The sequence below is a fragment of the Anser cygnoides genome, chromosome 2, assembly GCF_040182565.1.
Source record: "Anser cygnoides isolate HZ-2024a breed goose chromosome 2, Taihu_goose_T2T_genome, whole genome shotgun sequence".
In the NCBI taxonomy this organism is placed as follows: Eukaryota; Metazoa; Chordata; class Aves; order Anseriformes; family Anatidae; genus Anser; species Anser cygnoides.
This window is the reverse complement of record NC_089874.1, coordinates 8,882,362-8,953,469: the sequence shown is the minus strand read 5'-3', so window position 1 is coordinate 8,953,469 and position 71,108 is coordinate 8,882,362. Positions and strand designations below refer to the sequence as shown.

Below are 71,108 nucleotides of genomic sequence, written 5' to 3'. Positions count from 1 at the left end.
AAAAAAAAAAAAGTGGCAAATCTGTCATAAAGTGCTTAGAGGATATCCTCGCGGAGCTCAGGCATAAGCCTGGTGTGTTTATTAAACCCATGGCCTGGCGGAGGGAAGGTGCCTGTCTGAATTACAACACAGTTCACTTTGAAACACTTGGTTTAAAACTCTTCACCATGGTTTAGTGCATTGTTGGATGGAGGAATGAAGCACCCAAAGTTTACCATGCCGAGGTGCCCTGTTGGTGTGCTGGTCACCTCAGCGGGCACCCGGGGCTCTGGGCTGGCTTTCTTAATGCAGTGACTGCCTTGTCTGCTTCATGGGGCGGTAAACCAGAACAGAAAATAAGGTGTGCTTGTGTCTGTATGCCACCATCCATGTCTGATAGATGGACGGGTGCACTGTGCAAACATATATTAAAATGTGAGGTTTAATTACATGGGGTTGGCTCGGCTCTCGGTCCCATTCCCTGGCCCCAGCCCCAGAGGGCCCATGCAGGCCTCAGGCCTTCCTGCGGCCCACGTGTGGGACAGAGCTGGTGAGGGACGGCCGCTGCCTTGGTCCAGACGGAGACGTGCACACAGCCAGGAAGCTGGCCCACACTCCTCAGGCAATAGTGTCCTAACCAGCACAGGGCTGAAACCTGCTTCTTGCCAGAGGTGGTGTTGGTGGAAGGCCCTGCAGAAGGCCTGACACTGGTGTGGCTGCGAGTGTCACAGCCCAGAGACTCGTGTTGGTGCCAGCTGCTGGAGTGTAGGAAAACCTCCACAGTTTGCAAATTTCCAGGCTACCACCATGTCTGTGAGTCTGACGGTGCAGACACAGCCCTTCCCTTTCCCTATCCACACCCAGAGAGGCGGCTGGGCGGTCAGGGACAGGTGCCAGCTCTTCTTTGCAGAAAAAGCTCCCCGTTTATTTATGTTTCCCTCCTGCTGAGGTGATCCCACTCGTCTCTGAAAACTGTATGAAGTTATTTGCTTCAGCAACCTGACAGCAGCCCCCGGGCTAAACTTTTGATCCGCCAGTTTGCTGCCACCTTCAAAAAGCACCGCTGTGCCGAGGTGTGCGGCCTCACGTGGGCAGGGGCAGCCGGCAGACACGGACCCATCCTGGATTCAAGAACAGGGGGAAGAAGCTGGAGCTGGGAAACTGTAAGCTAAGAAGGCCCAAAAATCTATGCTGGATAGCCCAAACCTCCCATCTTGCTTTTTTAAGATGCACGTGGATTGTCATAGCATGAAGCTTTGTTCCCTAATTGAATAGGAAGAGCTGCCTAGCTAATCCATACGTGAAACCACAGGTATGGTGCATACACAAGAGTAATGAAAAATGTGTTCATCACCCAGATAGTACTAAAGGGTTACATCAGGGGAATAAAAAAATAAAGGCTCTACTCCGGACCAGACTTTAACCTCTGCTGACTCCAGCATATGGCTCCTCACCAGCTGCTGGATCTCACCCTTCAGCAGCGAGGACAAGCTGCCCGAGGGAAGTGCTGCAAACTCGGTAATGTACAGGGAAAAGTGATACACAGAGGAACGGAGCATGAATTGGGTAAAAAGTGGCCAAACTCTGAAGCCGTTTCTCAGTCTTTGCCTCCACAAACACCCACGGCAGATGAGTCTGGCCGAGCAGTAAAGGAGTGCAGCAGATCCTCGACACCTCAGTGCCTGCAGGGAGACATCCAGCTCCAGACTCGAGGCTATGACGAGCGGCCTGAGTTTCAAAGATATTGAGCATCCAAGCTCTGGATGGGATCATAAAAGGACATTGGCATATGTGACAAAAGTGAGCTTTCTCACAGTCTCCCTGGATAACTTTAAACCCCATTCAGCCATCTAGAGCTGTGCAGGAAAATCTGTAAATCAAGAAGTTACTCCAGGCAAGATTTAAAATGCTCTAATTGCTTGTTGGATTTATGACAAAAGTACCACAAGAGACAAACTAGTTTCAGTACTTTGGCATAATTTAGGGAAAAAAAATATTTTTCTTTCTGCAATAAGTTATCACCACTTTAGGTCTAGTGTCCAGACTTTCTTCATTAATTTTGCAGTATTTTATACCCCAAAAATGTGTGTATAATTGAAAATCAAAAATCCTTGAAGATCAGAAGAAAATACATATATATTTTCCCAGTGAGCTTAAAAAACAACTGCAAAAAGAGATTATCATTTGGGATTTTGCTGTTGAACATGATGAGAGGTAGATGTGCAGTCCAAGCCATGTTCTGTTCTCACCACCATGATGTAATTAGAACTGATCCTGTTGAAACACAGTGGGTTTCAAGAGTTGGCCCAATATATTTTGTAAATATAGGTTTCATATTTTAGACGACTCCTACTAAAGTCCATCAGACCTTGTAGCTGGTTGGATGGAAGAGGAAGGCAAAGGATGGAAGAGAAGGCCAATGGGTAGAAGAAGAAAGTGAAGCAGAGGGGTGGAAGAAGGGGGTGAGGGGTGGAAGAGGAACCCACACGAGCTTTGCTGTCCTGGCTGCTCCCAGGGCATCTTTCTAGGAACAGGGAAGCAGTCTTCATGCCACACTGCTGTACAACAACATTTTATAATGGATGTGAAATAATGCTGTAGGCTCAAATGTGGAGAAAATTTCATTTGAAAGGCCAGATTCTCCCAATGCTCAGTAACAAAGCCTCACTGATGTAAGTATTGGTGCTGGTTTACAGTAGCTGTAAGAAACCAGCACAACGTGTCAGTAACCGGGGGAATATTGACTTTAAGTATCCTGGCTTCTTTTGGTTCTAGCTAGTGGTTTGGATCAAGAATCTTAAAAGAAATTCTGACACTGGCTGTTATGATAATACTTCTCCCTGATGGTATCTTTCCCCAAGTCACCACTAGAAGTAGAACTAAGAATAAAAATATTTTTTTCTGATCTTTACACTTTATATTAAAAAGTAACTCTCAATAAACACCTTCCAGGATCACTTTTGACATTAAACATTGATTTCTGTGTCTGTTATAAACCTCCAAGAATTGCCTCAGGCACTTGTAATAATCTAAGCATTAGATAGGAGAACTTTCACTATCTAATTATTACCTGGTTTAATACAAGCTGCACTTCAAAAATATTTGAAAAAGGGAAAATTATCTTAAAAAGAGACCCATCCCCCAGCAATTCCACCGCTGCTGTCAGAGCCAAATGTGGTTTACGCCAATAAGGGGAATGCAAGTCAGACCACCCAGTAACACAACTTCTTTGAAAAGACATTGCAGTATATACAGAAATGTCAGGGTCTTCTTCTTTCTAAACAGGTAAAATCCTCTCCCCATCGCCCTCTTTTGCAAGAGGAATAACATCCGCCTTCATTCTGTCCTGTTTTCAAAACATGCCCCATTGCTGAGCACATTTCAAACACGAGGTTAATGTAGCAAAGTGCATACCGCGCCAAACTCCCATGTCCCAGGCTGATTCCTGCCTGTTTACATTTAAAAGCCATAATTTATTTTCGCATTTGCTCCCCAATACATGGCCTTCAGGAAATGAAAGCTGGGAACATTCCTCCGAAATTCAGATCAGAGGGGCTGGTGGGGTACATCCAGGGATGGGGAGGGCACAGACAGCCTCTGGAACAGCCTGCATTGAGGGTCTCCTGTCCACTTATTTCCATGGTTTAAATGGTTTAAGTTTACTTTCTTATTTTGGCTTTGTAATTCTTGTCCCCAAAATTTTAGGCGAGCGACACACCTAGCATAGGAAGGTAAACGCTTGATCTGGAATTAGTTGGAATTAATTAACCCCTCGCTCCCCACGATTATACGGGACATCTAAGGGACTGGCCGGGGTGCAGACACTTGCCACCCACATGGCCGTGCTTGGGCAATGCACCCCAACCTTGTGCCCACAGCCGAGTCACAGAAGATGCCCAGGCACAGGTGGGGAGTAGGGGGGCTCCCAGAGGCAGCATTTGGGGCCAGGGCAATGCCACTTCTGACCCCTGGAAAGGTAGGTGAGGTTACATTACACTTGGGGGGCTCCCACACTTACTTCAGGTTTGAAAGCTGCAGACCCTAAAGGCTGTCTGCTGTCTGCAATTACTCCAGCTAATCTAATGGACCTGCTTTTTCTTCCCACTAACACTGCCTCATTTACATGCTTCAATAAAAAATAGCAATAACCACTGTCATTGCAAAGAGGCTTCCAAGATGTTGGGAAGATTTTGAGCTCGTCTTACAGCAGCACAGCCAAGAAGTACGAGACTGTGACAACATTGCCTGTTTTCCCGGGACATTGCCGCACACTGCACGAACAGAGCTAAATGTGATTTGTGCACCAGTTATCGGCAAGAGAAGGCAATGCAGTGAGCAGCAAACATCTCCTGGTGGAAGGCATCAGATTAAAAAAGGATAGGTGATTTGAGGCAGGACGGTGTAAGACAAAAAAATCAGAAATTCAGGACAGAGGAAAGGATCAGGTTTTCTCTAGGTCTAAAATAGCAAAGCTTTATGTAGTCCCATATTTTCACTGGCCGAGCATCTGGTGCCACGTGTTTGATCGAACATTGCTCGGGTCGCAGGGGTGCAGGAACATCTCAGCCTCCTTCCCCAAGGGGCAACGGAGAGCAAAGAGTGTCGAAACCAGTGCGGTACCTAGACCATCTTCCAGCGTTTCCCAAAGGAAACCCATACTTCTCTGCAAGGAAAACACCACACATCTCCACAATTCAGCAGCCCAGAAAAGAATGAGGTCATACCTTCCAAAAAAGCTTAATGAGATTTTTTTTGTTTTGTTTTGTTTTGTTTTTTGGTGCAGCATTTCATCCACCTCTTCCAGCAACTACAGGCACCTTGGCTGGGACCTCAGCCTTTCTCTGTGGCTGGTCTCCTGCAAAAGCAGTTCAACCCTGACTCAGTGAAGGGCTGCATCCCGCGCCACCAAAGCAACGCCGCTGTTATGGAGGAAATTGCTTCGCCTCCTGCTCTCATCGGTGTGGGTTGGGACCAGCCCTCCTTACGTTAGCAGGTGACACCTGTCCCACTGACTCTGGCTACAGCAGGGCTTCTTGTGTGGCAGTGAGGGAGACGAAGCCGGCTTTATAAACCAGATTTTGGTCTCTTTGCACAACGACAATTTGTAATAAACCCTGTGGCTAACGTGAAGCTATTGCAGACTTGCACTGGCATGAATGAGGTCAGAAACCAGCCTGTGGCAAGCGGCGCAGAGGTACCTCAGAGAGAAATTTGGAATTTGACTTCCTCCAGCCCCTAATCACAGCATGGCTGACACTCCAGCTTTGATGTATTTTGGGTCAAGCTGGTGAGCATCAAGGACCAGGACTGAGCACACCCAGCATGCAAAAAGCCGCACAGAGCTCGTCGGAGCGAGCTGGCATCATGAGCTAATTAGAACCCTCTGCTCAACGAGTTTAGCTTTAACTGCTCGCAGAGTGTCTGCAGCTAGATTGGGATTTCCTCAAATTGATTTGTAATTTGAGGTTACTCAATTAATTTCTTTCATTTTTTTCCTTTTTTTTTTTTTTTTTCTTTTCCCTGCTCCCTGGCTCACCCGCGCACTCGCTTCCCCTTTCCCCAGCCCTGCTCCCAGGCTGGGCACACGTTCCTGCACCGCAGCCAGCACTAGCATCGTCTCCCACCATTAACCAGCAGCACAGGAGGAGGTTTCAAAGAAGCAGCATAGAGGAAATTCAAACTTTTTGCTTTTCTGGGCCACGCAAGCCTTGCCCAAGGCGTTATCCGTAGAAAAAGTAGGCTGCTACACGATTCAGTGGCGGGGTGCAGAATTTAAATATAATTTTCTTTTGTCCCAGTTACACAAACCCAGCCTGATTCCCCCATCCCTTCTGCTGGTGGCAGCCAGGAGCAGCTCCAGCAACGTGGCCAGGATTTCCCACCCACCGCAGGGTCCAGCTTCCCCCTGCTGTGAATACCTGGAAAGGGGCAATCCAAATTCATTCTCTTCCGAGCGTTTTTGTGGTCAGGCTTTGACTGCTGGTGTGTTTGGAGGCAGTGAATGCAGAGAGTCCCTTAGTCAGGACGCTGCATGGGAAATATTTATGGTGTTCATCTCCCACTGCTGCCAACACAGGGCAGCCAAGGGACCCGCTGGTGTCCCTGGGCTTTGCCACCTCCCACATGCAACTGCTGCTTTAAGTCTCACTGGTCTGTGCTGTCTCTTCCCTACGGAACTTCTACACTGTGAGAATTCAGCTGGCTCCAGGGAAGTCCTAAAATAAGTGGCGTGCTCTTGGGAACCATTTGGTTCTGGGAATGAAACTGCAACTCCCGTCCAGAGAGCTTTGCTTTCACAGTGATTGGGATGGACGAGATGGGGACTGAATCTCTCCTGCAGGGTACTGCAGACCCTTCGATGCTGCTGCTCAGTCTTGGACTCTGTTGTTCCAGCACCCAAACCCAAGTATCTGTCAGTGAGAATATCTGGATCATTCCGAGTCCAGAATGCTCCAAAACATTTCAAATGGCCTGCAAAAGGTACCAGGACACCGCCTGCCCACTCGGACACACACCTGTGGCTTGGTTCATTGAATATGTACCTAAAATGCCAACATGAACACTTAGGGGATATTGCAGGATTTCATAATAAATGTACTTTGGGGGAGGTTATTCAGATTCTCCCCCTGGGCGGTGGTACCCAGGTACACAGTGAGCTGCCTGTGGTAGCAGGGGGGACAAGGTGGCTTTCCCCACCACCACCAGTCTTCCCTCCTCCTGGCATGAGATTTTAAATCAGAGCAACTCCACCAACCTCAGGGAGCACCTTCTGATTTCCGAAAGTATGCCTAGGGATATAATCAGGTTGGCAAACCTCCACCGACAGCAAAGCCCCGTGCCAGCTTCCCTCAGCAAGAGACACAAGATGGAGCAGGGGGAGCCAGCTGTGCCCCCACCCAAGGCTCCACCAGCCCAAAGCCTCCTGCCACCTTCATCCTGGAGATGAACATTTCAGGAACAGGACTGAAAATCAATAGGTGACAGCACAATAAATACACCTACAGAGAGGAGGTGGATTCGGCTGGTACCCGGCAGGCTCCAGGCTGCCACTGGAGATGGTGGAAACCTTTCTCAGACCTTATTAAGGCCATGGATGTTCTGGGCAGGATTTGGCCCATGAATGCTGGTATCTTGGTGTCTACACGTGAGCAAAAAGCACAAGAGAGAGCCCTAGGGCTTGTCACAGGTGCCTCCCAAATGCCTGGAGGTGTCCTGGTGTATGGGGGACACCCATGTGGTGACGCAAGATGTCACCGAGGAGATAAAATGGCCGTCGCTCTCCTGGGCCAGCAGCTGGAGGTCAAATGGGACTCCCTAAAGAACATTTCGACTGACAGCCCAGAGAGCCAGTCCTGTCCTGGACCACACCAGCAGCAGCCTGGGCAGCAGGGCAGGGAGGGGATTGTCCCCCTCTGCTCTGCTCTCGTGAGACCCCACCTGGAGCCTGTGCTCAGCTCTGGGGCCCCAGCACCAGAAGGACGGGGACCTGTTGGAGTGAGTCCAGAGGAGGCCACGAGGATGCTCAGAGGCTGGAGCAGCTCTGCTGTGGAGCCAGGCTGAGGGAGTTGGGGTTGTTCAGCCTGGAGAGGAGAAGGCTCCGGGGAGACCTCACAGCGGCCTGCCGGGGCCTAAAGGGGGCTGCAGGAGAGCTGGGGAGGGACTCGTGGTCAGGGGTGTGGTGATAGGACAAGGGGGAATGGCTTTAAACTGAAAGAGGGTAGGTTTAGATTAGATATGAGGAAGAAATCCTTCACTCAGAGGGCGGTGAGGCCTGGCCCAGGCTGCCCAGAGGAGCTGTGGCTGCCCCATCCCTGGCAGTGCCCAAGGCCAGGCTGGATGGGGCTGGGGGCAGCCTGGGCTGCTGGGAGGGGTCCCTGCCCATGGCAGGGGGTGGCACTGGGTGGTCCTTAAGGCCCCTGCCAACCCAAACCGCTCTGTGCTTCCCCGCCACTGGATACCAGCTGGTATCTATCAATAGATCATCAGGGTGAACCACGGCAAAGATTTCTATTATTCTGATAATTCGCAGCTCTGCTAAAGGGGGGGTGCAGCCCAGCTTGGTGCAGCCCAGCACTACCCAAAAGCTGCAGCCAAGCCACCAACAGGTGTCCCCCACCGTGTCCCCCAGCACATACATCAGCAGCACCTCCAAAGTGGTTGATGCCAGTGACACCGGGGGCTCTGCCAGGCATGGGGCACCCTAGCAGCACCGCTGGGCACCGCAGGGTCCCTGGGTGTGCTACATGTCCCTTCTGTCCCCACTGCACGTCCCCTCCAACCCCGCGGCACGTCCCCTCCATCCCTGCTGCCCTCTCCTCCGCCACCGAGGGAAATGGAAGTTGCCTTTTGTCTGGCAGGGGTCAGACAGAGCCGGTTTGTTCGATAAAGCTTTAACGCTTTGTGAACACGCAGAAAAGCTCAACCCGAGGCCCTTTGACAATCTCCATTGTTTTGCAGCTAAAAAAAATAATAAAATAAAAAAAAAAGGAAGAAATAAAAAAAGAAAGGCTGGTTTGATTTAAAACACCAAGTTCATGGCATTTCAAAGAGGTACGATACACAGCGTATGGATTTGTGTGATACGGGGAGATAAAGCAGGGAATAAAATGCCAGGCAGGAGCATTACAAACGCTGCTCTCGGGGGTGAGCCTGGTATTTTGCCATCTGATTATTTTAAGAGGTTTCTCTCTCCTCAGTGAAATCTCTGGCATTAGCTGCACACCCCAACTCTTGGGCATTTGGGGCAAAATCTGGGAAAGGAGAAGGTGTGAAAAGATGAGCGAATAAGCAATACTTTGCTTTAATATCTGACGTGCCCGGGAAATGGCATGTACATGTGTACGGTCCGCTTCATCCACACTGGGGTTCATTGTCTGCAAAATTCATAAGCAGCGTAATGCACCAGTTGCCAAGCAAAGCCGGGAACCAGGAACCCTCCCCGTAGTTTATTTAAACAACAAGATCCTAATAATAAAATAAAGGGGATCCTGAAAGAATCGTAGGAGCTGGCGAGGAGGTCAGTTGATTGAATATTTCATTTATTGAGCGCGCGATTGCCAAAATAAATAACCCGGGGAGGAAAGCAGTAGTCAGGAAATTGCCTGTGGTTTTGTCTCCGGTGAAGTTTCCCTTGAGTGATTTCCTTTGGAGGCTGCGAGCCCCGCGGGACGGGAGGGAGCTGCCCCAGCCGAGGGGGCCACGGCACCGTCCTTAGGGTGCACGGGGGGACAGGACCAGGGCCAGGCAGCGGCGAGGTGAGCGGGGCCCTGGCTGCCTCCCCTAAACACGGGCGGTGTTCGCAGCACTGCTCGGTACCGTCTGCGGCTTGGTGTGCTGCGTGCCAGCAAGGCTGTGCCCACGGGGTGGGTGAGGTGGGGGACTGGAAATGTGTACTGCCTTGTGGGTTGCTTTTCTTTTTTCTTTTCTTTTCTTTTCTTTTCTTTTCTTTTCTTTTCTTTTCTTTTCTTTTCTTTTCTTTTCTTTTCTTTTCTTTTCTTTTCTTTTCTTTTCTTTTCTTTTCTTTTCTTTTCTTTTCTTTTCTTTTCTTTTCTTTTCTTTTCTTTTCTTTTCTTTTCTTTTCTTTTCTTTTCTTTTCTTTTCTTTTCTTTCTTCTCTTTTTCTTTTTTCTTTTTTCTTTTTTCTTTTTTTTCTTTTTCTTTTCTTTTTCTTTTCTTTTTTTTTCTTTTTCTTTTCTTTTCTTTTCTTTTCTTTTCTTTTCTTTTCTTTTCTTTTCTTTTCTTTTCTTTTCTTTTCTTTTCTTTTCTTTTCTTTTCTTTCTTTCTTTTCTTTTCTTTTCTTTTTTCTTTTTTCTTTTTTCTTTTTTCTTTTTTCTTTTTTTCTTTTCTTTCTTTCTCTCTCTTTCTCTCTTTGTCTCTCTTTCTCTCTTTCTGTCTCTCTTTCTTTCTTTCTTTCTTTCTTTTCTTTCTCTTCTTTCTCTTCTTTCTTTCTTTTCTTTCTTTTCTTTTTCTTTCTTTCTTTCTTTCTTTCTTTCTTTCTTTCTTTCTTTCTTTCTTTCTTTCTTTCTTTCTTTCTTTCTTTCTTTCTTTCTTTCTTTCTTTCTTTCTTTCTTTCTCTGTCTTTCTCTCTTTCTTTCTCTCTCTCTTTCTCTCTTTCTTTCTTTCCTTCTCTTTCTCTTTTCTTTCCCCTCTACTTCTCTTTCTCCTTTCTCTCTTTCTTTCCCTCTTTCTCTCGCCCTCCTTTCTTTCTGTCTCTCTCACACACCTTTTCCCCCTTTTTCTTTTAAGAAACGCGACTTTTGCCGCGGCGCGGTGCTGAAACCCCGTCGGGAGGGCTGGAGGGCTGCCTGGCTGGAGGGAAGGGAAGGACGGAGGGAGGCAGGCTTCGTGAACGCCTCTTGCCCCCTGGCGTCCCCTCGCTGCAAGGACAGCCGGGCCGGGGGGGCCGGGGAGGGGGCCGGGGAGCCCGGGGGCTTTCGGCCGCCTCCATCTCTCACCGCCTCTTCCCCCCCGGACCCGACCCACAAAGCCAAAAACCGACCCAAGCGAAACCCCCGGGGCCAAACTCCTGAAAGCACCTTTGAAAAATAAAGATCCTGCCCAGCTCCTCAAAGGGAGGATGGGAGGGGAGGAAAAAAAAAAAAAAAAAAAAAAAAAAGGAGAAAAGAAAGGAAAAGAAAAAAGCAATAAATTTAAAGAGTTGGTTGCTAGGAAGGGAAGGTGGTGGCTTATTTGGCATTTCTATCCTCCTTTGCATGGTCTCAGTTTCAGCTGGCAGCCCAGGAGGTATGTGGTTGCCTCCATTAAATCTGGTTCTCATTGCAGGCTGACAAGACTTTAAGAAAGGTTCCTAATGACCGATACCGGCTGGCATCTCGGCTCAGTTTTGCAATTAAACCTTACTGAGCAGCGCCAGGAGCTGGGGATAAATGTCAAGGCTTTTTTAGTTTGGTTCTAGTTTTGTTTTTTATTTTTCCTTTTATTTTTTTTTTTTCTCCTCGGTTTTCGGAGGAGAGGCAGGCTGTGCCACACGGAAACTGCACCCGCCGAAATAACGCAGACATTATTTTGTCTGGAGGACAGCAACAAAAATAACTTGCACAAACTTCCCCAGCGAGCCGAGAGGAGGGCAGTCGGTGGGACACGGTGCTGAGCATCCCCCTAAAAAAAAATCCCGAAATAGGGAGGTGGGAGATGGCCCCGCAACAAGCCGCGGCAAGGCTGGGGAGCTCGGTGCGTGCCGAGCTCGTTATAATACTTCTTTTTGCGGAGAAAATGGACTCGGGTGATGAATTCGCGGTGGGAAAAGAAAGAAAAATAGAAAAAAAAATGGGGGGAAAAATGAAAAAGAGGGGGAAAAAAAGGGAAAAATGGGGAAAAAAGGAGAAAACGAGGGAAAAATTTTTAAAAAAGGGGAAAATAAAAAAAAAGGGGTGAAATTAAAATAAAAAAAGGAAAAAGGGAAGAAAAAAATTAAAAAAAAAGAAAAAGAAAAGGAGGAGAAGAGAGGCACGCCGGGGCGGTGACGGGCACCCCGCCCGGTGCGGGCCCGCCCCGAGCCCCCCGGCGCTGCCCCGCGGCCGCCGCCTGCACCGCCCCGCTGCCTGCCGGCCCCGCCGCCCGGCCTGCCGCTCTGCTCCGCCGTTTGCTTTTGCTCCCTTCTCTTTTTTCTTGTTTTTATTTTTCCCTCTGTTTCTATTTTTTCTCTTCTTTTTTTTTCTTTTTTCCCCTTTTCTTCTTTCTTTTTCCTTCTTCTTTTCCTTTCCCCTTTCTTTTTCCTGTTCAATTCCCTTTTCCTTTTCTTTCCCCTTTTTCATTTTTCTTTTTCCTTTCCCACTTTTCTCTTTCTCTTTTTTCCTTTTACTTTTCCTTTTCTTTTTCCTTTTTCCTTTTTCTTTTTTCCTTTTTCCTTTTCCTTTTTTCCTTTTCCTTTTCCTTTTCCTTTTTCCTTTTCCTCTTCCTTTTTCCTTTTCCTCTTCCTTTTCCTTTTTCCTTTTCCTTTTCCTTTTCTTTTTTCATTTTCATTTTCTTTTTTCATTTTCCTTTTCTTCTTTTTCTTTTTCCTTTTCTTCTTTTTCTTTTTCTTTTTCTTTTTCTTTTTCTTTTTCTTTTTCTTTTTCTTTTTCTTTTTCTTTTTCTTTTTCTCCTTTTCCTTTCTTTCTTTTTCCTTTTCTCTTTCCCTTTCCCTTTTTCTTTTCATTTCATTTTTTCTTTCCCTTTCCTTTTTTCTTTTCCTTTTTCTTTCCTTTTTCCTATTTTTTTTTTCTTTCCCTTTCCTTATTTCTTTTCCTCTTTCTTTTTCCTTTCCCTTTTTTTTTCTTTCCATTTCCGTTTCCCTTTCCCCTTTTCCTTCCCCTTCCCCTTCTTCCCTTTCCCCTATTTCTTCCCCTTCCTCCCATTTCTCCTTTTCCCTCCCCCCCCCCCCTCCCACCTCCCCATCCCTTCTCTTATCCCCGGACCTCCCCAGGTCTTCGCGGGGCTGCGCAGCTCCCGGCGCAGGGCCAAGGAAACGTCTCCCCCTCATCTCCCCCTCACCTCCCCCTCATCTCCCCCTCATCTCCCCCTCACCTCCCCCTCATCTCCCCCTCGTCTCCCCCCCGGCGGCGGGGCTCCTTCGAGCTCCCCCCAGTTCTCCGCAGCCCCCCTGGAGCCGAGCCCACCCCCCCCCCGGACCGCCCGGCCAAGCGCCTTCACTTCACCGAGCACGCTAAAACTTCCCAACTGCCGACTTTAAATATTTGTTTTTAATTTTCTGGCTCAAAAATTGGAACCGAGGGGGATGGCTCCTGCCGCCCCGCTCCGCTTGCGCGCGGGGGCCGGCTGTTAGCGCTCCCCTGCTCAAACATTTGCTCCTCGCCCCCCGCCGAATTAACCCCCCGCGCCGCTCCTATTAGCTTTTAATTAGATTTTCTGCCCCCGCACACGTCCGAGGGACCGGGTTGCACGGTTATGGAGCGAGATTTCCTCGAGAGCCTACTTGGCTAAACGTATTTACAATAATTCGGGTGGGTAAACAGCGCCACGGCTGGGGGGTGGGGGGGGGGGGGCTTTAAGCAAAGCCGAAATTTAAAGCTGAAAAAAAGTTACCGAGAACCTCGGGCTCCAGCCTGCCCGGCTTCGGGCTTTCGTTGCCTTTAATTGCAGCTCCTCTTCCGAGCGCCACGCTGTTATTTTCAGCGTTTTGGTTTACTTTCAGCCAGCCTTTCCGACCTGCAAAACGCTGCGGCCGGACGAAAGGGGCTGTGTGGCCACAGCACCCCCGGGCAGGAGCTCAGCACCCCCCGGGCACAGCGCGGGCACGGGCGGGGGATGCGCGGGGGATGCGCGGGGGATGCGCGGGGGATGCGCGCCCGCGGCCCCCAGCGCCGCCCGGGAGCGGATCCTCCGCGGGACGGAGGGAGGGAGGCTGCCTGCCCCGGGAGGCACGGAGCCCTGTGCTCCGCAGCAGGCTGAGCGAGGCTAGGGGGATTTATTTTATTTTATTTTATTTTATTTTATTTTATTTTGTTTTATTTTATTTTATTTTATTTTATTTTATTTTATTTTATTTTATTTTATTTTATTTTTTTTATTTTGTTTTGTTTTGTTTTATTTTATTTTATTTTATTATTTATATTTCACATTATTTTACATTATTTCATATTACTTTACTTTATTTCATTCTATTCAATTTTATTCTATTTTATTTCATTCTATTCTATTTCAAGGCTTTATGGAGGCTTTGCCTTAGCCTCCCCCCTCCATGTTTTCTTTTGCTTACCTGGTGGGGAGGTGCGAAGGGGCTGCAGGGCTCGCCGCTCGCCCCATCGGCATGGAGCCGGGCTGCCCAGGTGCTATTCCTTTACCCCTTTCCCTTTACTTCCTTTTTTCTTCCCCTTTTTCTTTATTTCCTTTCCCTTTCCCCCCATTTCTTTCTCTACCCCTGCCACTACCCCTACCTCTAACCCCTACCTCTAATCCCTACCTCTAATCCCTACCTCTAACCTCTACCTCTAACCCCTACCTCTAACCTCTACCTCTAATCCCTACCTCTAACCTCTACCTCTAACCTAACGTCTACCTCTGCCTCTAACCTCTACCTCTACTTCCCCTCGATGGTGAAAGGGCAGTCACACTGATCCAGCCCCCAGATATCCTGGTGCTGAAATCCCCAAACATTTTCCTTTATTCCTCGCCCTAAGATGTACATCTTTCACCAAGTTCTCTGCACAGAGCAGGCTTGTCTTCCTTCTGGACCAACAAGGCTCAAGCCGAAAACACATTTTCCTTTTTGTCCTGCCTATTAGACATAATTTAACATAAAACGCCTGTTATAATTACTGATTATACAAGGGGTCCCTTGTTTTCGCAAGCTACTAACAGGATTATCTAACAAGTGCTAGACTTCAAATCAACCATAAACATCACATCAGTATTAATTTCTCCACTCTGGAAATGAAGGAAGGGAAGGATTTGGGGTGGGGGGACAGGGTGGTCCCGGGAGGGTGGGTGGGAGCCACCAGCATCGCTTCCCCCCTTGCCCGAGGTGGACATGCCAGGCAGAAGCATCACCCAGCAGGGCTTATGAAGAAATAATTACAAATTATAAAATATATATAAAAGTCAAAGAAAATATATATGGGAATGTTTTAAAGTGTTGTGTTGTGGGGGTTCGGGGCAGCCTGGTCCGTCCTGAGGCAGAGCAGCAGCTCAGCTTCCTGCCCGCCGCCCTGGTATGGCCACGGGAAATGGAGGGCTCTAAAAAATCTATTAGAGATGAGTTAATTAATGGTAATTGGAAAAGGGACTTCCCCTACATGAGATAGTCTTTCCTCACAAAAGAACATTTAAAAAATAATCTAGGAAAAAAAAAGAAAAATGACCTTGTGCTTTTACTGCAGAGAGCGGCAGTACGAGGGCAAGGGATGTCCTTGTGCCGCGTCCCCACCAAGGGCAGCAGCTCTGCTCACCTGCCGCCCGAGCGAAGCCTCCTGCTTTGCCATGAAAGCGGACTCTGTGGTCACCTCCGCATGTGGCCCTGCTTTTCCTTCTGCCTGGAAAGTGGCCTCATCTGAGGGAACAAGAGGGCTGTGGGGGACTCAGCCCCGAGCACAGGCTCCAGGGATGATGCTGAGGCTCTGCCCTGCCTTCGCCCCATTCCTCCATCCCTGCCTTCCACCCAAGCTTTAGGCCTCGTGGAAAATAAATCCTTGCAATGAGTCAAATAATTTTGGACACGAGAAATTTCCCCTTTCTCCTTTGTAATTAGAGCTGGCCGTGTGTCTAAAATGATCTGCTTTCCAGGGGGAAACAATAATTGAATTGTTGGGTGTCTCCCGAGCTTTGCCGGGCTCCGGGAAGGCTGCGAGGGAAGCTGAGCTGCTCTCTTGTTAGCGCCTGCAATGAGAGCGAGACACCCTAGAATTCAATTACGCGGCTCCTCCAGGAACCGTTATAATTATAACGTCAAGTTGTTTTTTAAAATTTCATAATTACGTTTTAGGATCCTTGCGCGCGAGTTCGGGAGCGTGCGTGCCTGGCCGCAGCCCCCCGCGCACCCTCATGTGCCGCAGCCTCTGCCCGCCTGTGCTGCTTGGGAAGGGGTCGGGGTTGGCGTCCCCTCCATGTGCGTGGCTGTCCAGGTGCCCTTCATCACCAGCTCCATTCCTCATGCCCATGCTGTGGCCCTGGGGACCCTTCTTTGCATCCTTGCTTGCTCCAATCCCAAGCCCGATGTCCCTCCACATTTGCCATGGCATCGTGGCAAACGGCCTGCCCCTGGGCTGGTGCCACGTCCCCGTGCCAGCTCCTCCTATACAACCCCTCCCATCACCCTTCCTGCAAAATTGATTCCCATACATGCGTATTTTGGAAGAAAATTGGGAAAAAGCAGATCAGAGTCACCGGTTAGTGATGGTTTTCCATTCATCTAAGGAGAAATACTCGCCCAACGTTGTCCTCCCTCTGGGGACACCAGAGCATGGTGAGAGCTGGGGCACACTGGGCACCCAGCAGAGGGGTATCCAACCCCTGCTCGGCTCTGCACCTTTATCTAGAAAAACACAAACACGAAATACTGAAAAACTCTTCCATCCCCTTTTGGGGTTGGAAAGAAAAGCTCCAGAGGGCTTGACATGCCACTGGTGGTGCCTCCATACTACGGCTGGGAGCAGCATCATGTTTGGAGGGTGGTTGAGCGGTTTGTATGCTCTATTTATAAAAGTAGAATCATAGAATATCCTGAGTTGGAAGGGACCCTTAAGGATCATCAAGTCCAACTCTTGATACCGCACAGGTCTACCCAAAAGTTCAGACCATGTGACTAAGTGCACAGTCCAATCTCTTCTTAAATTCAGACAGGCTCGGTGCACTGACCACTTCCCTGGGGAGCCTGTTCCAGTGTGCAACCACCCTCTCTGTGAAGAACCCCCTCCTGATGTCGAGCCTAAATTTCCCCTGCCTCAGCTTAACCCCGTTCCCGCGGGTCCTGTCACTGGTGTTAATGGAGAAAAGGTCTCCTGCCTCTCGACACCCCCTTACGAGGAAGTTGTAGACTGTGATGAGGTCTCCCCTCAGCCTCCTCTTGTAGATCAAACTGCTTGTATTTTAGTTTCCTGCATCAGACAGCCGGGCTTGTGCAGTGAAACAAATGGTTGTTTTGAAACGAGAGAGACGAGGCTCCTGTCTTGGTGCAGATCCCACACTCAGTGTTTCTTCTCCCCCCGTTTGCCAGCTGCCAACCCACGGTGTCCTCCTGGAGTGGGCTCCTGCCCAGGGCTACCTGAGGGTATTTGGTGAAGGGACTTCTCCCGCGAGGAAGAAGGAAAGAGGAGACTGAAAGACGGGGCAAGATAACCAAAGAGCAAGAAGACCAAACGGAGGAAAGGTGAGAGAATCGTTCGCTGCTTCTCCAAAGAGATGGCACACACAAAAGCTAAGCCCAGACAGACACCATCAGAGCACGGAGCGTGACCCATTTCCAGGTCTGTGCTAAAAAGCCTCAGGCTGTGGTGTGGATGCTTCCTCAGAGGTGCGTGCAGGGAAACGTGCTGTGTGTTGGCCAAGACATTTTCCTGGGAGAAAAGAGGGAGAAACCTGCCCATGGTTCCCACCAAAGCTCCCCATACCCAGCAAAGAGGCACAAAGCAGGCAGCAGAAGGGCTGATGTTCTCCAAGCCCACCACATGGCCATGGCCAAGATGGCCCCGAGCAGAAAGAGTAGTCAGCAAAACGAATCCTGGCCAACAGTCATCAGCACCAAGACACAGGTCCCAACAAACCACCTTGTTTTGATTGCGCTTCTAGCACTCAGCTGCTCAGACCAGCTTCTCCTGAGCCTGGACCCAAGTCCTGAGGAGGCTGGTGCACATTTTGCAGGCCCACATCACTGTCCAGGAGGGGTGCAGAAGATGAAGAGCATGTCTCAGCCCTTGCAGGTCGGGGCCCCACATAGTTGCTGCGGCACTGGGGCGAGGGAGCAGAGAGGAATAGGCAGTGACTGTGCTGACTGCGGGCTGGGAATAGCCTCACTTTTCATTCTCTCAGACAAGCAATTAGAGCCATCTCCCCAAGCAGTTCCCACCCAGCAAGGAGTTCCAAAATATGAAAATTCTCTCCTTTCATATTATTTTCCAGATGTTCAGTCTTCGCTTCCCTTTATTAATGCTTCTTTTGCCAGGGTGACTCATTTAACAATTAGCTTAGGCGTAGGGTGTAGCATCTGTTACAGATATTACCTGTGCCTCCAAGGCAAAGCTTCTTACCTTCATTTTTTACTCGTCTCTCCATTCCTTCCAGGTCTTTAATAACTTGTAAAAATATCTTTAATGGCAAACTCTGATTTCTCAACCAGGTCAACAGATGGCTCATTTGGACCTGCCCTCAATTAAGCAGGTGGAACATGCCCAAGGAGCAGGCAGGCAAATGCAGCTGTTCTTTCCCCAAATCCCACTGCCGATACGATGGGATTCACTCACCGGCCCCTGTGTGGGGCTGGTTGTTCTAGCAACCTCATAACTTTGCGTTCAGACTTCCCTCTCCTGACTCCTTCCCACGACTGCTGGTGGTGGGGGTGATGATGCTGGGATATCTGCGTGTTGTTGGCTTCGGGGTCCATTTCCGACGTTTGATTGTTGGGCAAAATCCTGAAGCGCTGGTATTTCTCATCTTAAGTGCTCATCGACATCTTCGGCTTGCGTATTAGTGGATAGCGATGGTGGGATTCAAAACTGAAGACTTGTGCCACCCAAGATGTCCCACGTCCTCTTTTTGGCCTTCAGATGCCGCTCTCAGAGGCTGTGGGTCTCCTGTGCCAAACCTCTCAGCCCCTCAAGATTGCCTTCAATGACCTAGGGTGTCAAAACTCACGGCAGATGTCTGTGTTTCACAACTGGGGCCCGATGAGAGAATTATTAGTCTCCAGGTTGTTTCTTTCAGTACGTATTGAGTATGAACTAGTTTGTACTGTGGTAAGGCTTTCATCCCAGCAGCTCTGCAGGATGGTTGAGTAAAGACAAAGTAAAAACTAAGCAAAGACCCTAGGATCTGTCCTGTTGATAGCAAGGGCTTTCTTCACATAAGAAGAAGAAATCTGGTAAATATCTGAGCTCTTTTCCTGATGTTTTTATTCTCTCTTTCTCAACCCGTTCTGACATAGCCTTCAGCAAGGTGCTTGAAGGTGACCTACAGGAGCTTTGGTAGGACGATTGCTCAGTGGCTTTAGAAATGACCAAGACCACCAGGAGGGGACCCCCAGCCCTTAGCCCTCCCCCTGTTGTCCCCCTAAGGCTGCTGCTGCCTCCGCGAGCACAGCTCCGTAAAAGGAAGAAAGAAAATATTTTGTCCTGGAAAATATATTTTTTCCAGAAAGGAAAAATATTTAAAAACAGAGCTTGCAAAGAAGCTCACTGCTGCAGAGCTCGGCGTGGAAACGGATGCGCTCTGCTTGCCCGAACAGGATCTCCATTGCACAAGCCAGCCCTTGAAGTTTTCGTGTGCTGTTTTGCTAACGCTGGGCAAGGCAGCAGGGAGTGTTCCTGGTGATGCTCCCCCAGCTCAAGAGGAATTCTCCCCCACGTCTCTGTTAGCTTCACGGGGATTTCTGGGCAGCTTGTGCGGCACCAGGTGGGAGATCAGGGAACCCCCTGAGCACCACACGGTGTGTGTTGGAGAACACCCAGAGCCTCTTTGACGCAAAATTGAACAAATTTTTTTTTTTTTTTTTTGGCCTATGAATGCGGGGTTTGCCCATGAAGCCCCCTTTGTTTGCAATGTGCCCGCACACCTGGCTCTGACGGTCTGGCACAACAGGAACCAGCCAGGGTTATTCCGAGGCACAGCCAAGTTTCCTTGCTTTTGGATGACACCAGATTCATACAGCCAGCCTTAAATCCGTTAGCAGCGTGTGTTTATAAGGCAGCAAATACCTCCCGGTATTGAAACCTGAATCGGGGCTTTTAGGTTTCAGAGCTGCCCCGCAGCCCGAGGGGGTCGCTCTCTAGGAGCGAGGAGGTACCTAGTGAAATTCATAAAAGTTTATTGACACTCCCCCCCCCTTATTTTTTTTTTTTTGCCAAAAATGCTTATTTATCAAAACAGAAAATTTCTACAAGACATTCTTACGAATTTCTGTAACATGGAAAATAACTGGGGAAAATGTTTAGAAATTGAAATCGCTCATCCCGCTTTTATAAAAAAGCCTACTTCAGATTTTTGGTAAAACACCGCACTACTAAACAACTTGGACCACTTTTTGAGGAAACCGTGTACTTTAACCCCAAAAGCCGCAATAATTGTCCTCCCCTCCCAAAAGGAGGGACTTCTCAGTGATCTCACTGTCTCCTGCTCCCAAACGACCCCTGATGTTAATGGAACATCTCCTTTGTGTCCAAGTTCAAGGTTTAAGAACTCCACCTGTCCCAGAGGGATCACGAGCCCTTTGTTCAACCACACACGTGCCAGAACCCCTTGGTGACCGCAGGAGCGGCTGTAGGTACCGCTGGGCACCTTCCCAGCCTTTCTGTACGGCAGAAGTCAGTCTCCTCCAAGCTGTGGTGGTCCCAAGACATCTGATCTGAGGCTTTCTCGTGTCTCTTGGGCACACTACAATTAAAATGCCAGACCCTGTCCTGAAGAACCCCGTGGTCACATCCAAGCTACTGCCCTTCCTGCAGAGACACCTCAGCGAGCCACCACAGGCCAGGTTTATTGGATGCGACCTTGGCTCCCCTCTGAATCCAGTTTACCATATTCTATTTTACGGGCATCTACTTCAAGATGCCATGAAAAGGGTGATTTTTTTGTGCATTCACGCACAGCTAACAGACATATACGGCCTTCAGCAGGCCTAATATACAAATATATATTTAAACAGAAGGTGGTTCAGTTAGATACTGTTAGAATACAGCCCTCAAGGCGTCCTGAGCAGGGCTAAAACCTCTCAGGACTACTAAATCTGACCCCTGTGAAGTCAGTTATGAGCTCCTCTGAAGCTATGAGCTACTCAGCTGCTTTTGGTGAATCAGAAAACACCAGCCCAGAGAACCCTCTGGACCACGTGCTGTAGGAGACAGGGAGCTTGGAGCATCCCTGGAGCAGCTACAGGAGCTGGCCTCCCCTTCCCAGCACCAAGCCCAGGAGAAGCAGGGAAGGTGTGTTTGATTTCCGTGTAAAAATGCTGATCTGTTTTCATTACTACAGGAAATGTTACAAGTTGGTGGAATTTCTGCAGCACTTGTCTGCTATTTAATATAACAGGACTCTGAAACCACCTAGACGTGACTTACCGTAAGAGAGAAAGCATTATGTACAGCTGGGGGAAACTTCACCGAGCAGAACTCATAAGCTCTGACCTTTCAGGACTTCTTGAGCAGTGATGCTTTATTTACAGAAATTATCATACATCCTTTGAGTTCCGTCTCTGAGAGTTAACCAGATCAGGCCAGCAGCACCATTATAAGCTACCTACTTTCTTATCATGCAGCTGTGCAATAAAACTGCTCTCCTCACCCGTGTTATTAATCTGTCATCATAACCAGCATTCGTAGCCTGCAAAGACAGAAAAGTATCATTGCACAACAGGATTTAAAGGCAGGGAAAGGACTACAACACAAGGCGGGGCAACTCACGTGGTACTTCGTTACCCAAGGAAATCACCATTATTTTTAGGGCACTGTCCTGGCCCCTTCGCTGGAGGGACCTCTCCAGCTGTGTCCCCTTGAGACAGACACCTCTCAAAAGCTTCCGAGGCAGAACCCTTAATGATCTTCTCTATAGAAGTATGCTTTGTTCAATTAGTCCTGCATGCAATGCTTTGTTCTCATGAATTTTGGAGCTACTCTGATGTGCAGGAAGGCTACTGAGACTTAATTTCATTATTCACCTCAATATGTTCCTGCTGTATTCAGCGAACAGTCTATGGGCCCTCCTGTGGCTAATTTAGCACCTGCAAATCCCCACGCTTAAAACCAAAGGCTGAATAACCCACAGAACGAGCGTGCAGGAACTAAACACAGGTCAAATCATCACACTTTCTGGCAAGACTGATACATACATATATATATTTTTTCCATGTAGAAACTTTGGGCACACTTCCCAGTCTCAAAGGGAGACCATCAGTCAGATGTCCTAGTTCTCCAAGACCAGGCTACATCCCAAATCTTTTTGTGCATGTTTTTTTTTAATTCCTTCTGGCAAAGCTCAAGCAGAGTTTGAGGGAAAGCAACGCACCTGGAGGATCTGGGCCATCCTCAGACCGGAGATGTTGGCTACTACTCCAGCTGGCGTGCAGCACAGTTACATCAAACAGAAGGCAGGCTGGCTAAGCCAAAGCAGTTAAAAACCTCATCATGAAGGCTGCTCAAGCTAAGCCAACAGACTGCAGTGAAGTGGACAAAGATTGATCACAAAACCATTCTACTGCTCCCCCTACAAACACAGCAGCTTCTAGAAGCCCCAAATAAGTATACTTAAAGTAAAATCAAGATACTTTTGTTTAAATTAGCAAGATGTTATCTTTCCTAAATCAAATGATGCAAGTCCTAGCAGTGCCAAGCCTTACAAGTGCTTATTCCTCCTTGCTGTGTGCCCTCTAAGATGCTTTGGCATTCAATAATTCGTCACTGCAGACAACCAAGCTGAAAGAAGTAGCATGGTTACCCTGCACCCTCCCTATTTTATTTCAGATTATGAACTTCAGCATCTTGGAGGACAATAGTAATAGCGTTCTGTACCCTAGGTCACGTAGCAGTAACGCATACTTACGTCAGTTGGCAAAACAGCAAGATTGTTTTTCTTAAACCCTATAACCCACGCTGGAAACCCTTCTAAAAGTTAATCTTACAGATTCAGTTTAGGATTATTATTTTCTTTTTTAATACCACTGAGTATGCATGACTGACTGTTAGTTATGCAACCATAACGACTGTCCTTTTCAAGAAAGATTCCTGCATAATGTGAATACAGAGAATCCATGGCAAACGTGACTTGATCGTAAAACTTTAATAGTAAAAAAAAGTGTAAAACCAAACACACCGATGAAAACTTATCAGTAAGAATGAGAATTTAAGTGTTCAAATTCAGAATAGTGCAAATTTTCTTCACTCCCCTCCCACCTCTTCCAAACTTAAATCACTTTGGTTCAGGTACCTCTAAGTATTGGCAAAAAATGAACTTTTGACTTACATTTTTTGGCTGCATTATTTTTAACACATACAGATCTAGCTTCAGGCTTCACAAATAAATCTTAAATACTTCTTTATCAATCAAATACATGTAGAGATCAGTCATCTTATGTATGGTTTTATGTTTTGGAAATGGTTTTAAGATGGTTGCAAAATTGTCTCTCCAGCAGGTAGCACACTTATTAAAGTATCTGAGCTGATCCAATCCTGATCTGAAGACTTATGTGATTATATTTTTAGGTTTTAAGAATTTGAGAAAAGGATCTTATGCCAGTGAAATTACTCTTAATTCACACCAAAGCAAGATTAGAATTGGGGGCATTTTTGTAATACCGTCTTTGTGCTAATCTCTTCCTCCTATACAGAAGCACAAGCAGCAGTTATAGCATTCCCGTAGAAGAGTGAAAACAGCCAGGATGCTGCTACCTTGCCTCAACATCTTTTTTGCCGGGTCAGTCTTTAACAGATGCCTCTAATTATATCAGAACCCATGTAAGAGTGGAAACAAACACACACGAAAAATGTAGAATACAAAAAGGCAAATGCAGAAAAGTTTACAAGTACACCATAACCACAAAATTGGAGTATTTCTAAAAATTTGGGTTTGATGAAAGGTACAACAAAACTAGCTCTACTATTACTAGTTAAATAAATTATTGCTCCATTTGACTCCATGCAGCATTGAAATGAACTCAGAACCTTCTTCTCTTTAATCTGTCATAAAAAATGATCGCTATGTAAGAGAATACAAGGCTCAGATTTTTACTGTACATTGCACTTCAATTTTAAGACCTAATACTTGCTATTTAGGTCTACTGTGGTCTAAGCTATCAAACGAATACATTGTGCTCACAGAACTATGTATTAAGAAACACCAAACGCTTAATGTAGTGACATAAGCACTTTTCTCTTTCTTTTTTTACACATGGCAATCACAGATTGCAAGTTCTATAGGGTTGTGAAAAAAACAAGTAGTGATCTCTTTTATAAACTGAACTAAGAAAACAAGCTGTTCAAAATTCTTCACGTGCAGTTTAAGTCACATTTTAGGCTTGCTTCTGTTTCCAATGTTTTTAGTCAAAACCCTCACTCAAACAGATGCAAGATCAAAAACAGCTGTAGGAGGAAACTGGAGATCTTCCGAGGAGTTGGGGCCGCATCCTCACTAACCACAAGCACCTGCAATGCAGGTATCTTCAGTGACACCACACATTTAAGACTCCTGAAGGCTTTCTTTGGTGAGACACTGAAGCACGTGCATACTTTTAAGCAGGAATACTTACAAACACTTAAATTTTCTCCTGAATTGGGCCAGAACAAGATTTACTCAAGCTAAAATTTCTTGATAAAGTTCATGTTGGAACAAGATTGTCTCCAGCGTTCACCTATTGTACTGAAGTAATTTAGAAGTTTCCAAGCCAGGTGACTTCAAGCCTTTCGTCCCTTGAACCCCCTCCATTGCCAAAGTCAAACTTAATGCAGCATTACAGGTAAGGTCATGATTCCTTCATAAGACTCCTAAAAGCATTAGTGCAATGCCTTTAATCTGTTTTGATCACTCTTATTTTTAAATAACCCTATATTTAAAAGATTTGGATAAATACTATTCCTATTAAACCATACTTCATCATTGTTAAGCACCATCGATCTACTTCCTTTGGGCACTGATACAGGCGCTTGTAATTAAATTTCTGTTTCAAGGCTTTAAAAAGTGGCAGCTGCTTCAATAACTTACACTGGAATCTAATACTTGGAAAACTGCCACTTAGCCTGAATGCTTGTATTCAACTTGGTGTTAAACTCTTCCAGAGAACAGCCATATGCAAATGCTTATGCAGTAAATCAGGGTAAGATTTCAAGATAAGCAGTTAATTTCACTTGGCTATTCTAAGAGTGGATTAATTTTTTTTTTTCCACAAGTCATTTGTGCAGTGAGCCCATAGAGAGATTATTTTTTCTAAATAATCTTCAATTTAAAACAGGAACATGTCTTCTCAATGTTGCTTTCATGCTGGCACCGTGCTCTCTCCTCCAAGGATTTAGTCATTGTGTGGTTTCTCTGGAATACCCTATGGATTAAAAAAATAACAAAAAGTATGTTATATTTTAATACCATGTAAGAAGTTACTATGTTATGCAATATTTTCAATAACTAAAGTTAGTTGACTATTTAGTCAAATTGACAGTGACCTAGCAAACATGACTTTTTGTAAAAGCCCAACAAGGATGTACTCCATAACTATGGACAGAAGTGTCACCGTGGTTCTGTGCTGCCTCAATTTGTTCATTTGATAAAGAGCATTGGGCTTGGTAGATAGATTAATAAGACTTCTTCAGCCTTCCCCCCCATCTCAGTCTATTTATTTGCAGGAGATGCACAGCACTCACTTAATAGATATTTGTTTCATTTTTAATGGCCCTCTTTCAAGCTGACTTCAAGCAAGAATTGCTGGATTTTCCCTGCAAAGCCTAGTATCAGATAGACTTGCTCATTTCCTCCTAAGCTCCTTTTCTAGTGTGAAACCCCAGTACATCAATGTAAGAAAACATTTAAACAACTTTTATTTAAAATAGAGCTTGCAGTAAGTTTTCCTTCATTCTCTTGAGAAAATACAAATGGCCCCAGGTATTCAATGTGTTCACAGTTCTGCAACCCCCAAGCAGTAGCAAACAAATATTTGTGAGGTCCATGTTCTAAAGACAACCCTAGTTTGCCAGACGCTGAGAATGATAGCTACAACTCAAGATGTACTGCCCTCCATCTAATCCAACTGATGAGTAATGAAGGAGCAACATTAGGTGGCAACATGCAGCAAGAGCTGCAGCAGCACCTTCACCTTCTCTTCAGAAATCAAACTATTAAATGTTGGGTTTCATCAAGCTGAGAGGGAGAAAGTTACTAATAAGTTAGTAATAAGTTACTAATATATTTTATTTAAAAAAATTCTACCTCTCTCCCCCCATACACTTAGTCCTAAAGGAAAAAAAAAAAAGCACATGCAGATTGCATGTACTGCTGGGATTTGAAGTGGAAGTAGTGAACTTGTATTTTAAAGAATGACAGAGCAAACCAAAATTGACTGAAATTTTAAGATTGTGACTAAGGTCCTGGGAAATCTGACTTGATACCAAGTTACATCAGAAAATTTTTAGAAGAAAGCTATTAAAACCAGGTAGACTTGCCAACACTTTTTTTTTAAAAAAGCCTTTTCTACAAGACGTTACTATTAATTTAGTGAAACTGAGAATCAACTATGTAAATTAATCAGTGGTGGTCGAGCAACATGGCTTTTTCCCCCCAGCTTGGCTGCAAGCCGTTCCGTCTGCTGTATCGAGTTCTGACCATCCACATCTGAAGTACATGAATGTCTATGCCCTGGGTTAGAAAGGTTAGGCAGAAGGGACAGAAAGCCTGTTCTAGGCAAGACAGCTAGCTGCGGACTGACCTTTTTGCTCGTTTGTAGTTCAGCCCCTAAAAACAGTTTCCCCTTTCCTAAACAGCTTTGGAGACTTGTATTTCAGGAGCTCCTAATGGATAGACATCAAGGCCCTTCCTTCAGTGAAAAGGAAAGGCACCTAAACTACTTAAAGAAGTAGAATGGTTGAGTGCTTTCCAGAATAAAGGAGTTATGTAGGAAAAGAAGTTAAATTGATACAGTATTAATTATTACTATCCTTCAGTGTCTGACTGCATTTGACAACCAGACCTAAAGCTCATGCACAGTGCCAGGTTTACTGTTAAGTACCCTACAAGGGAATTACTACTTAAGGACCTAGCAAATGAGATAACCTACACTACAGCAACACATTTATGGAGTGATACTGGAACTACATGTTAAATGACCAGAAAGAACATAAGTGCTTTACTGCATGAGCAATTAGAGCAAGCCTACCTGTCTTTCAACTTGCTAGCTACCTTAGATGTTAAGTCAAGCTACTGATATAACTATACCTAAGCTAAGATTCTGACTGGATCTGGTATACCGATTCAGGTCTCATTTAGGCTCTTGCTGGAAAAAAAGGTTTCACACAGAACATACCCAAACACTTGCTAAGACAACTCCCACTCCACTGGTAACACAGGTTGCATGTTTACATTTCAGCTCTTGGGAAGATAGGTATTAATCTCCCGATCTGTGAGTCATACCCTTAAAGGCATAGTTTGTTCTTGGAGTAACAATGACAGAAGTTATTTGGACTGCTAAAAGGAAATGCTAATTATACAGTAGTTACCATAGCCAGCTGGCGTCCTATGTTTCCTACAGTCACACCTCCTGAGAAAAATATACACGGAAGCCAAGAACGAATGTAAAGAAAATCTGGGGATGTATACCTAATAAACAAAAGGAAATAAATCAGAAACAGTGTATTATCATGTTATCATCACTTTACATACTGTTAACAAGATGCTCTAAGCTTCTCACCAGACCCAACCAACACAGAAACATAGGAGCAGAAATAGGGAGACCAAATTAAGTCTCTTAACTTACAAGCTTTAACTAGCCAATGTCCTTGCCAGCAAGGTTTAGAAATTCTTCTCTCCTGAGCGCCAGTTGGTGATATACCAAGTCAGGAGATGTTTGGTTTGTTGGGGTGTATGGTGAAGTGACAACAGCTCAGTCTACCCCCCTCCCCTCCATGTCATCATTTAGAACAGCATGACAATAAGGTGCTTTAGACATATAAGATGCCTTATAAGAGCACACCAATATGTTAACAAGTAGTTTGCAATACCTGTGCACCCCCTGCTTTAATTAAGACAAGAGAGTTGAAATACTATTTTAAAGTGTAACTTACTGATAAACACCATTATATACAAGGAACTGAGTTATCAGAGTTGCTACAAAGGCTATCGTAATTCCAAGTCCGAGACCACTTCTTGAACGATCAAATGTCCACCAGAGACCCAGCGATAAGGCTGCTAGAGTCAGGGACAGCTGGACATTGTTTGCAAAGTCTAATTTCTGGAAAACAGATGTTAAGGACAATCCTTTTAAGTCTGCACACATCCTACTCAAACTGAAAGTGAGCATGATTTTGTATTTCTAGATACAAAATGGTAGGCATCTGCCTTTCAGACCTGCTGAGCAATTACAGCTCTTGCTAACTTTAAGTTTTCTGCCCAAGCCATCACCATTCAGCACAAACAACGCTCTTACTGAAGATTTTAGTGGATCTCACCAGTTAATTGTGTTAACTATTACATAGAGAACACATACAGATTAAAATAACATGTTACTCTGTTACACTCAGCTACACCAGCCATACAATGATGTCTGGCCCTTCTCCATCCCAGAACCCCGTAACTACTTTTAAGTTAACTATGTCATCTGTCTTAAAGTAGATATTGCACTGTATTGCAGGTCTCAGAAGTCTGCTTCCGCCAATAGCATTATCATTACCTTTGTAATTCTCCCAGGCATGAGTGGAAGAGCCAGTTTCATGGCAATACACTAAGTACATCAAGCAACAACGTCAACTAGTTGAAGGATACAGCACTTGCATGATTAATGCCAACGAAAACTGCTATGCATCGCATTACGCTGGCCCACTCTCTTTTGAACTTGTGTGGTTCCCCCAGGTGGCTGTCAATGCAGGGGTACAGCAGGCCAACAACAGCTGCAAGAGAAGCAAGACCAACTTATACTAACCATTATACTGTGATTATTTCATTATCATTAAATATTAGTTTGGCAATTAAGTGTTTGATAAAGCCTCCTAGTAGTGAGGTGCCTACCATACTACTGGAGGCAGGATGAAGAAAACAGTTGTTAGCATTCCCACCCCACCTCCCCAAGCTTTAGAAGTGAAAAAAAAACCAGACTTTTTCAAGCAATATTCTGTTTGAACCTTTATAGCAGAGATACATAGTGTGAAGTATCTGACTTCTAGCTCTTTTTTTCCCCCCCCATGAAGTATCATTTCCCAGCCTGAGTAGACGTTTGCTTCGTACCAGTAAATAACAAAAAGCTTAATTATAGTGAGGAATGGAGTATACCTTTATTGCTCATGTGCAGGACAGCTCCTTTTACAAACTTGATTTACTGCCTGTGAATCAGGCCCTGAATTACTATTTGCTTGGACTAAAAAGTTTCTTGGCAGAGCTGCTTTCCCTCCTTCTTCTGGACTGTAAGGCAGCCTATGCTCCCATCCAAATTAAATGAATTTGGATATCAAATAGAAGCAGGGCAGAACTTAAGGAAAAAACTGCCATCAGTCCTGCATCAGTGAAAAATATCTACTCACACTGTTAGCCAGAGTTTTACCTGCGTATAGCCTTTTCTCAGCCTTATGAGAAATGGTTGCAGAAGGGAAAAGGTTAGCGTGTACTCAGTTGCTGGACACTTGTTTCATTCTTTTAAGGATTGCAACTCCATGTATTGTCACAAACCCTGATTAGACAGGGCACTTTAATTGTTTAGGATGTTTGTTTCCTTCCCTACTCTGTTTTTCTCCTTAGACTCCTAACAAAAGTCAATTCCATGTAAAAAGAGTTACAGGAGATACTACTGTAAGTTAATGGAACTGATGCTGAAAGCCTCACTTCTTGGTGCCAGTTGCCAGGACTTTTACCTTAAGATAACAACTACATGCCAGAGATAATCCAAGCATGACAGGACTATCAGAAGCCTCATTACAGCCTATCTCGTGGCACTTAGCATGGAGCTTATCACTCATGCGAGTTTAATCAATCTTGCTCAGCACCGCTGCATTTAAAAATAGGCAGGAAAGCGCTGTGAAAGCACTTTTAACACAAGCCGTTGTCACAACGGCGTTGTTTCTCTTGACCTGAACTGTCGGCGCTCCAACCCCCGGGAGGGCATCGCGTCGGGGTTTACCAGTGCCAGCAGGCGGCCAGGCACAACGCCGCCGGCCCGCTCCAAGCCCGGCGCCCCGGGGCGGCTCCACGGTGCCCGTCCCGCGGCCGCGGCTCCCCCTCCGCACGTGACTTCCTTGTTTTCGGCCCCGCCCCTGGCCTGTTCGCGCCCGCAGCCAATGGCGAGCGCCGCCCGCCACTCACCAGTTCGGCGGCAGCCAATGGTGGCCCGAGGGGGGCGGGGCCAAGCGAGAGCGCGCGGGCGCCGCTGTTGTCGTCGCGGGAACGCGCCGCGGGTTGCACCGCGCCTGCTGCTGCTTGCGGCGCGCTTCGGGGTGGGGGGGCGAAATAAACCCCAAAATACCCAAATCGAGGCGGTTTCGTGGCGTGGGGAGCGGCCACGAGGTTGGGGCACAGTGCTGGGGTCGGGGCACGGCGAGCTGCGCTGGCTGCCCTCCCCACGGTGGGGGCGGGAGGCGCACACACCTCCCAAAATAACCCGCAAACAATTCAAATCCAGACATATACAGAAAAATGAGTCAGCCCCGACGCGTGCCGCTCACCTGCCGCCGTCCCGCAGCACGGGGGCACCCACCAGGCGGAGGAGAAGAGCGTGGCGATGACCTCCTCGGGGAACAGCGTCACGTTCCTCTGCACCTGCAGCAAGTTCAGCACCAGCGCCATGAAAGCGCCCACCACGAAGAGGACCACGCTCCGCTGCACCAGGTGCCGGCTCCAGTTCAGGGTGCTGCCCGCACCGCCGCCGGGGCTCCGCGCCCCGCGTCCCACCGACGCCTGCGAGGGGCCTCCGGAGCTCAGCATCTCATCCGCCTTGGTGGCCGCGTCGCCCGGCTGCGTTTTGTGCCTCCCCCTGGCAGCGCACGAACAGCTCCAGGCGCAGCTCTCCAGCCTGGGCATCGGCCTCGCCGGCAGCCCTGCAACGCGAGCGGGAAAAACAACCGGTTATAACAAGCCTGAAGACGAGCGCCGCGCTACGGGGCGAGCTGTGAGGAGATGCGGCAGGAGGGGAAGGAGCCAGGCCTGGAGGCAGCAGGAGGACAAAGATCCCCACTCCACTGGGATGGGGGCTCCCGTTCTTGTCAGGATGGGGCCCCGGGGGGGCTCCCATTGGGGCCGGTGGGCTCCCATTCCTGTGAGGGGACAGCCCAGGGGGCTCCTATCAGGGCTGCGGGACTCCCATTCCTGTCAGGGTTGAGCCTGGTGGGCTACTGTTAGGGCCGGGGGCTCCAATTCCTGTCAGGATTGGGCCCGGTGGGCTCCCGTTGTGGCCGGGGGCTCCTGTCAGGGCCCAAGGGGCTCCCGTTCCTGTCAGGATCAGGCCCGGGGGGGTCCTGTCAGGGCACAGGGGCTCCCATTCCTGCCAGGGTTGAGCCCGGCGGGCTACCGTTAGGGACAGTGGGCTCCCGTTCCTGTCAGGATCTGGCCCGGTGGGCTCCCCTTGGGGCCAGGGGCCTCCCATTCCTGTCAGGATCTGGCCCGAGGGGCTCCTATCAGGGCCGGGGGGACTCCCATTCCTGTCAGGACCCACAGCTCTGAGGCTCCGACCCCCCATTCCTGTCACGACCGGCCCCTGGAGCCCCCAATTCCTGTCACGACCGGCCCCCCCCCGTCCCTCCTCTTCCCACCGCCGCTCTCTCTCACCTCAGGCCCCCGCCGCCCAGCCTCAGCCCGCGAGGGACGGGACGAGGACACAGACCGCCCCCCCACCGCCGTCCCGCTCCCGGCGCTCGGGTTTATAACCGCCGGCCGCCGCGGTCACGTCAGGCGCCGCCGACCTACCGGCGGCCGGGGGCAGCGCCGGGCCCCGCCGCAGCCGCCGCCCCGCCCCGCGGCGGAGGGGGCGTGGCTAAAGGCGGAGGGGGCGTGGCTAAAGGGGGAGGGGGGGTGGCGGCGGTGGGCGGGGCCGCGGCGCGAGCTCGCCGAGCGCGGGAGTCGCGCGCTCAGCCCGGCGGCGTCGGGTGAGGCGGGCGCAGCCAATGGCGGGCGGGCGGCTGATATGACGTGCGGGACACACCACCCGCCCCGCGCGCGGCCCCGCCGCCCCGCCCCGCCCCGCCGCGGGAGCGCGCGTCAGGCGTTACCTCATGGGGGGGGGGGGGGAGCGTTACCTCAGCGCTGAGGCGGCGACGGGAGGGTGGCGGGCGGTGAGGCGCCTGAGGGGAGCCGAAGGGCAAAATAATCGTATAATCACAGAATCGTAGAATCGTAACAGAATGATAAAATACATGAAATACACAATCACAGAATCATAGATTCATTAGGGTGGGAAAAGCCCTCCAAGATCACCTGGTCCAACCATCCCCCTACCACCAGTGTCACCACTAAACCATGTCCCCAAGCACCACGTCCAACCTCTCCTTGAACACCCCCAGGGACGGTGACTCCACCACCTCCCTGGGCAACCCGTCCCAACACCTGACTGCTCTTTCTGAGAAGAAATGTCTCCTCATTTCCAACCTGAACCTCCCCTGGTGCAACTTGAGGCCCTTCCCTCTAGTCCTATCACTAGTTACCTGTGAGAAGAGGCCGACCCCCAGCTCCCCACACCTTCCTTTCATGTAGCTGTAGAGAGCAATGAGGTCTCCCCTGAGCCTCCTCCAGACCAAGCACCCCCAGCTCCCTCCGCCACTCCTCACAGGACTTGTGCTCCAGGCCCTTCACCAGCTTTGTAGCCCTTGGCCCTAGTTCAACCCAGTTGTGTTTCGTTGATGTGTGCAATATAACAAATGTCAATAAATCATACAAAAAGAAGGACATCCCTTGTGTATGATAAAGTGAAAAATTCGTCTAGTGTATGGCTATCCCTTTTGATCTTTCACCTATCCCAACTGGTATACAGAGCCATAGGATTGCTGAGCCTACTGAGCAACATGCCTTTTGGACTAGGTTCCGTACTGTCTTTGAGCTGTATAAGTTGTTAGTGCCACTGCTAGAAGTCATAGAAGAGACTAATGTTGTTCTCTGAATAGTGACCAGCTTGGGATCAGACCAGTTCCACCTCTTAGTCCTTACTGCTGGACTGCCACATATGCCGACTCTGTATGTGGCTCTGTAGATGTTCACTTTCTATTTCTGTTTTATCCCCATAGTGTACCGAAGCAGTTTTGGTTTTACTCTCAAATGCTAAAGTTATCTTGATTCTTCTGTCAGGTTTTTTAAGATGTTGAAGAAGATCGGTAATGTTTTTAGCTAGTTCAGAAATCCCCATTAATTTGAATTTTGAGCATGCATAACTATATTCAGTTTGTTTTACAGTATGGGTTTACTTTAGTCTTTCTTCCTCTAACTTCAAGTAAGTTGAAATGTCAATAAATAGAAAATTTCTTTCATTCAAGAAATCTCACACCTTTTCCATTCATCGTTTCTGAAGTGGCTATAATGTTGATTAAGAGGTGCCTGAGGAGCTGACTGAGGAGCTGCCTTCTGCACATACGCTGCCAGTTTGGTTTTGTCGTCGTGAAATGGCGCATACCAGCATCCTGCCACACTCACCAGCAAAATGTGGTTGTGCCAGTTAATTCAGAGTTGCTGGTTTTCATCCTGGAAGAATATCCCTTTTCCTTCTTCCTGCTTCACCAAGTGTTCTTGTGTTAGTGCAGCTGGAGTTTCGCTTGTTTCTTAGCCTCATGAGTAGCTCACATGGCAATGCAGAACTGGGTTTTGCATTACACCATTCATTTCCTTTCCTTCATTTTTTTTTTTTCTGACCCAGTGGACCTGCACTGTAAGTTTAAGTTAACTATTTTCAGAGAAGACAGCCTTACTGTATTGTCAGCACTTATGAGTTCCTCTGCAGAAACATTTGATTTGTTCCAGGAAATCACATGCAGACTTATCACTTCCCTTCATGGCAACCGTGTACTCGTTTTGAATTGACACAGGCAATTTATTTATATTCCTGGAGCACTAAGCAGTACCTTCAGCAACTCTAAATGAGGGCTAGAGTTCATTCCCTGGGAAATTTTCTTCTTGAATCACTTCAAGATTTATCAACAGGACTGCAGATCTGAGATAAAATGACCCGTCTTTGTAAGAAATTTCTTTTGGAGTTGACCTAAGGGAAACAAATACTAATTCATCCTTGCTTGTGCTACATCTCTACTTTAATCAAAAAGATATCTTTCTGTATTATTTTTTTTTTTCCCTAAGTCCTACCCATCTGGGCAGAGTTCATGTTCCCTTGTGCTGCAGACATTTGCTAGTTATTTTTCCTGAAAGAACCTTTTAAGCATTTTTTATCCCGTGTTTTCCTTTCCTCATGGGTATGTCTCCTTTGCTACCTTCTGCGGTATCTTTTTCTAACTTTTTTTTTCTACCAGGCTTCTTTCAGACAGCAGAGACCAACTTCTGAGATGGTAAAACTTGCTGCAGCTTTGCTAAAACCGGTGGAAGCAATACGAATGTACACTAGTTGAGAACTATCCCCAAGCATATTTTTCATGAAGTTACCTGCTTAGAATGAAGGTTAAAGTGCCCCATTATGATTGCGTTGCTTTATAGTCATAATGTCTTGGATTTCCTTTTCCTAAAAAGTGTTAGGCCTCTGCAAGCTTTGATTAATGCCCGAAATGTTATGCTTAACGGTTATTTCTGGAAAGAAGTGCTCAGGTGTCTCTGTGAGATTAATGACAGCTATTTTTATCTCTTTCCTTAGCAAAGGCAGCAGACGCTGGAAGTACTCAGCATCATTACGTAAATTACAGAAATGATTTCACCTGCTCTTTCCTGCTTTCTGCATTAAACTGTGACATTTCTGAAATCTGACAACCCGCGTGTCTCACAAAGACTGTGTCGTGGGCCTCTTAAGCAGGAAACTTCAGATAGGCCACTACCGAATACTAGGGCATTTTGTTTTCCTCCCTGTTCACGATAGACCAAAACCTGAGCTGGCTGCTGATACAATCTCAGAAGGCAGCGGTAGAGAATCACAGAAATAACCAGTTTCCTCTGCTGCTGAACGAGATGTGTTATCCCCAGCGCTGCTCACCCTCTGCTTCACTGGGGACTTTTTGGATTTTTATTCACCTTTCAGGCTTTCTCCGACTGATACAGAGAAAAGGAGCTTGCCCGGTCATAACCTAAACCTTAATCTCTCGTGTCTCCATAAAGGGATTTAGTGACATGCATTGTTTGATCCCTGATGCCAACTTTATGCTCAATAGTTCCAAAAATCTTTTGACACGGGCTGCAGTTGATTAAACTGAGTTCTTTGCTTTGTCGGCTGTCTTCAGCCGTAGTTGGGTGAATTGTCAGGAATCTTCACCGAAGCCTGCGGGTTGCGCGATGCTTCCTCGGAGATCCCAGGACCGCAGTAACGTGGTGCCTGCAGAATTGTGTAGCACAGGTTTGTGAAATTGCCCAAGTCCCAGCGCAGGATCTCATTAAAAGCTAAAAGGAGAAGTACAGGGAGTGATTACATGGTACAATAAGCAGTATGCAAAAAGTATGGACTGGTGACAAGACGAACCCCAGCCAGAACACTTCAGGCGTGTAAAACAAAGGGGTAAAGCAAAGTGTGTTGGTGGTTAGTATATAATAACGTGAGTCATCCGCAGTGAGCAGAACTTAAAAACTCGGCTGCTTGTGTATAATCTGAGGGTGACAAACTCAAGTTGGAGTCTTAACATGGAAATTAAACCCTAAGATATCCTAACAAAGCCATTCCTTTGTGCAGTTAATAATATCGTATCGGGCATATGACAAATGTTAATTGAAGTTTTTTTGTTTAGTTGCAGACATTTCTCTAGCTGTGTTTCTCCCAGAACAAAACAGAAAGAACAATTATATGTAGGCTGCAGTCTTCAAGTGTCTATAAATTCATGTAACAACTATCATATAATTAGCTAATCAACATCCCACATGCAGCTGTGGGCACTGACTCACTGTCAATGAACCTCTGTCCTGACACAAAGACAGCGTCTTTGTTTCAACTTCATTCATCACTGTCCTCCTGCGTATTTATGGAGCAGCTAGTTCAGTGAGTTCAGGCTTGATAGTCAACATGGTGGTTTGATCTAAGCTTCATTAGGGAAAAAAAATACTATTTGTTGGTTATACTGTACAAAAAGTTTCTTTTTTTTTTTTTTTTTGATGGCATTAGCAGGTTTTTGAGGCTGGTGTGAGCAGTGTTACTCACCATTGCAAACACTTCTGTCCAGGCGTGGTTAAAAATTGCTGGAATTCTGTGGGTTTGTTTGTTTGTTTTTTACATTAGCTGCGGCATAAAAAGCAGGACACTATAAGGAGTGTGTTTCCTTAAAAGCAAAATTATTGGCTGTAATGCCCTTGTAAATGAACAGCTAGTCAATCATCACGTGAGGGAACATCCAGTTTTTTATGAGTAGTCCAAGTCACGATAGTCTAAAGCACGGGTGAAATAAACAACAGATGTACCATGTTAAAAAAAAAAAGAAAGAAAAAAAGAACAACAAACCAAACTAACAGAAGGAACATTGCCTTTTATATAGATTATTTCTTGATGGGAGCATTATTTGCCCAGAGAAGAACACAGAGGAGTACATTTCTATCACTGGTCCTTATAAAACATCAAGTGTTGTAAAAGGTCTTCTCCAAGGTGTATGTGCAGGCCTGTCCACGGCTAGTTGTGAGCTCAAATGTTTTTCACTTCTTTAATGACCTGGGGCTTGGTCATTCCCTTCTACAATGCAAACAGAATTTCCTCGAGGAAATTATTGCACATTACTGCAATGTGCAGTAAGTTCCCCTTATAGTTCCCTCTTCTTGTGGTACACAATTCCAGCACTTTTTGCCATCTCGTGGTGGAAACCTTCGCATTTTTGTCACTAAAATGGGTAGAGGGACTGTTCCCATCTAGGAGGGCTGGCTGCAGCCTTGGTGCCTGATGAGACAGGAAAGATCTGAATCAGATGAGCTCTCCTCTGCTCTGCCACTTCCTTGTCTGGCCTTACTGTAGTAATAACTGTAAATGGCAGAGCTATAGCTACCGAGCACAGACTCAGTGTCACACACCGTGGTTATGTATCTACATCCTCATGGCCCTTAAACTCTGGGCCACAATGGTCGAGAGTTTTAGAGCTACTGCTAGAGTATGGGAAACACTTTCTTCTAGAGCTCTACATATAGGATTGTGCTGTCCATTCACATTGTGTTATTTATTTTATTATTTTATTTTATTTTATTTTATTTATTTTATTTTATTTTATTTTATTTTATTTTATTTTATTTTATTTTATTTTATTTTATTTTATTTTATTTTATTTTATTTCTTTATTTTATTTTAAAATACATATATTAAAGACATATATAGCTCATCAAGGACTCACTACAACTACCTGAAAGCAGCCCGAGGAGATGCCTGAACGCTTCCAGTGCCTCTTCCAGGCTGTGTGAATATGTAGAGTAAAGCTCACCTTGAAGTACGAGTGATTAAGTTTGATTTTTTCTCCCATCATAGTGTAGACTCATATATTCAGAGAGCACTCTTACCTTTGAACAGGGCACTGGGAAAACCTTAGCCATGTAAATCTCAGGATACAGCCAGGAAGACCAATGCATTGGAGAGAGAACTTGGGCACACATTACTGCATGGTGTGATACGAACATGTGGCTTCCCTGTTGCATCATGGTTAGAGCTACCGTTCAGACACTTTTCAGACAAAATAGTGCTACTGTTTTGCCGCTTTTCAGACAAAATGTCGAGATTCCTGTTTCGGTGGTGACATCAGCAGTAATCTGAAATGCAGTGCACTCTACCTGGGTGGTGAGAATTGCTGTCAGGTATATTTTCAGGCCGCCAAACTGAACTTTAAGTTTAAAAAGTGCAGCACACGGGGAGCCTACCATTTTGCCTGGGGCGATAGTTTAGAAACTGCTGAGGCCAGGATGTGCTGAAAAATGCATTTACTTAGAGCCAAACCCTTCAGCTTTTACTCATAAGAGGACACGCTTTACTTGTAATAGTGAGATCAGGCCACCTGCATGTAAACTCAAGGACATAATTATATGCTAAGGTAACTCCTGCTATTGTTGTAATGTATGGTTGGTCCTTATAGGACTGCTTCAGCTGTATGCCATAGTAAATTTTACTTTTTTTTTTTTTTCCAGACACTGCTAACAGAGTCATCGTAAATCCAAAACTAGCTTAGGATCCTGCAGATTTCATCTTGTTAATGATCTGAGCGGCACGCCACCAGCTTCACTGTATTTTTCAGGCTTACTGGATTTCAAAACACAGGAGAGCAGCGTGCATGGTGTAGGAACATGCACCGCGCCCACTCAGCCTGCTGGGATTAACGCACCTGATGGCAGTGCCTCCGTTTGAGCCCAGCTCCTTGCAGTTGCCTTTGCAGGCAGCCAAGTGAGTGAATTCGTACCTCCACAGGGCTGCTGAGATCTGACTTTGAGCTGGCCTTAGGAGGTGCCTGGCTCCTCCAACTGCAGCGAAAGCTTTTGCTTTCTGTATTCAGCAGTAAATGAAGGATGGATTCGAGCTCTGAGGCCAGAGGGCGGCCATACATTCATACCCCCCTATCATGCAGGGTACTTGGTATGCCCAGACCTCATCCAGCTTTAACTCGGTGGTAAGGTTTGTTTGTGCATTGCCTCACAAGGTCGGGGGTTGGTGCCATTAATGAAGATGAGATCGGTGCCTTCACATCTATTGCAGGAGCTCAGAAATTGTGGTTGCAAAAAGACCTCATGGCAAAGAGGCACGAACCTCTTGGGTGTTACTAGTTTCTTGTGTCCCACGTCTGGCAAGTGAGAAACAAGCACAAGGAATAACGAACTATACCCCCATCAGAGAAAAGAGCAGACATAAGTACAAAATGGCCCAAGATAAGATGGTTCTGTATCCAATTTTAGAAGCTATAATAGCTCTGTATCACATTTTTGGAGCTAAAAGGGCTTTGTGCCCCATGGTTAGAAGCTATCGGTCTTCTTATCAGCTAACTTTGGCATCTGCTGGACTGGATATGCGTTTATTTTCCCCATATTCACTGGGGGAATATCAGCTGGAAAAATCGAGCAGCAGCTCCTACTTCTGAATCATCAGCACAAAGATTTATGGATATCGAAGAGAACTTCCCCCTGTTTTTTTAACACAAAAAAAATCTGCTGGTTTTGCTGCTTTGTGGTTAGATGGCTGCCTGTGTTTGTGTGTGGAAATCTTTGTTCCTGCGCTGTGTTGTTTCTCTGGAATGCTATGAGCAGTTGTTTTTGTTTGCTCATAGTTGGGTGGAGCTACCTGTCTAATTGGGTAAATATTTGCAATGTTATGCTTGCATGCACAGAAGACAAAGAGGGCCTGATTCCTATTGACACCAGTGGCCTTTTACGCCCTCCTGGCAATGCAAAGGCTTACATAAAAATGATAACTACGAGGCCACAACATACGGTCACACCATATAAAGTGGATTCAGCATAAATAACTGTCCTGCCCATATTTCTTTCAAATTACAGACGGACTACTATTTTCCAGCCGGGAGGCCTTGTGGTTACAGCCACGAAGGGGGAAGCTGCTTCATTTGCTGACTTCAATGTTCAGAAGCGCTCAACTTCCACCGAGTGTTGAGAAACAAGTCACTTATTTACCAGTCTGTCTTCAGACACCAAGGGGGAGTTTTCCACAGATGTAGAAACTGCCTACGTGAACACGAAGACCAGATAAATGGGTCCAAATGCCCGAAGCTGTTTTGAAAACTGCAAGTTCCTCATGCTCACGGAAGGTGTATTTTTATGTATGATAAATAGGTTTAAACCTTGCCAGGTGACTGTTGCATGTGTTATCATTAGCAAAGCTACAAAGTACACTGTAAAGTCCTACACATACATGAACACATCATAATGAACACTCATGACTGAAGGGACTGTTAACAGATAATTGAGCCTTTCTTCGTACAAAGGATAATGAAAATGGTTGTGAAATAAGGAAAAGTGAAAATGAGCTCCACAACTCAGGTGTCGTATAAACCTGATCCTAGCTCAGCTTCTACATAGCTGCAGCTGTGAAAGCCCGGAACTTACTGTGAACTGATTTATCTTGCCTAGTCTTGAAAGAATTGCATAGGCTCCAAGAGCCATTGCTTCATACATGCCTTATGGGGACAACACAGAATGTGCTTAGTGCCTTTCTTTAGGTCTAAGAAAAAACTTTAATATATGATGGTTTCATTTTATTAAATATTCTTCTTCTTGTTTGAAATTCTCACTCAGTGTTTTCTTCAAGGTTCAGCTATTAATTCTTGTCCTGAAGAAATAAATAGGAATAATTTAGAGTTTCAACTCCACAGAGTCAAACTGTGATGCTCTCACACTGGCTGGTACCATACTGGCTTCAGTGATAATTATTCTGGTGCAAAGTAAAACTTCCCAGTCTGTTTTAGGTTTTTTGTTATCACATTACATTCATCCACTCCTCCGTTCACCCTCATCCTTTCCTGCAGGTTCTAGATTTTTGTCTGACTTTACAACACATGGATTGAACCCCAGATTATGCAAGCATTTATTGACTGGCTAGTCAGCCCTATCTCTACTCCTGCATACTCGTTCCTGTTGCCAGCCCCTACCCTGTGCTCACAGATCTCTCTGTGCAATCGTTCTGTGAAGCAGAATGGGGACGGCAGCCAGATAAAACTGACTGTTTTGCTCTTTTCAGTCCTCTCTGATCTAATTTACGTCTTATCCATACATACTGATTGCGTGGTGCTTGGGAATAAGCAGCTGCAGAGGAGCTCTCCTCACAGCCTCACGAGATGTTTTGTCTTCTCCGTTTGTAAAGAATGTCTCTGCAGTTAACCACCAAGCCATTCCACAAATGTTGTACCAGATAGTTTCCTGTGAGCTTGTGCCTTTCAACTGATGGCAAACCGACTAACTTTTCTGGCTTTTGGGGCTGTAAGCTCCTTTGTAGGTTCGTGCAAGTACATGGTGTTATTTCCCTGAGTCAAGCGTTACTGGAATTTATAAAAAAAGCACATATGATGCTGCCTTTTTCACTGCTGCCTTCATTCTGAAAACACCTATAATTTACTCACTCAGTGACCTTTATGCAATTGTAAAACCAGGTTAAGATTGGTCAGTAGTTTTAAAGTTACAGGATAAGTAGGAAAGCAAATACCAGAGGAGGCAGCAAGGTCAAATAAATCTTTTTTTTTTTTTTTTCCCATTAAAAAGAGGCTAAAAATGGTACCACTTCCCTTCCCCCACTCGATACTTGTTAACTTACTAAATCTATATAAACAGTCGTCCTTGTGATTTTGAGATTAGTACTAATCCTATTTCTCTGCAGTGATTTTCCTGCTTCCTATATGTAAACAGACTGTAGTAATAGTGCAACGGCATCTAATCCCCATCTCGTGGCAGCCACCCATGGAAATACACTCCTCCTTCATGTCTCGCCTTTTCTCTGGGTGCTGCATTTAATCATGGTGGTGATGTGTGCGTGATAGCCTATGACGTTTCTCACCCTCCATCAAACCTTTATCCATCGTGACTGTGTTTTTTGAATGCTGCTGTCTGGTTCTGCTGAAAGATTTGGCCAAATCTTTCTGACCTGAATTATGTGTGTGTTTCGTTGACACTACTCTGATTTCTCATCTGAGTTGTGCAAGCAGAATTTGTCCTCTTGTTTGGTCTTGGGATATTACCGAGGCTCGTTTATGTATCAGAGAAGCTTTCATGAGGCTGAGAAAGGAATGTGTCCCTTTCTGCTCCTACTCACCTACGTGGATCTGCTAAAGCTGCGTCTTGCCCATTCTCGAGAGAAATTTTGTCATGAATGTCTGATATTTGAGTTGGCAGTCCGTCAGAAATGTCTAACTGCCCGATGACTTTCTTCATGAGCAAAAGTTAAATTTGCACTGGAAAATTTTAAGCACATGTTTAAAGTACACAGCCTGATTTGCTGAGGGAGGTCATTAAGGTTTAACTTTGTATTGGGAAATACCCTTTACCGATCCATTTCAATGGGGAAAAAAGATTCATTCATGAAAAGCTGAGATGAATGAAAAGGAATTTTACCATATTTTAAAAGACAATATGTCTGCTATGAATGTTTCAGATTAGACTGACCATATATTTTACAAATAGCAATTAATTTCTCTGATCTTTGAGATAACAGTGTCATAAACACTGTAAGAATTACTGGCACATCTTTAATGTTCCTGTCTGCGTAACATTTTGGGATTCTCCATAGAAATAATGCCTGCTGCTGTTTCATGTTCAAGATGAAATATGTCCATCAATATATTTCCCGGGGGAACAGAGAAAACGAGGGCTGGGAGAAGGTTGTTCTGCAAATACAGTCCTCGCGAGGAGCCAACTTGCAGAGTAGCTTGTCTTTAGCTCTTCCCAAGCAGTGGAGCGTGTCATTGCTTTTGCAATAAACCTTTCTTCAGGTACTGATACAAAACAGCTGAAAACACTATTAAAAACATAATTTTATGTAATACTGCCCATCAAAAAACTAAGTCTTTTCAAAAGGCTGCTGTTCAGCTTGAAAACAAAACAAAACAAAACCAAAAACCAAAAACAAACAAACAAAAAAAACAACAAAAAAAAGACTGACAGAAATGCAAGGAGAACAGAGAATATTTCTGACTGGTGGAAGTACAATTGGAGTTTTGCCCTGGAGAAATGGCTTGGTGAGATGTACTGCTTAAACCAAGCATTAGAAAAATAATTTGGACCTAGACTTGAGGTAATGATGTTTATCAAAACTGCTGCAAAGGCTTCTTTACTGCTCAAGTGATATCGAACTGCCAGGAGCCTAGGAGCCTGTTATCAACTAACCCACAGCTGTGAAGTTGATCAATCCTACCTTTTGGGAGAGTTTGAATTTCTACTGAGGTATGAAATTTTTATTTCAAGCCTTTTACAAAGTTTTGTTCCCATTAGCCCCAATCCAGTCTGACTTGCCTCCTGCAGTTTTCTTTACAGTTTATTGCATAGGCAGCATCAGGAAGGCAAACAACGCTTTATCCTACTCTGTCTAGAGTAGGATTTGCTATTTGGAACAGATCCTTTGATTCAACCAGTTAAAAGAACAAAGAGCAAAATTCAGTTTTCTATTCGAATCTAGCACAAATAACGCTTCTTTTTAGGCCCACAGTCCTGTGTAGTAGGTATCAGCTCATAACTACAGAACAAGGAAAAATGCCGGAAACCTTAATACTTATGCTTGGGTTAGCTACTGTAGCATTGTTGCTAGTGTCCTCTTCTGCTGTTAAGCAAATTTTTATATTTTTCCCCAAACTGCCTGAGCCATAGCTCTTTCAAACTGACTTCCCGTTTTCTTTCCCCATTTAGTCCATCTGCTAACACCACCAGTTATTATTTTGTCTCCTGAGAAGACTGAAAGGGGGAGGATCCAAAGCTGGTTGAAATTCACTTCCCTCTGCTCGCCCTTAATCCGTGTCAAGTGATACTGGATATGCTGTTCCGAGAGACAGCTCAGACTTCTCTATCTGCTGTGGTAGCATTGCTTTGCTTTTTAAATCAGCAAACAAGAAGTCATGCCATAAATAAGCCACTTCATTATCTTTTGTTTTGGATCTTTTTGTTCTGTTTCTTAAGAAACTTTGGTGATCACAGATAATCATAAGAACATTCATTTTTCCTTGTAGCTCATAAATTGAATGGGCAGTTTGTAGTCATTTGTCTACAACAGCGCTGTGGAAATCAATTCTCTGTTATCTACGCACGGCTTGTCCGGGTTGTGGATTAACCAGGCTGGGGATGCAGTGACCTCAGTTTATTTACTACGTGGAAAGTTGACTTCGGACCAGCAGGCCGTATCGATCGAAACGGAGAGTTACGTGAACATCTGTCAGATCCATGGCTCCCTCCAGCCCAGCAGCAGATTACCTGCGTCACAGCTGTGCGAAGGCCTTGCCAGCAGCCCCTGCAGGCTCCAGCAGCGGTGTGCAGTGTCAGCCTCAGGATCGTGCTCCCAAAGGGGCTCTGGAGAGAGCAGGGGAGAGACACGAACGCTTCTTTGCACTGCTGCCATGAGTCAAGTTGGGCTTATTTATGCTGTGGGATCTGTGGTGATAGATTCCACAACAGGATCAGACCAGGCATCCTTGGGGTACTCAGTCTCCTGACCCAGAAGTCAGGGACAGGGAGCAGAATAAAACCCCACAGTTCATGTGGAAACAGTTAGGGGCCTGCTGCTCCACCTGGACTGACACAAGTCAGTGGGGCCGAGCTGCTTTCCAACATCTATCAACAGTCACGGTCATCTGTAGAGGTCCCAGATATCTGGAGACTTGCTAATGTGACGTCCATCTATAAGAAGGGCCGAAAGGTGGATCTGGGGAACTACAGGCCTGTCAGCATGACCTCCGTGCCAGGGAAGGTTGTGCAATAGATCATCTTTAATGCAGTCACACAACATATGCAAGACAACCAGGGGATCAGGCCCAGCCAGCATGGGTTCACGAAAGGCAGGTCCTGCCTGACCAACCTCGTCTCCTTCTACGACTGGGTGACCTGCCTGGTGACCAGGTGGTTGAGGGAAAGCCTGTTGACATAGTCTACCTTGATTTCATAAAGGTCATTGACATGGTCTCCCACAGTATTCTCACGGAGAAGCTGGCAGCCCATGGCATGGACAGGTACACTCTGTGCTGGGTTAAAAACTGCCTGGATGGCCGTGCCCAGAGAGTGGTGGTGAACAGAGTGAAATCCAGATGCTGACCGGCCACCAATGGTGTTCCCCAGGGGTCAGTGTTGGGGCCCATCCTCTTTAATATCTTCACTGATGACTTGAATGAGGGAGTTGAGTGCACCCTCAGTAAGCTTGCAGATGACAACAAGTTGGGGGGAAGTGTCAATCTGTCAGAGGGCAGGAAGGCCCTGCAGAGGGACCTGGACAGGATGGGTCGATGGGCAGAGGCCAATGGGATGAGGTTCAACATGGCCAAGTGTCGGGTCCTACACTTTGGCCACAACAACCCCATGCAGCGCCACAGGCTTGGGGCAGAGTGGCTGGAGAGCTGTGCAGAGGAAAAGGATCTGGGGGTGTTGGTCAATGCTCGCCTGAACATGAGCCAGCAGTGTGCCCAGGTGGCCAAGAAGGCCAACAGCATCCTGGCTGGTATCAGGAATAGTGCAGCCAGCAGGACCAGGGAGGTGATCGTCCCCCTGTACTCAGCTCTGGTGAGGCTGCACCTCAAGTGCTGTGCTCAGCTTTGGGCCCCTCACTACAAGAAGGACATCGAGGCCCTGGAGCGTGTCCAGAGAAGGGCTACGAAGCTGGTGAAGGGCCTGGAGCACAAGTCCTGTGAGGAGCGGCTGGGGGAACTGGGGGTGTTTAGGCTGGGGAAGAGGAGGCTCAGGGGAGACCTCATTGCTCTCTACAACTACCTGAAAGGAAGCTGCGGGGAGCTGGGTGTCGGCCTCTTCTCACAGGTAACTGGTGATAGGACTAGAGAGAATGGCCTCCAGTTGTGCCAGGGGAGGTTCAGGTTGGAAATGAGGAGACATTTCTTCTCAGAAAGAGCAGTCAGGCGTTGGGACGGGTTGCCCAGGGAGGTGGTGGAGTCACCGTCCCTGGGGGTGTTCAAGGAAAGGTTGGACGTGGTGCTTAGGGACATGGTTTAGTGGTGACACTGGTGGTAGGGGGATGGTTGGACCAAATGACTTTTAAATGTTCAGGTATTTAAATAATCACCTCTATATGAAAATGATGTGAAAAAAAGAAGGATCTAGTTTGTTTTGTTTAATTGAAAAAATCATAGATTTATACTCACCCTATTTCAATAATTTTATCTTTTATTATTCCAAAGAGACCGTGAATAAACTTGCTATCTAACCTTTAACTGTAATTTTGCAGTCTTGTAATCAATCAAAGCAATAATTTATTTTTCTGTTGAAAGCAGCTGAGCAGTAATTAACTCATGTGTTGCATTCGTGTTTTGGCATCCATTCCATTTTCAGGAAGTATCTGCACTGGCAGGTTTTTTGTTGTTTGTTTGTTTTTTAAATTTCAGAGTCTTCAAAACTCCTGAGCTTCTCTAGGAAGCTCTCTGCACCATATGGGAGTGCTTGATGCCTCACAGAACTAAGTCCCAGGAGTCTGTGTACACATTAATTCACTGGCTATATTCACAAGGACTTCGATGTGGCAATCTGAATCCTGAGGTAACAAAATTATTTCTCCCACTGAATTACTGCTCCTGGTTTTTAGGACATTTCCCCATTCTGCCGTTGCACGTCCAAAAGCTGTTTATTTGTCCATGTGTGCTTTTGGCAACCTGTATTCCTAGATGACCTATTTCTTCAGGAATCATTTGCTTATGACAGGAGGAGGTTTGTATTGGTTCTTGCTGGTTTGGTGTGCTGACACCACTGTAGCGAGAGTGCTCGCAGCCAGTGACAGTGCAAGCCCTGGCTGAGCAAACTCCTTTCCTGCCATCTGTGCAGACGCTCCTGTAGGAACTTACTAGCAGTGTGTACTCAAGAGGCTGGTGTCATATAGCTGTGTTTCTATCAGCAGAACTGACCCCAGGGTTAAATAGCAAGCATGGCTGGTGCAGGAATGGAAGAGAGGAGTTACTGTGCAGAGCGTACGGGTGCAGGAACAAGGATGCACTCCTTTTGTATTTACGAGGTACTGAATCACAATAAGACAGTTTTCCTTGTAGTTTCATCTTACTCAGCTAAAAGTTGTAAGGGTGTGACACATCAGCAGAGGTCAGGTGAAACTGGATGGAAGGGGAGGAGTTGCTCTCATTTAGATTTTTTTTTTTTTTTCCAAAACAAAGTTGGAAGCACCTCTAATAGCTAGACTCAGCTGTGTTTTCAGGTAATGTTAATAACAGGTTGCTAGACTGCTTAGCTTGTTCAATCCACTCAGTAATTAAAGCCAGCGCCGAAGTCATAAAATTGACTATGGGGTGAGGTCTTAATGAACATCATAGTTTGCCTCCTAGTGCATCTTTGTACGGCTTCCTCTTGGATGGAACAGGGCAGTCACCAGATAGCGCCGTGAGCATTAGTGGCAGCTGAGGACAAAAAGTGGACATTTAAGTGACCATCAATAAGATCATCATGCACATAAGTGGGCATTTAAGTGACTATCAATAAAATTGTTTCAGCCTTGCAGGCTGAGGAAAGCAGAACTAGCCATACTCAAGCCGGATTAGTTATTTTAGTCATTTTTTAAAGTCTCAAAGTGCTGAGAACTTTGTGCGTATCTTCAATATTAAGGCTCACACATCCAGCAATATTCACACACTGAGGCAGTGATTTTAATAACTCGCAGGGAAAGAAGCTGTGTACTGAATCACCAATATCCAAACCTGCAGATCCTAAGTGTTGTTGTTGTTGTTGTTTTGTTTTAAATCTGAATATTATTAAGCATGGTCTTGTTCTCGTTAGGGATGAAATAGCCGCAGACGATGAGTCTCCACTTTCATAACAGCAAAAAAATGATTTTAGTTTTCTCCCACAGAATCTGAAATGTGCAACCTACAAAAGTATGTTATTTACAAGGACAGAGAAAAATAGAACAAAATAATGGGAGGAAATCTATTGAATATGAAGACAACATTTCTGCTCATGAAGTTGCTAAACTCTAAGTTGCTGGAAGCTGGGAAAATGTCCAGGCTGGCCAACTATGCAAGCTTGTCCTGTTCTTAACACGCTGGCCACTCTCAGATACTGGGCTAACTGGACCTTTGATTTCATCTGTATGGCTATCTTCTGCATTCCGCATGTTGTCCATCTTCTCTGAACACCACAAGTAGCTGCATCCCATTAGAATAGACAATGGGTGTCCCAGGCTGTCCCGTAGTCAAAGAACAATGATATTTAGTGAAAAACAATTGTCAGGTAAAAATTATTTGAGGATAGGAACTACAGAAAGGAGAAAAGAAGGTGGAAATTCAAAGGCAAAAATGATTAGTAATAGAATCCATATTTCGTAAGATCTAAAATGTAGTGAGAATATTCCCTGGGGTTGAATGCCATTTAGCTTTAAAAGTAGACTGAGTAGGAGGCTGGAAAATGCTGTAAAAGAACTGCTCCCACATTTTCATCTGCTGACCTACTAACCTTTTCCTTACAACATCTGTTATCAGAAGTGCTTTGCAAACAAGCTGGGTTTTTTGTTACAGCAGAAATCATTCTGCCTAGCCACTGACATGTTTGTTTTCCAAGCAGAGATATGCCAGGACAACAGTCATAGGGATTACCCAATGTTTGCCTGCTTAAGTGTTGGCAGCAAATGCTGGCAAAGGGGAACACCTCTTTTGGCTGCATAGGCTGCTCTCATCGTATCTACCAGTTTGAGAACAGCTGGAATAGTTATAGGGATCCAGAAACAACGACCTTGAGGCCTTAAGCTTAAGATCCAGATCCACTCTTATACCTCTGCTAATCTGAAGTAGATCCCATTACATGACTCTTATTTCAAAGAAGTTTACCTGCAATGGAAGTGTTAGAGGTACTGCAGATCTCTGCTCTCTGCTATACTGAACGGATTTGCTCGGTTAATTCTGTTGGAATGTCACTTCGGCAGATAAAGTGGGCCAGAACTACTAATAAAAGAGTTCAGACGAGGTGGAGAAAAGTACAGCAATTAATTACAGGGGTGTTAAAAATAGATTATATAGGAATTAGAACACTTTCCAGCAGATGAAGATGTGAAAGTCAGAGTGGGATTCACAACTTTTCACCTCCAAATTATAAAATTCTCCAAGAATGACGTCCCATTGATGTGTCAACTATAAGTGTTATCCACATCGAAGTGTCTGCTTTTACTGTCACGGCGGCATCAAGCTGACTTACCTCTCCTTCCAGGTGGTGATTCCTTCCAGAAAATGAGTAAGGAAGCAATCCATGAAGCTTTCCCTCTGGTGTGCGTGCTTTGTGGCTGAAGGACTGCAGTCACTCTGTGGGTGCTGAATTTGGTCACATACCTACAAAAAGACTAAGGAGGATGACTGCTGAACTCTGTGAAAAGGCTGATTTGGAACTGGCCTCCTGTTAATCTTTTTGCTGGAGTAATTACATAGCTTGGAAGAATTGAGAAAGGCCGTATGCTTTGTACTTAGGGCTATAATTGCAAAACAGCCAGCAATAAACAATGGAAAGAAAAGCATTTAGCTGTGATGTCTGAACACTTCAATTAACGTGAAGCTAACTCGATGGCTCTGGTGTTATCATAGTTCTGGCTGTGATTAAAGATGTGGAACCTCCGGAGCCCTGGAACACTGTTTATACCAATTTTATAACTGCCTTCAGTTCCTCGTTCAGTAACCTGGCTGTTAGCAGTTACAAAGCTCTTCTGCTCCTCTTACTTAACATTTCAAAGGAGGAAGAATTCAGCCTTTTGCCGTTCTGTGCTATGACAGTGGCACAGACGTACGCCTCACACCTCGCCTGTTAATCAGGCGCTGTCACAGGGCGCCAGAAATATAAATGCCCGCAGATAAGAATAGCATCTTCTCCCTTACACTTCCTCAGTGCCTCTCCTTCCCTGCCTCTCCCCTGGGCCTCAGCAGAGCTCGCCAAAGGGCTGGGACCTGTGCCCGGGAGACGTCGCTGCCTTTTGCAGGCTGCAGCACGTGAAGCCGTGCTGCTGGAGTTTGGCCATGGCAAGGTGCAGTTGGGAGAAGGGGCAACTGTGTTTATTCCTCCTCGGCACTGAGAAACAAAGCAAGCCCTAGGGTCGCTCGTGTCTTCCTGTGTTATCCCACCAGCCACCCACTGGCAAAGTTTCAGTCACTTTTTGTCGCTCTGTTTTCCATTTCAGTCTGCTTTCAAGGGGGGATGAAAAATGATCTTCTGCTTCAATTTCCTCCTGCTCGTGCTGGAGTTAATTGTTCACTAAGTTTCTTGTGGGGAATGTAATGAAAATATGGTATGACTGTAATACAATCCTGGTGCGATTCGTGGTTACCGATGGAAATATTTAATGATCCTTTTGTACACATATAATAATTGCTTCTTCAGGATCACAATAATAGCTTGCAATACAATTACACTCTTGTTCTTCTTCATATAAGGAATGGGCATATGAGTGGAAGAGAGTCTGAAAAGCAGAATGTCCCTCATATCTTTTCAATATTCATCTACTCACTTGAGATTCTTCAGTCTTTTGAATAACACTAGACTCTTATAATCAAAGTGATTGTGCAGCCTTAAGATAAACAATTCATAAGATAGCTAAAGTTCATTTTCATAACAAAACTAGGCATTAAGGAGTTATTCCTAAGTCTTTCCCTAAAGGTAAAGGCTCTGAGGAATGCAACACATTGCAGATAAATCCTCCTAATATAAAGCAATATATTCTCAGTTACACAGAGAGGAGCAACACTCACTTTTCTCTAATAAACTTCGGCTGTAACCTGGCTGCTGCTGGAAAAGCCTGTCTCTTCGAACAAAGGAGTTCCTGTCTTGTGAGAGCTCATTACCCATATGATAATACTATTCATTTCCCTTGCTCAATTCATCCGAGGGTCAGCGTGCTCCTTGCAAACATCTAATTAGGTCTCGCATCATCCCTGAGCAGCAAGTGTTATTTTGCCCATTTTACAGGTCTGGAAGTTGGGCAGAGGGGCTGCGGCGGGTGGCCGGGAGCCACCTGTCCTGTCGCTTCCCGAGCTAGGAATAGACCCTGGGTGTCTTTACTCCCGGCTCTCTCTTCCAAGCTGTAAGCTGTGACCTCTTGCAGAAGCTAATTAAAAACTAAGAAAATGCTTTGACAAGCTTTCAGAAATGTTATGGGTATCGGAGATTTCTGCTGTCTGCATTGCTAAAGCTTTTGCAAAGCAGTCAGAAGACTGGAGACATGCCTCTGTTCCAGATTCATCACAAAGCTCATCACAGTTCCTTGTGCTGGTGTTCCTGTTTTCCTTGGCACGCTGACTCCATATATCATGGACATTTAAAAGTGCAAAACCCTGAAGTCAGTGACCCAGCTTCTTTCGGGCAAAAGGTGCTGCTGCCTGCATGCTCTGTTTTGCGTATGCGGAGTAAGAACTGATATAGTTCCAATTACTAGCTGCTGATTTGATTCTTTTAAGATTTTCATTATTATTATTATTATTATTATTATATTTTTTTCAGTCTCTTTTTAAGAATATAGAAAGCCATTAGAAGAAGGATCCCAGACAGTCCATTAGAATTCATTATAGCTCAGCTGTCAAAACAAGATGAGTGCACTTGCATCTGGAGTGATGTTAGATTACAAACCTTTGGCCAATACATCTGGTTAGGAGGTGAAAAGAGTTAAAACGCAGGGAAAACTCCTGGGCCGGCTTTAGAAAAAGGGAGTTATGCAGAAGTTGATGAGAGGTGAGAATTACTGAGGAAGTGGAGTTTTTGAAGGGAAATGTGACGATTTCAGTCAAGTGGCACTAAGCCTCCTCCTGCTGGCATCAGGTGCGGGTGAAAGCTGTTTGCGCCGAGAGGCAGGTGCTGCTCACCCAGCGGGAGGTGCCAGCTCTCTTCAACCTGGATGGAAAATACATCGGGCAGAGGGTCTCAGATGTAGAGAGGAGGGACTGGGACATGAGGAAGAGTCAGTGCTCCAACGGCAGGTTCCTTGGCCTAACGTTTGCTGGAGCACCCCTCTTTGATTCTCCTTGGGGTGCCCTGGTGGCTGTACCCCAGCGCCGCCGTTCGCACGCCACCCAAGCCGAGCCCTCTGCCACCCCGTAGGAGCACAGGGCTGCCAATTCACCATTTCTCATGTCCTTGTCACTCCAAAAGCATTCTCAGAGCAAGGATTTTAGGGAGCACTTGTGTAATTCAGGGAACAGCTGAAGGCAGAATGGGGTGTGTTTTCTTAGCACGTAAACTTAAGAACAGCCAGCAGGAAAACAGCTAAAAAGGCACGGAATAAGTTAAGCTACCACCTTACAAACAAACCGGTGGCCTGGTGGCTCTTTGCTGCCGATCTCCCCCACGTTCAGCCTTCGTTGAGAGTGAAGTGCCAGCCCTGAGGAGGTCACGCTGCCCTGCTGCTGCTGGGAACCACCGTGATGCTGCACGAGGAGCGAGAGCGGGCTTAGCAGGGCTCCCTGAGCCCCGAGCCAGCCCCACGGGGCCGCCAAGCTTCGTGTTGCTCCATCAGTGTTTCACCTATACAACACGGCAGCGTCTCACGCTCCTGGATCAATAAACGATGCTGCCAGCTGTTGGCGGTGATAAATCTCCTCCCCGCGGATCCCCCCGCTTTGGATTCCCGCTGTGATTTAGCAGCCTGGCACTGGCTGCAGGGCCGGCTGCTTTCAATCAGTCAGCTCCGTGCTCTTTCTCCTGGGGTATCGATAAATCAGGAAGCTTTCCGCTGCTTTCTCATGGCCTGACTGCGAGATGCCAGGCTCAGCTAATTAGGGTAGGACGTGAGGGATGTTCGGTACCTTGTGGGAGCAGCTTCTCCATTCATAACATCACCCTACGCTGCCTCTGTTTGGCATGGTGGCTGCTTGCTTCAACGAAGTTCTCACTTTCTCTTACCTCTTCCCAAAGGATTTTTCTACTTTTCGGCTTCCTAGAGTAGACAGAGCGGTGCTCATCACTTCAGCCTGTTCATGCAGAGGCTCAGCTTGGACTCATCAGTCTAACAGTTTGCCAACATTTTTGTGTCCTATGGCTTTTACCCCTCCCTGTTTTTTCCAGGAATATCTATTAAAAATGAAGGATCTCCTAAAAGACACCATGTCTTTCTACCAACCTTGGATCCTCTGTTCACCATAGCTTCATGGCAGCACGAATGTTGCTACGAGTGGGGTTTTTGCCATGGTTCTGTATAACCATACACAAGCAGGCTTAGTAGCAAGGGACCAGCCCTGCCGGTGCTGGTGGAGCTTTCAGTGAGGCTGGTGAGATTTCAGCAAATCCTCTGCGTAGACATATTTATGACTTACGCTGCTCTTTGCTTTTCGTTATAAGATACTAACATTTTGTCTTCCAGCTTGGGGAAAATTCTACCATGGGCTGGAACAACAGACATGGGGATGCCCGCCTGCATCTCGCCTTACCTTTGGCGTGGCGCTGCCTAAGTAGGACCCGCAGTGCTTTGTTTCCATCCTGCTGTGGTATAAATAACTATGTAGGTCAGTGAGCAAGGGTGAATCATGCCACGTGGCCTGTACGTATGCAAAGCATCGCTCTTTGTATGGAGGCTCTTGCAGTTTCCTAGGAAGAGTGCCGGGAGCTGGGGCTCGTGGAGATGGTTTCCAGCTAAGTGCATGGCACTTACAGAGTGAAGAGAATCACAGAGTGGTTTGGGTTGGAAGGGACCTTAAAGATCGTATAATCCCACCCCCTGCCATGGGCAGGGACCCCTCCCAGCAGCCCAGGCTGCCCCCAGCCCCATCCAGCCTGGCCTTGGGCACTGCCAGGGATGGGGCAGCCACAGCTCCTCTGGGCAGCCTGGGCCGGGGCCTCACCACCCTCTGAGTGAAGAATTTCTTCCTTGAAGTGCAGGGGAGCTTGGGTCCAATACTTGGTTTTATGCATTCTCTCTTCTCAGGGGAGAAGACAGAAGGTTGCAGGGTGCAGGTGTTCCTGCAGAACAGAGCTGCGCAGGTTTCAGCCCCAGATTTGTTGCAATTTCTTTGTTCTGACCTAGAGCGAGTCACCCAAATGTTAGGATAAAATCCCAGCTAGCGATAGCTGTCAGTAGGGATCTAGAACTGAGGATCCACCTTAGGCTCCCTTTTCAGCCAGTGGTGATAAATGGGCCAGTGTTTTAGGGGCTCCAGGTGCCTGCCTTTGGCTGCCCTTTGCCGGGCAAGTCCCACACAGATTTTCATACACCACAAAGGATGTGCAGCTGCCTTGTCACAGCTCTCCAGCAGTCATCCCTACAGAAGAAGACAGCCCAAAGACAGCCCCGTGTCCGTGCCATGCCCAGGCTGGGGGCACAGCAGGAGCAGGTCCAGGCCAGGCTCCTGGCGCCTTGTCCTACACGTCCCCTGCCAGGAGGCAGCTGGAAGGCAGGACCCCCTCCCAAACACCATCAGCATTCTTCTTAAGAGCTTTTTTTTTCCCTGTTAATTGCTTTATAACCAGTTATGATTACACAGTAATGATTCCTGGGTCTAATGATAGGAAGTACTCATTAGCACATGGGCAAGGGAGCAGTTCCCCAGAGCACGTGCCTGCACCAGAAGGGATTACACGAGACTTGCAAGTTTCCAAAACAGGAAACTGAAATTTTAGGATATAATACAGCAGCACATTCTCCATTACCATCAGCTGCCACAGACTAGAGAAAGGCACAGAGGGAATCAAGTATGCATAATGCAAACTCATGTAATTATAACGCTATCAACCTGACTTTAGCCACTTGGCTTGGAAACAATTGCCCCCAAATATTGGCCTTTGACTGCAGAAAAGAAACACTCTGGGGAGAAACTTTCATTTAGATAGCAAATTAGAGGCATAAATTAAAAAAGAAAAGCAAGTCACTTAGAAAGTAGTTACCCCTGGTGTAATCCAGCGAAAATCAGTGAGCTCTGCTCCATGGCTGGGGATGCTGCGTGCTGCATCAGAATATAGCACTGCGGCCAGCGTAAGATTTTGTTGGGGTTTTTCCTTTGTACCTAAGCATAATAATCCAAGAAGCCTAAAATCTCTGAAACTCACAGTCAAAAATAAAAATAAAAAAAATGGGAGAGAGGAGGACAGCAGGGTGATGTGCTGCTGAATCCCCACTGGGGACGGGGCCAAGGCCATGCTGCTGGCCGTTACGTTTTCTCCCAGAGCAGAACTGCCTGAATCAGTCCCAGCACAGGGCACAGAAAGCGCTCCCAACGTGCTCTTAAAATGCAAACCCAAAGAGTCTTGCCTTTAAAAATGCCCTTCCTAATGTGAAACCATTGCATACTGGCCAGGAGACAGTTGGCCTCGCACTGCAGTCTGAGGTCAATGCATTTAAAGAGTCCAGAATCAGGGAATTTTGCAAAACAATAAAAATAAAAATAAAATAAAATAAAATAAAATAAAATAAAATAAAATAAAATAAAATAAAATAAAATAAAATAAAATAAAATAAAATAAAATAAAATAAAATAAAATAAAATAAAATAAAATAAAATAAAATAAAAGACAGCCAGCCTATGCCTGACCACTACAATGGAGTGTGCTTGCAGCTCAAGCATTGCGAGTGCTTTTTCTAGTGGAAGTAGCAGGAGCATCAATTGTGGGACCGCAGGCAATTATTCCGGGCTGCAATTTCAAGATGCTGTTGACTTTTACCACCGACACACTGAAGAGATTAGTTGGAGTGTTTCACAATAGCAGGGTCCCAGGAAAACATTTCCTCTGCCAGGCTAATGGGGACACCCGTTCCAAAAGGGGAAGATATTCAATTGTGTAAAAGGAGAGAAAATGAGGAAAATAAAGGTATTGTCTGCCATTATTATCAGCTGAAGGCCCAGCTGAATTTCTGCAGATGGTAGATAGCTTTGCCAGTCTCCAGAATCCAGGAGCTTTTCTTTGTGTTTGTTTTGTCTTTAGGGAAACATGCGACATTTAACAATTAGGTGTTGATCCAACTCTGCAACAAGGTCAAGGAGGGCTTTTATGATATTGCTTTTTTTTTTTTTTTTTCCCTAACATAGCTAATTTTAGAGAACATGCTCACGTGCCTTTTACTGTGGCTACAGTGGAGGAAGAAGTCTGTGAGTGCAAAGTTCACAGCCTAAAATACAGGAAAAACATTCACTGGGAGCCCAGAGAAATCGGGGACGTTGATAAAAGCGGGGCTTCCCATTCTCCCAAAGACCGAGGGCTGGCAGTGACAAAAGCTTACAGATTAGGAGTGTTTTAGTTAATGCCTTTCTTCAGTCCATCCAGTGGTTAGGAGTTTTTATTTTTCATTGCTGCTTTCTGTTATGTCATCTAACTTCACGCATCTCACCCTACCATTCTTCTTTCTTTCACAAAATTGCTGCGGGACTTCCCAGCATAAATGCAAAAAGCCACAATAATAATAATAATAAAAATAAAAACATTTCCCTGCTGTCAGGAAGGATGCAAGAATTAAACAGACGTCCACCACACTGTAATACAAATTGATCCGAACCGAGCCGAAAACCGATAAGTAATAAGGATTTGTGGGCTTGCCTGGCTTTCTGTATGACAGCGGCAGAAGATAGCATCGAGAACCCCGCACTGAACCTCTCCGTTCCGAGCAGAGACCTTGGAAGGTCATGGGGCAGCTCTACCAGAGGCCCCGGGATGTCAAATCACCCCAAGCCCAATACTGCCCAAGCCCAGACCTGGGTCTGGCTTTAGTCCCTGCAGAAGAAGCAGCCTCTCCTTATCACACCACGGCACCAGGTGCAATGGCAGCTCGGCCAGCAGCAGCAGGAGCTCAGAACACAAAGCTGTGGGGTTGTGGATGCTAAAAGCAGGGTGAACCCCTCTTGTTCAGTGCCACAGGACACATGGCAAGGTGGGCTGGAGTCTGTATTTCCCACTACACCTCTGCAGGTCCGCACTGAAACCCCAGAAAGAACTCAGTGAGTTTTTGTTCATGTTCCTGGGGAGGCAACAGCTCCCCCGGTCCCTGGAGGCTTCGTGGAAGAGGATTCCAACTCACCTCCTCTTCCTCCCTGTGGGCTAACCCTAACCCTAACCCTAACCCCAATCCTAACAATCCTAACCCCAGTCCTAACCCTAACTCTTGCATGAAGACCTGAGTCATCTCCTGTGGTCTGCGTCCCCTGGTTGGAGCCTTCTGCCTTAGTTTTGCCCCTTCCCACCAGTGGTGCTTCATGCTTGTGGTCTGGAGCACACCATTTCATAAACAAATTCATCCATGCAAATTAGCACTCAGGAACTATTACCGATTCTTTCCTAACTTTTACAAAAATAGCCAATGCAATTTTGAAATCTTAAGAAACATCTGTCTCAGCTGACTTGTCTGGCTCTGTTCGTACCGGGCTGAGCGCAGCTCTATTAGAAATATCTGCAGCAATTTTCTTGCCTACAGGGACTTGATTAACAGGGGGCATGGAAAAAAAAAAAAAAAGTCTGCACCGAAATACCTCAGCAGCATATTCTCTTTCGAAGCAAACACAATACAGACTGGTATTGATGAGGCTGCTCTGCTCAGACGAAGGTCAGGAGAAAGATTTTATGCCAGCAGCAGTGATCTGCTCGGGAAGATGATAAGGCTGGGGGGGACGCTGCAGTTTTCCAGCATATTTTTGCTTCTTTGCTTCAGCTGTGATAAACTGGCAGCTCGGCTTGGGCTTGGAGCTGCCTGCCCTGCCTGTCCGGGCACCGAGTCGTTCTGCGGCACGAGCAGCCCTGCACGAGCTCTCCTGCAGCCTGGGCGCATGAGGTGTCATGGTGCAGAGCTCTAGAAAATGCTGGTTATCCAGCACAATTTCACTAAAATGCAATGATTTGGGGAAGTTTTATATTGGACTCCTCCAGGTCACAGCCTTGCGGTGAGGCTCAAGTGGTTTGTTCCTACCTTTTGCAGAGTGAAGTGTTTGGTTTTCCCGGCTGACTTCCTGTTCCTGCTCTTAGCACTTTACAGTGACATAAAGCAAGCCGTCAGATCAAATCGGGATGTTTCACACCGTCAAAATCCAACATTTTGAACAACAAACATTTTCCTTAAAAACATCAAAATTGCTCCATTACATTTCCTAAAATGGAAAGAAATCCAAATCATAAAATTTGCCATGAAAATACAGATGAAGAGAATCCCCCTGTATTCGAAAAGGAGTATCTCAGTTTAAAATACTATAGTTTTTCTATCCTTCTTTTTTTTTTTTTTTTTTTTTTTTTCTTGTATTCATTATCAATGAAAATGCTCTTGAAGGATCAGGACCTAACTGAATCAGACAACATCCACAATCCTTGACACCACACTATCTTTTCAGCTTCCCTTCTTGACCCCAGACAGGAAGACGACTTAGTGCTCCCCACTCCTTCATTCCTCAGCGCTGCTGTTTGGGACGCAGCCCTTTTGGGCACAGCTGTAAGTCTGCCTCAGGGCCCCGGGGCTTGAAAGCAAATAGGAAATGTGGTTGATTCTCGGTAGCAGGCGAAGCTGAGGAGTTTCAGTCCAGTTAGAAGGGAGGTGGTGCCATTGTGGAAGAATAGCACTGAGCATTAGCAGTGTGCGTGGAAGGCAAGAAGGAGACATGGGAGATGCGTGCTCATGGATGGGCTTTTTCATCACCAAATAGAAACAAAGGGGGAAGTTTGGACTGCACATATTTTCCCCTCTTTTACAGGGCTACCTTTTTGTACTCAGCATCCTTTTGGTACTCCGCATCCTGCCCCAGCACATCGTGGCCATCGCAGCTCCCGAGGAGCAGCTCCCGCCGGGAGCTGGAGCCAGCTCCGAGCTGCCCCGCGCCGCCTGCCTGTTTGTCCTATTCTCCGGGCTTGGCAGGTGGCATTTTTGCTCAGTGATTCATTCTCTGGCACGCGCGTTTATCTGGGCTGACATTTTAATCATGCAAATAAGGATCTCCTTAATGAAGAAAAAAATTAATTTCACAACTGTTGCTACAAACGCGGCGACAGTCCTGCTAATGTCATTACGTTTACAATACAATCAGCGGCTTTGCCATAATTACTCCAAACTGGTGCACGTAACGGGAGAGTAAAGGTTACACAAAGAGCTGTACGGCTCCTCTTGTTCGCTCTGGCTTTACCGAGAGCATTTGGCACTCCTCGCATGCCCCTTTGAAATCTTTTGGTCATCACTGCTTCGTCGCTTGTACTGCAGATGGCTTCGCCTTTGTCGGAGGAGCAGACAAAATAAGTGGCAAGGAGACAGCTCCTCCGTGACCTTTTGTGGCTTCTTGTCTTTCAGATCCCGGCGTGCGGAGTAAACACGGTGACTCACTCTGTTCTGGTAAATAGCTGCTTTCCCAAGGCTTTGTTATTTGTGATATTTTTGTCTGAAAAAACGGCACCCAAAGAACAGCGGGGTGAGGGCTGCGAGCAGCCGGGCCAGCCCCTGCCTCCGGACCGTTCCAGGCGAGGTATCTGTAAGGAGTTAAAATACCCGTGGCCGTACCTGTGTAGCACATCCTTTCCAACACACTCCGGGTATCAGTAACAAGCTTAAAAAAAGAATTGTGTAGCCAAAAAACAGCCAGAAGAAATGATTTCCTACTGGTTAAGGGTGCTAAAATGTTCTGAAATGAGCAGAAAACAAGTGACTTGTGAAACTGAGGTGTCAGGACACTGTGGCAGCAGGCAGGGTGAGAAATCACTTTTTCAGACCTGGTACCTTCTCTCTCCTCTTTTTCCCTTGTGGGTGAGGTGCCCATGACCTTAATCCAAGAAAACAAAGGGGTTGGGACAGTCCCAAGTAACATGAACCAGCCTCAGGTGTTTTGGGGTTGGGGTTTTCACCTTGTTATCGAGGGAAGATTTAAGGTTGTTGCAAAACCTTTCTCAAAATTGAGCTATTGCTCTTAAGATCAGGCCTTGGTGGAAGAAAAATACCCTATTTGTGCCCATGCTGAGCATGACCCTAGTGGGTTTTCCCTCTGTCCTGAGGGAGCAGAACCGAGCCACCAGAAATTGGGACCGTGCTGGTGGGGGGAGACTGGGAGAAGGAGCTGGAGGTGGCTCCCGGTGCTTTTTGTGGAAGAATCTAAAAGACCCTGCTGATCAGCACCGATGGTCATTTTCGCTGCCTTGTGGCCCTTAGATGTGTAAACCTGCACCTCAGAAAGACTTTTCCAGCCATGTCGTTTCCTGCCATAAAATAAATAAATAAATAAATAAATAAATAAATAAATAAATAAATAAATAAGCTTCTCTGCTTTGACTGCCAAGAGCCCCGAGTGTGCCGTGGCAGTGAGGGGCCCTTTGAAGTGCTGATACACCTGGCTGTTTCTTCCACTAGGGGCACGGCTCCTGTGTATTTTTATTAGATAACAGCAAATCGGTGCCACTTGTCGTCTTATCTGGTGCTGGAGCAGCACAGCGGGCTCCCAGCACGAGGGCTTGTCACGTCCTTCTGGGCCCGTGCTCCAGCTCTCCTGGGGTTTTTGCCTCGTGGCGCCAGCCCCTGTGGTTAAAACATCACGGGACTCACCTTTGCAGGCTGAGGTGAACGAGAGGAAATCCTCCAGAGGAAATTCTCAGGAAACATCAAGGATTTCTGCCCCGCAGCTGCATAAAGGGACATTTCCCTTGCTGCCATCAGCTGGTTGTCTCTCACCCACTGGGGAACAGGACAGGGGTCCTGGAGGTCTGATTCTTTCCTACTTCTTGCGGATCCTTTCCCATCATTTCCTGCTAGTTTGTGAACTGATTTTTGGGTTTGGGATCAGACACAGGAAACACAACTGGACCTCATCGTTTCCCAGTCTGACAGCAGCAACATGACTGATGCCTGCTGTGCGTGAAGCATCCAGCCTTTATTTTAGGAAGAACGCTGTGTGTGGGTTTCAGGAGGACAGTGTTTCTGAACCTTTACTTGCCGTGGTCTGAATAAGGTAAATATGCTTCCACGGGGCACATTAAAAGCATATAGGAAATGTTTACGGCCACGTTTGAGCTGGTGGTCTCTGTTCCACGGACCCTAGGAGCTCTCTGTGAGCTCCTCACAAGCCCTGCATGCAGTGGTGCCGGCTGCATGTGCCCCAAACAGGGGTGAGCGATGAAGCTCGCAGAGGCAGCAGGAGAAAATTCAGCCTTGGGAATCCAAATCAGCTGCCGCTGCCTCCTGCCCATCCCCTCCCTCTGCTCCCTCCTCCCGCAAGGAGAAGAAAACTGTTAGCTGGTGCATCGCCCGCCGCGGGTAAAAGTGACATTTCTGAGGCACATCGCGCAGGGGAAGCCGAGATGTTTTGATCCGTTGTAGGCAAGGCTGATGGCAATTTAAAGGAGATGTTTTTGGATGTGCTGAGATGTCACAGCAGCTGGCGGATGGACAGGAAAACTGCCAGTGAAAACACAGCCTCGTGCGGGAATTCTCCTGCAAGCGTGGCTTCGGAGGCAGAATCTGATCTTTAATTAACTCAGCCGTCAGAATGGAAACCACGAATGCTTACTTGTAAAAGTTCAGTATTTTTACACGTAGGACAAATAGTAGGGATTGATTTGAAACCCAGAGGGCCTTTGTCATTGTCATTTGCCCATGGTCATTCTGTCCTGTGAGCTTTAAATCCAGATACTTATTAAAAAAAAATATATATATATATAGTTAATACTGGCATTTTACATAATTCAATGTTACAGTGGACATAGTTAAAACAAAATAAAAATAATATATATTTTCTAGCTAGAGAGACTCGTGTGCTGTGTTAAACTAGATGGGAAGGCACAGCCATCCCGCTGCTGGTGCATGGCTCTGCAGCTGGTTGCAACTTCTCATTCCCCATCCTCTCTTCTTGGTCTTTTTTTCCCTGCTCTGTTTCTCCTCTGTGGGATGTGAATCCAGCAAGTGCGGCCTTTGGGATTCAGACCAAACTTCAGAACTGGACAAAACTCCCCTATCCCGAGTGCACAGAGCTGCTGCAGACTGTCCGGGGCGCATTAATGCTTCGCTGCCCATTTTGCTTCATTCAGAAACACCTGTGTGAGACTGCAGTAGCAAAGAGCCAACACTAGATAGCATTTCATGTTTGTTTCGAGGGAGAAAAGCCTTTTGTTTTTGTGTTTAGGTAGATTCTGAAAAAACTCAAAGCACATGTTGTAGACACGATTAATCGTTAATATTTTCTGGTGATCTGTGCGATGCCTCCTTTAATTCAGAACAACAGGCAACAAAGCTCTCTCTCTTTCTATTGTTTTTTACAGAATTGATCTGAACGTATGAAGAGCCTAATGCCATTGTGCCTCTGGGTGCTGATGTAAGAGGCTTACATTTGATCTTTGCGTGGGCCATGCTCCTGATCCTATTAACATCCATGTGAAAGCTCCACCAGGCGGGGATCCAGCCTGTAAGTGCCGTGCAGGGAAATAACGTCACCAGCACTAACAGATGGGCAGAGAAATTATATTTCTTGTGATGTACAGGACAAGAAGGAAGCTACAGGTGGGACACACGTAGGCCCACAGGTTACGACACACATGCTTTGGTGTCTACGTGTGGGTGGGTGTCACAGAGTGGTTTAGGTGGGAAGGGACCTCTGGAGGTCTTTTGGTTATGGCTATGAGGAAAATGTTGAGTTGTAATTACAGATAATGGGGATCCAGGGCCCAATTCGGTTGTCCACATGTAGACATCTGTTGCCATACGATAAATCTTACGATATCTGATATATCCACGGATAACCTATGTGACAGGCATGACCTTCTGGAGTTGCAGCTGGAGTCCAGATGGGATAGCCCAAACGTGGATATTCAGTGCCATTGGAGAGGCCCTAGGGTATCTTGCCTGGCTTTCAAGAAGCTGAAGGTCTCCTACAGGGTCTCATGAAAAATCCCTAGGAAAATATCCTGGATATCCTGGGGCCTGACAAAGGGGACAGCCTCACGCTCTGCACATCTGAGCAGCTCCACTGGTGCTGGTGATGGGATGGGGCCGATCCACATGACTGCAGCCCTGCAGGTGGGCAGCCCCTTGGCTCCAGTGCCCACCCCAGTGCATCCAGGAGAAGGGCTGGACCCGAAGGTCCCACCTCGAGAAGGAGGTGGCTGTGCCATGGCGCCCCAGGAGCACATCAGCAGCCTGCAGGGCTCCCGTGCAACTGCAAAACCCAGCAAAGGCGCTGCCAAAGTGATCTCAAAATGTGCTGAGCGCACAGGAGCTCGAGACAGCTGTACCGTGGTGTCCTACAATAATTACTTGGCATCGCCTTAGCATATCAAATTGGTTTTGATGAGAGCTCTGATTGTTCTTTTTGCGCAGGTCTGGTTGGGAAGCTGCACGGGAGTTAAGAGATTTGAGGTTTCGCTTTCTTTAGAGCATGGAGCTTCAAATTCCTTTGGTGAGGGTTTGTAGCAAGATGAACTTCTCATCGTCCTTGCTGCCCTGGGACCTTGCTCCCCACTGAGCTGCTGGGTGGGAATGAACCTGCAGGGAGCCATGGGTGAAACCCAAGTGTGCCCCAGTGCTGTGCCAGGAGCACCCGGTGCAGGTATCCGGCCTTGCAAGGGCTGTTTGGGAAGCTGTGTCTGCCCTGGGGGTGCTGGCATTTCAGCCTTCATTTCATCATGGCAAAAATCCCAGTAAAAATAATAGGAAAAAAAAAAGCAAATAATGACCGTAATAACAACAGATTCAGGGAAAACACAACCGGAAAGTGTTCATAGGTTCCTTTTTGATATTCCTAGGATATGAGTTTCTTGACACTTGTCACAAGTCACACGGGGAGAGCTGCAGAGCAGGTGCTGGGCTGGAAATCCTGGTTTCTGACACAGCGCCTGGCTCCCTTGGCCCTGAGCTTTTCTTAAAGGATTAATCTCTGAGTGCACAGATGTGCCTGTGGAGGTCTTCGCTCTGCACTTCTCCTTCAGGCTCTGCTCTCCAAGGAAGTTAAAGCGTGACGGAGAACTGAGGGATTCCTTGCAACCATATGTTTGTTCTTATTAATTGATTGCCACTGTGCACTGCTATCACAGACTCTTGAAAGGAAGAGAAAACAATGCGAGCTGGAACAAATTCTTATGATCTATTCCCTGAATTTGTGGGGGGGCTGCTGCTACCTGCAAAAGCACGCCGCGGTCAGGATCGATTCCTCTCTGCAAAGTCAAGGTAAGGTGCATTCAACCCCAAAGCCAGGCAGCCCCAGTGATCTAACGAGATCCATTAAAGCTGCGTCTGCAAAGCTTCACCTGTAGCTCTCCTCTGCCAGCAAGGAAACGCTCGCGTGTGTCACCCAGTCTGCACTGATAACATCAGGGTGTGTAAATGGGGCAGGACATGCAACAGTGCTGGAAACTTAATTCTCCGGGATTCTTAAAAGCACTTTTAGTGGTGGTAAAGGCACAGCCCCAGGCTGATCGGGGTAAAATGATTGCCCTTCCCCCTGAATCCATTCAGATTTGGGATTGTTTCTGTTTTAAGGATTTTCCATGCTGCTGTTTTACACCAGGCTTGTATGAAGCTGTCACACCTGGCTGAGGAAGTCTCTTGCCTACTAATTGTGTGAGCTGTAGTTTGCATGGGATGCCGAAAAATGCAACCCTGGCTCCTGCTCGATGATCACACAGCCCACCCAGTCTATGGGAATCCATACAGTGGTGGCTTCCCCTCTCGAATTCAAGTCCAGTTGGTACTGCTTCTTGCATTAAGCTTATCTTGCATTGGCCCCTTGGTTTTCATGGTATTTTTTTTATGGCATTTTAAAGTAAGCTTTTTTGTATATATATATATATATTTTTTTTTTTTTTTTTCATTTTGTGTTTAAGAAAATGAAGAGGAAAGAAAACATGACAAGGGGAGCAGCTGCGGGGTCAGACTTGAATTCTCCAAATACACCCCCCCAGGAGCCCTCCTGCCAGGCAGCCCATGGGGCACCCCTGGGCAGGCAGCCACACTGTGGTAAACGTGATGTATATTTTACATGTTTTGCCTCCAAAAATAAAAAGAAAATAAAAAAAAATGCATAGGACAACTTTTTTTCTGAAAGTGTGCTGTTTCCAATAAAGTTGCCAAATCTGCAATTTCAAGTAAACTTTCTGTCTTGTATGACATTTTTACACCCTTCTCAAGTAGTAGATTAAAACTTTGTGGAAGGGGAAAAAAATCTTCATTTTTCTTGGTCAAAAAAAACTTTTTAACGAAAAGCTGTAAATTAGGAGACAGTGCAAACATAAAGTTGCTTAGGCTAATTTAACGTATTGCATTTTTGCAAGATTTTATTTGCAGTAATTAGTCTTTACAGGCTGCTGACTTACCCATTCCTCATGCCTCCTTTAAGTGTTTTCCACGCATGCACGAGTTTAATAGATTCAAGATAAAATAAGAAGTTCATTTGTTGGCTTAAGATAAGCAAAACCCAGAGCCATACCCAAAGCTTAAAGAAAGTGGGAACATACTGCTGAACTGTAGGGGGTAATGTTGCTACACATACTCTGCCTGCCAGCTGCAAAAGGTAGATAAAGCTATTGACTGTGTCATTGCATGACAAACGGGGTCTCTGTGGAAAGAAAAAGAACATATTATTACTTTTAGCAACCTCCTCCCTCCTTCCTTGCAATGTCTCATTTGCACGGGTGCCACAGCACTTCGTTTTTTCAGAGGTTGCACTGTCATATTCTGCTCGATAGTCTTTGTCCCGAATTGTATGCATGTTTTCAGTCTAGGGTCGCATTTTGGATTCCAGCTCTGTTTTCCACGTCTGCTTAGTGTCAAAACACCCAGTTGTGTAATGCAGCCACCAGCCAGCGAGACCGGGGCAACAAGTGGGGAAGGAGAGGGGTGACTTCAGAGGACTAATGAGATTGTGGCAGCCACCTACCTCAGGACTGAGGTTTTTTAACCTGGAAGGAGGTGCAACAACATGAAAAACCAGGGAGGAGGGGAACTGGAGGTGACAGACAAGAAGTGCCGGGGAAGTGAGGGATCCCAGCCCAGCCTGCTGACTGCTTGCAGGCCGGCGAGCAGAGCCCTTCCCTTCCACATGGCTTCCATGTGAACATGGGACTCACTGAAAGGGACTTCTTGTGGCATCATTCCTCCCACAGATTAGGCCAGATCTTGCTTGAAACCATGCACCGATGAGAGAAATAGTATGAAAGAAGGAAAAAAGAAATTGGATCAAGGAACATTTAAAGACAATTTTTGTGATGAGGGCGGTGAGGCCCTGTCCCAGGCTGCCCAGAGGAGCTGTGGCTGCCCCATCCCTGGCAGTGCCCAAGGCCAGGCTGGATGGGGCTGGGGGCGGCCTGGGCTGGTGGGAGGGGGCCCTGCCCATGGCAGGGGGTGGGATTAGATGGGCTTTAAGGTCCCTGCCAACCCAAACTGTTCTGTGATTGTATGATTCTAGGAATTTAAGCATCTCCTTCTAAAAAGGCTGTTGTGAATTAGACGATACTGAATAAAGACAAGAGAGCATTAGGGCTAAGGAAAGAAAAAGATCATAAATTCACGTTTTATACTTAGATCTCTGAATCTTTGCTCGTGTATGCTGTGCCACATGTGTCCCCTAGAAACAGTTTGCCGTCTTCTCTTGAGGCTGCGTCTACAGCGTGACAAGAATGGCCCTCACCCCTCACCCCCAGCCAGGGCTGAGGCACGGACAGAGCCACCCCAGCCCCGAGGGGGACACCTGGCAATGTCACCAGGCAGCGCGGGCGAGTGAAGGCCCAAGCACAAAGCACAGAGCTCAGGGTGCTCAAGGGGACGGGGACAGAGCTGCTGCCTGGGGACAGGGCCTCGCTGGGCCCTGGTTCATGTGTGTGTGGCACGAGGGCACGTGTGTCCTTGAGGAAACAGGGGGGTCAGGTGCCAGCCCTGCATCAACCCCGTTTTGTTCCTGCGTAGATAAAAAAGTTAGTGGGGGGTGATGGCGGCATTCGCACCCGGATTTTGTTCCCTTCTCCTTGGAGTCGAAAGAAATGAAACGGAGGAGTTAGGCCGGGTGGGACCCAAACTGGGTGGCGTTTGGCCCCCGTGCCTCTGGCTTGGTTGTGTGTCCCAGGGACAAAAAGGCGAGGTGGGGGGCTGTCTTTGTGCTGCATCGGGCTTCGGGATGCTGCTTTGATCTACCGTGTGGGTCCTCACCGACTGACACCATCACTGCTCTAACGCCATCACTCACGGCTGTACCGACCTCCCAGAATCTGAAGCAAATGATAACCTATTTTTTAGGTTAGGTTTAGGTTAGGTTGACCTATTTTAGGGTTGATGAGAGAATCCTCTCTCATTAAAAGTACCCGTGTAGAAAAGAAATCCATTAATCCCTGCTAGTTTTTCCTTCCTGCTGTACATTTTGGGACCCTGATTGCTGAGGGCAGGCTAGAAGGGAGCCGAAGGCTTCCTCACTCCTTTTCCATCGGTTTTCACCCTGGAGGGGCTCCCCCAGCCATCACCTCCGAGGGGGCCAAGTGCCCTGCCTGCTGCAGGCTCCCAGCTCCCAGTCCTCTGGGAAATGGGTCCTGATCTCCCCCGTGTCAGGCTTTGAATTGCCCCATGAATAAACAGGTGTAAAGCCCTAGCACGTTCACTCAGGACCCTCTTGTATTTTCTTTGCACGGCATAGATGGCTTCACCAGATGAAGCTCCTCTTCTCCAGCAGCCTTTTCGAAGGCTCTGTGCTGCAGTGAAAGGAGCGAGCCTTGGCAGGGACTGGGTGTTCACTGCTTTCTCATGTGGTGTCTGCCACGTTGGGGCTCTTAGGTCTGATCACAGCACAGCTAATGCAGGAAAAATAAAGCTGCTCCCAAGACAGACTGACTGACAGACTTGTCACGATGATGGTACACATATCTGAAATATTATGGCTGTGTTCTTGAAAACCATAACTAGGGTAAGCTGTTTCCTTGAGTGCATGTGGTAAAAATAAAACCTGCTTTGCAGACAGTGGATTTGACAGCTGCGAGGATATAGTGTAGGCATCTCCAAAAGCATGATACAGTTTTTGCTGTGTACACCAAATAATAATAGGATTTGTTATGGAAAAAAGGCATGATGAGATGGGAATTCCTAGGTACAAGCAGAAGACCGTGGTGGGGGATTACAGCTCAGTGGAACTAACAAAAACTATCATCCATGCCTTTCCCTTCAAGGTACATCACTCATTTTCTGCATTTCACTCATGTTCTGCATGGGTTCAGTGACCCGTCGTCACCTGTGCTGCTCACTAGGGCTGCTTGGCAATGTCCGAAATCATGTGAAATGCAGTGCTGTTTTACTGAATCTCAAGTGTTTTGCTTTTCTTTGTGGAGGAGTGTTTGCATAGTCCCAGTGCAGGCTGCAGACAGGATCCTGCCTGGATTCTTGGGAAACATCTCCCAGAACTTCATGCGGTGCTGAGCCCACTTGCAGGGCTTCTGCAGCTCTGTCTGTAGCAACCCAGCATTGGTATCGCTATACATGCAATTGCTGCAAAATCCAGCACCTTCATATGAGGGCACCAGAAGAGACAGGTGTGTTTTAGCAGGGTCAGCTAAGGCTAGAAGGGCAATATGTCATTCCTCCATCACTTTCTAGAGAGGAAGCACAGATGGGTTCGAGCTTCATAGCAGATAAAGGGCAGAAGAAAGCAGTCTCTGGGCTGGAATCCACTTGCTGGTTATCACACCAGCTGCAGCAGGGGGTGGTATTGCTTCTCACTCCTCAGAAAACCACCTGAAGATGATCCCATCCTTAGTTTGCACTGGTAGCTAATCACCTTCCCCATGAAAAAGTTGTGTCATGTACCTCACTGGTAATGGTCTGGCTTTAACCTCCAGAGGTTGGTTCTGATTTCACATCCCCTTTGTTCTCAGGGTTTCCTTCCTTTAAAGATATTTATGCTCGGGGATCAGACCAATTTTTGATCTTATTTTTGATGAAGCCAAGCAGATGGAGCTTCTCAGTTCTTGTGCTACTTAGGTATCTTATTCACTTTTCAGATCTTTCTGTGTGTGTGTGAATTTTTTTCCCCACTAAATCCTCTCCTGTCGTTAAACATCATTTCAAAATTGTTGCCAGTGAAAAAGGCATTCAGTAGCTCAGTTTTCCTACCCAGTCTCATCAATGGTATACATATAAGGTTAAAAGTACCTCTCTGCTATCATATTTTTACTTGAGTGATTCTTTTTCTATCATTCTTCTCATGAGCCTTTTTTCCCCACATTTTCTGTTTAAAGAAATATAACGTTGAGCTATTTATTCATTATAAGTTATACATTCTTTTCTGAGTTGCAGATTTACATGACACAGCTACTTATTCTTTAGATCTGCCCTGATAGCTGTGTTCCAACACTTATATATTTACTTTTATATATATTTTATTTATATAACTAGGTTTTATATGAGTGGATACTGCTTGCCAAGAAATCCTGACACCTCTGTATGCTATAGCAAGTGCTGCTGCTGTTGCGTTCCTCTCTGATTTCTCCTGCAGCAGCCACCCGTCATGTTTCTCGTGAAAATGAGATGCTCATCTGAATGTACAAGCTGAAAAACACTGGCAACAATAAGATGCTTTTATAGAGAGTAGTTCTTTCTTAAATTATGTTGATAGCGTTCTTTGGTGAGCTAACAGGTTTAGCTGATGGAGGTCAACTGCACGCACTGTACTTATGCTTTTTTAAGTGTTTGTCATCATCACATGGTATGCTCAAATTTTACAAAAACTTTGCATTAAAAAAATGGTACAGAGCATGAAAAATGGTACATCACATTACCAATGATACATCACATTAAATAGATTAAAAACTATCTGGCTAATCTCAAAAACTAAGTTAATCTTTTTAATTAGGAATTATCAGATAATTTTTCCTTTCAGGCTTTATACCTTTTCCCAAGACTTACCAATATATTTATCATAGAATCATACAGCAATCATAAATTGAGGAGAAAATATAAATGATGGGTGAAAAATATCCAGATGACACAGCGATTGTTGGCATGGTGATAGCCCAGACATATCATTTATATAGCATGACCTTAATTACCCAGTAGCTTGAACATAATTAAAAGGCAGCAAAAGTAAATTCATAATTTTAGTATTAAAGAGTGTACACCCTTGTGACAAGGCAAGGGACTGGATCCTGCAAAAGGTGGGTTCCCAACAACTGAAGAGAATTAATGAAGCCATTAGTGAATCAGCAGGCAATATAAGTGTTTCAGGTGAGACACACAAATAATTTAGGTGCCCAAGTCCCAAACTGTGATTGTGACTGCCCTCCTCAGGTAAATCTGCCGTCCTCATGCCTTGGGAACCTCTGGTACCCACCACATCCCGTGGCCACCCGCAGCCTGATAACGTGCTGCATAAATCACAACCTCCTTGTTCCTGCTGTCTGCTCGTTTAGGCTGACCAGCCGCAGCTCTCGCGTGGGACAAGTTGTTGCTCCACGTGGCACTGACACAGACCTCTGCCTCCCTCCCACCTGGGTGTCTTCTGCAGCCCCGGTGCTGGGATTCAGAGAGGTCCCTTTACGAGGAGCTCCTTGCACAGCGCTCCCCGAGCACCACTAGCCCCTGGGGAACACCTAACGTTAGCAGATGGGGCCCTCCACGGCACCAACACTAAGAGATTTCTTTTGAAACACGGTTGGAAAAGGAAGTAGCAGTTGTGCAACCTCTTGTGCTTGGCAAGCAGAGCAGAGTACGGTTCAGCCTAATTTACTTTTCATCCCAGCCCTTTGACAAAGTGCTCCAAGCATTTATATCACACGGGGCGTTGCCTCGCTGGGTCCTGCTGTGTTTTCCGAGAAGGAACAACCTGCTTGGCTCTTCAGCTTACCTTCAGGGTGTTGCTTGGGGTTGTGGGCCTTGAGGTGGGTCCTGTGGGCCTTGTGTGAGGTGCTGGAGGCCAGGGGAGGGGACTGTCCTCTGTACGGACAGGTTAAGTACCTTTTGTGCACCCAGTGCTTCAGGTCACTTTTAGGTGGTGGATCACTGGCCTGATGCACCTCAGCATTGCAGGAACGGCTTCATGAGGTATCAGTTCCACCAGACCTCACGAGCGGGGCTGCAGCTCCTCCTGTCCCACGAAGACAGGCTGTTTTCCCCCCAGTGGTGCCATGCTCACAGTTTCTGCTGTCCCACGTTCAGACCTGAGGCCCAGAGAGGGCTGCCCCGTCCCCTGCTTGCTGCAGAGGCTCCCGTCTCCCAGGACAAGGAACAGAGAGCAGTTTCTTCCCCTGGACTGAGATGGAAACGGAGTCTTTGAGCAACTTTTATACACTCAAGGTTAATTTCTCCATTTGAAGGTAGGACATAAATCCTGGTAGAGTGCAAAATATCATTCAGGGCCATTAATTTTCTTAACCCCATGACTCCAGGGCCTTCCTGGCCCTACTGACAAAGTAATTAACAGATACCAACAGACATGAATTTAACAGTTTTTGTTCTTTTGAGCCCATAACTGTTGTTTTACAGCTATCTGTGCATTCCCACACAAAATACACAGGGCTTAATTAACAACTTTATTGTTATTCACTCACATCATTATCAGAGTACATCAAAGGCTCTGTCCAACACGTGGACTTTGTAGTTCTTGCTGCTTAAAGAGGTGTCAGAAATAGCCAAAAGCTTGTGGTCTAAGATGAGCGTGCAGATGAGAAAATACAAAGAAACAGCTTTACCAAATGCCTGGGTAAGAGCAGAGGGACAGAGCCCACCTTAAATACTGCTCTCCTCCCCTTGCAGAAGAGCCCTCCTCGCCACTTCATTTACAGAGCTGGCTGAAGTTGCTAAGTAACAATGCTCTAACCCAGCATGAGCCTTGCTCAAAGCGCCATCGGTGAAGACAAGGCGATGACAGCTTTGACATGCAATATCCGCAGCTGTGCTACAGAAGAAACGCGGTGTTGTCACCCAGGGGAGCTCACGGCTCACCGTGCTGGGGTGAATCCTGCCCAGCCCGCAAACCTGAGGCACCCAGGAAGATGCTGTGCTCCCTTCTGCCTCCCATCCCACAGCGTGCTGCGATGGCCACATCTCCCACCTGCAGCGCTAACACCTTCCCCGATGGGTAGGGCCAAATACCAGGTTCCTCTGCAGTCAATTCCATTTCCCTGTTGCCTTCCCATTCCTCTGCTTCTTCCAAGCAAAACTGCAAGTCCTCACGTTCCCTCCACAGACATCACCTACCATCTCCATACCAACTCGGTCTCAAGGCACCAACTTTCTTG

The 71,108-nt window shown here is 46.5% G+C and overlaps 1 protein-coding gene and 1 long non-coding RNA gene across 2 annotated transcripts; one reads left to right on the top strand and one right to left on the bottom strand.

Moving 5' to 3' along the window:
- Positions 1-22,393: 22,393 nt before the first annotated feature.
- Positions 22,394-31,231, bottom strand: INSIG1 (insulin induced gene 1). Its single transcript, XM_066991440.1, has 6 exons — positions 31,074-31,231; positions 29,975-30,346; positions 28,089-28,213; positions 27,392-27,558; positions 26,828-26,927; positions 22,394-24,663 (listed from the first exon to the last, which is right to left on the bottom strand). The coding sequence occupies exons 2-6, from the start codon at positions 30,327-30,329 to the stop codon at positions 24,634-24,636; spliced, it is 777 nt and encodes a 258-aa protein (XP_066847541.1). The 5' UTR covers positions 30,330-30,346; positions 31,074-31,231; the 3' UTR covers positions 22,394-24,633.
- Positions 31,232-56,427: 25,196 nt separating this feature from the next.
- LOC125182629 (uncharacterized) lies at positions 56,428-63,923 on the top strand. Its single transcript, XR_010829055.1, has 4 exons — positions 56,428-56,502; positions 56,872-58,263; positions 61,170-63,069; positions 63,726-63,923. It is a non-coding gene; the product is annotated as an uncharacterized lncRNA (long non-coding RNA).
- The last annotated feature ends 7,185 nt before the right edge of the window (positions 63,924-71,108 follow it).

Bases quoted from the DNA above. Each gene is read 5' to 3' on its own strand.
- INSIG1 (XM_066991440.1), bottom strand. From the start codon at position 30,329: ATGCCCAGGCTGGAGAGCTGCGCCTGGAGCTGTTCGTGCGCTGCCAGG. The intron at 28,214-29,974 runs GTGAGCGGCACG...CTTCTCTTGCAG, and splicing joins GTGCTGCGGGACGGCGGCAG to CTGTTGTTGGCCTGCTGTAC. The intron at 27,559-28,088 runs GTATCCTTCAAC...TCTGTTTTCCAG, and splicing joins GCATTAATCATGCAAGTGCT to AAATTAGACTTTGCAAACAA.